The sequence below is a fragment of the Oncorhynchus mykiss genome, chromosome 27 (assembly GCF_013265735.2).
Source record: "Oncorhynchus mykiss isolate Arlee chromosome 27, USDA_OmykA_1.1, whole genome shotgun sequence".
Lineage (NCBI taxonomy): Eukaryota > Metazoa > Chordata > Actinopteri > Salmoniformes > Salmonidae > Oncorhynchus > Oncorhynchus mykiss.
In genome coordinates this window covers 34,839,202-34,906,725 of record NC_048591.1, presented here as the reverse complement: position 1 = coordinate 34,906,725, position 67,524 = coordinate 34,839,202, and the positions used below count along the sequence as shown (strand labels likewise).

The 67,524-nt window shown below is 41.4% G+C and overlaps 5 protein-coding genes and 3 pseudogenes across 5 annotated transcripts; 5 read left to right on the top strand and 3 right to left on the bottom strand.

The window, feature by feature from the left end:
• The first annotated feature begins 7,317 nt into the window (after window positions 1–7,317).
• Window positions 7,318–8,145, top strand: LOC110507205 (olfactory receptor 10G4-like). Its single transcript, XM_021587096.2, has one exon. The coding sequence runs from the start codon at window positions 7,318–7,320 to the stop codon at window positions 8,143–8,145; it is 828 nt and encodes a 275-aa protein (XP_021442771.2).
• Window positions 8,146–12,042: 3,897 nt separating this feature from the next.
• On the top strand, window positions 12,043–20,264 carry LOC110507204 (annotated as a pseudogene).
• Window positions 20,265–26,960: 6,696 nt separating this feature from the next.
• Window positions 26,961–28,207, bottom strand: LOC110507203 (annotated as a pseudogene).
• Window positions 28,208–37,469: 9,262 nt separating this feature from the next.
• On the top strand, window positions 37,470–40,613 carry LOC110507202 (olfactory receptor 4D1-like). Its single transcript, XM_021587095.2, has 2 exons — window positions 37,470–38,325; window positions 40,603–40,613. Exons 1-2 carry the CDS (start codon window positions 37,470–37,472, stop codon window positions 40,611–40,613), a joined length of 867 nt encoding a protein of 288 aa, XP_021442770.2.
• Window positions 40,614–41,982: 1,369 nt separating this feature from the next.
• Window positions 41,983–42,983, bottom strand: LOC110507201 (annotated as a pseudogene).
• Window positions 42,984–43,277: 294 nt separating this feature from the next.
• On the bottom strand, window positions 43,278–44,431 carry LOC110507268 (putative gustatory receptor clone PTE03). Its single transcript, XM_021587153.2, has one exon. The coding sequence runs from the start codon at window positions 44,429–44,431 to the stop codon at window positions 43,520–43,522; it is 912 nt and encodes a 303-aa protein (XP_021442828.2). The 3' UTR covers window positions 43,278–43,519.
• Window positions 44,432–54,983: 10,552 nt separating this feature from the next.
• Window positions 54,984–55,882, top strand: LOC110507200 (olfactory receptor 52N5-like). The gene is made up of 2 exons (XM_021587093.2): window positions 54,984–55,265; window positions 55,395–55,882. Exons 1-2 carry the CDS (start codon window positions 54,984–54,986, stop codon window positions 55,848–55,850), a joined length of 738 nt encoding a protein of 245 aa, XP_021442768.1. The 3' UTR covers window positions 55,851–55,882.
• Window positions 55,883–62,188: 6,306 nt separating this feature from the next.
• Window positions 62,189–64,612, top strand: LOC110507267 (olfactory receptor 10J1-like). The gene is made up of 2 exons (XM_021587152.2): window positions 62,189–62,195; window positions 63,660–64,612. Exons 1-2 carry the CDS (start codon window positions 62,189–62,191, stop codon window positions 64,610–64,612), a joined length of 960 nt encoding a protein of 319 aa, XP_021442827.2.
• Window positions 64,613–67,524: the final 2,912 nt, after the last annotated feature.

The window sequence follows — 67,524 nt, the reverse complement described above, 5'->3', positions numbered from 1 at the left end:
TAATAAAAAAAATATGGCATTTTATAATGTCCACTTATTATTAGTATATAGCATTTTAACATGCTAAAACAAAATAGATAAATCATTTGTTCAGCCTTTGCTGCTATGCTTGCAGATGTGCGTAATATGCCGTGACCCTAATCAATACATTTTTTTAATAACTCCAAATATCAAAAACGTAGCTATAGGTTGTAACATTTAAACTTAAAACATGTTTTTCATTTAATTAAATAATCCTCCTTTTATGAACACAAAACCAGAAATATACAAACAAGAGTACATAAACCTAACAGACAGTGTTATTACATGTCAAGATATATTTTCATGTGTCAAATAGTTTTATGGTGTGTATTGCTTTTTTGTTTTTACATTTACTCTTAATTTGATAATATTTAAATTATATCTTAAATAATGTGAAGAGGATTTGTTCTCTCTTCACTTCATTATTTGGATAAAGAATCTTCCATGAAAAATAAACCATTTAACAATGAACGATAAATCAGAGTCCATATCATTTAGATCAAAATAAAACATTCTATCAGTGTCTCTCAGATTAACACTAATAGTTGTTTCTTTTAAAATAAAATCTTCTAACTCACTCCAGAATCTTCAGACATCAGAACAGTCCCAATATAAATAGTCAAGAGTTTCTGGGTCACAACCACAAAATACACATTTGTTATCGATATATATTTTAAATCTGTGTATAATAAAGGTCTCTACAGGGTAGATTCTATGAATGACTTTGTAGGATACTTCTTTCACCTTATTAGATACAATATTTGCCAGACAACAACAAGACTTTGTTCCAGTTCACTTGTAATAGCTATTGACTTACCTAGTTAAATAAAGGTTAAACAATTATAGGGCTACATTCCAACATTTTAGCAGAGGGAATAGCAACATCTTGACACAGTTTTCTTATATACATGTTATTACATTCATAGTTGAAAATGTCAATTCCTTCTTGTTGTATTGAGGCTGCAAAATCCTCAACAATTGCAACTGGAATATTGTTATATTTTCCTAAAAGAAGAAAAGCAACATTAGGGACAGCTCTAACAACAATTTGATACTCCTCTGGAGTGAATGTAACATTGTGTGTTCTTATGAGCGTAATAGGGATTTTACCCACATCAAAGTTGCATTTGAGAAAGAATTCTAGACCACAAATCTTTTGGAATATTAAATTAGTGATTATATTCCAAATGCAATCCTTATTTCTTAAATAGTTTTGTATCCATTTAATCATAAATATTACATTAGAGGTTTTAAAATCCAGAGCATCCCTCCCTCACCTTGGGTGCTACATATTGCCGCTTTTCTTAAATAATGAGGTTTATTCCACCATATGAAGTAAAAACATTTAGTATCAACCATTTTAGTTACTGACAGAGGAACATCCAAGGCAAGGGAGGTATAAACTAATCTGGACAGACCTTCAGATTGTGATAAAAGTAAACGTCCAGATAAAGAAAGATATCTTAATAACCAGGAGTTAAATCTCTTTCCAATGTCCTCTAGAATAGGAGATACATTTAAGTTGGCCCTTTCTTTCTGATCTTTGCTGATTTTAATACCAAGATATGTGATCACATCTTTTACAGGGATATTACATACTGAGTTTGTCACAATCTTTTCAACACAAATAATTCACATTTCTAACATTTAATACCCTCAATAGCTTCATGATTTCATTACGATCTTTCAAAAAAAATGGTGGTGGCGTCAGACAATTGTGAACATTTTATCTCTTTATCTTGTATCTGAATACCCCTAAAGCTATCCTTATTGATATGAAGTGCCATAACGTGTGTGACCAATAACAAAGGAGAAATTAGGAATCCTTGTTCAATTTCACATCTAATGTCGAATCTCTGTGAAGTTCCATGGGATAATTTAACAGAGTTGTTACTATTATTGTAAAGTGTCTTAATTACACTTTGAAAAACCAAAATAAATATGAGTCTCAAAAGAAAATAATGTTCAACTGTATCAAAAGTCTTAAAGTCTACCAATAAAAGCCATCTTCCATAATTTTATCATTGTAGTCTATCAAGTCCAATACTAGTCGAATATGATTGCATATAATGTATGTCTGCCCTTCATAAAACCAGACTGGGTATCAATGATTTTGTCAAAACCTTTTTTCAGTCTTTCTGAAAAGATGGATGCAAGTATCTTTACATCGTTGTTCATTAATGTGATTGGTCTCCAATTTTCTAACATGATGGGATCTTTGACTGGTTTTGGGATTACAGAAAGGAGGCCTTGTGACATAGAAACAGGCAGGAACCTTAAATCAATTGCCTCCTTAAAAACATTGAGTATAAATTCAACAATATCCTCCTGAAAAGAATGATAGAATTCACGAATAAGGCCATCATTGCATGGAGATTTGTTCTCGTTTAACTTGCTGATATTTTTTTTTTTCATTAATAGAAAGAAATTCATCACATGACTTTTGGAAGTCTTCATCTATGAATTTTGCATAGTCTTTTACAGAGTCTAGAATGGCAGATATGTCTCAAGCATAGGCAGGCATTACTGGTATTAAGGTTACCATAGAATTCTGAAACATATTTTGAAATATCTTTGGGGTTCTCATTTTATTTGCCATCTATATTAAGCTTATGAATAGATGTAAATTCAGAATTTCTCCCTAGATTGTTAAATTATTTTGTCTTTTTTCACCTTCCTCCAACCATATCCTTCTTGATCTTACAAATGCCCCTTTTGCTCTCTCTTCATACATTCGGTACATTTCTAGTTATAAAGAAGATAACTGACCCTTTGTTTCTTCATCAAGAAATAAAGTATTTCCTTAACAAGTTCATCTTCCCTCAATCTTTTAAGTTCAGCAATTTATTTACCTTTCAACATGGCTGTTTGTCTTATGTTATACATTGCCAATATTTCCCAAAATACTTTATAAGGACCGACGCTGGAGATGAGAAGGAGGTACGGGGTGTTGAACATTTAATGAGGAACAGACAGGTAACAAGACAGGGCAGAAATCTCAGAGACCAATTGGTAAACTCTGATTTACCACCCCAAGATATTCCTGAACAACGTTTATTTGCGCCCCTACTGGATGGAAATTACAAATGTAATGGCTGTGCTCAATGCAATGGCACTTATAAATGTAGATCCTTCAAACACCCACAAACAGGGAAATCGATCCCAATAAAAGGTGTCATTACGTGCTCGACTAAGGCAGTTATTTATCTTATAACTTGTCCTTGTGGTAAAAATGATGTAGGTAAAACAAAGCGCAAATTAAAATACGTATCTCAGAGCATCGTAGCACCATTAGGTGCAAAAACTTTACTTATCCAGTTGCGGCCCACTTCTTGGAGGCAGGCCACTCGATTTCGTCTCTGCGTTATATTGGCATCGAACATGTCACCCTCCCTAGGAGAGGGGGTGACCTTGATCATTTATTGTTAAAACGAGAGGCTGCCTTGATCTTTAATTTAAAGACCCTTGCTCCCTTCGGTCTCAATGTAGACTTTGATCTGAAGCCATTCTTGTGATTATTGTGACTTTGCCATTGTAATTGTTTGTAAACTTGTGTAGTCAAATTAATCTATGATCGTATGCGATCCATTTGTTTGTATGCTGTTCTTTGTATGACATTTTAATATTTGATGATTAACCAATGATATTAGGCCTCTCCTGGCCATGATTACAGACACCTGTGTCTTTTGACACTATATAAACGAGTCATCCCGCAGTGTTTGTGATTATACCCTGATGAAGACAGCTTGGCTGTCGAAACGTTGGTATTACATTTTTGAGGCTGAGCTCCTAGAGTGTGCGGCTCTCTTTTATTTTATTTTCAGGTAACAAGACAGGAACAGCGTCAGCACATGGGTAACAACGACATACGAACATTAATGCAGCAGCGGAGAACAGAGATGGGGAACTAACAAATATAGGGGAGGTAATAAACAGGTGATTGAGTCCAGGTGAGTCCAATAATACCCTGATGCGTGTGATGGGGAAAGGTTGGGGAGCCTGTTGGGGAGCCTGCTGCCTTTGCGCGCAGGGAGGGAGAGCGGGAGCAGGTGTGACAGACTTAAATAGTTGGGAGTTCCTCCAATTGTCTTGTATAATATCCTTGGCGTCCATCTTGCAATTATCATCTTCCAACAGTCTACTATTGAGTTTCCAATATTTCCGATTTGGTTTATTAACTTCAGATCCATTAATATTTATAGATAAATACATAACTTTATGATCAGTAAGAATTGATGGTTCAATGGATACCTTGACAACAGTATTATCTAATAAATTAGAAATCAACCAATTAGAAATCACCCATCAATTGTTGACTGTCTGGACATGTCCTTGTTACTCCAAGTAAAGTCATTTTTATCAGGGCATTTAGATCTCCAAATATCGACTAATCCAAGACATAGTTTATTAAACTCAGGATTAACAATGCTGGATCTGTTAGGGGGGGGATATCTGACAATCATCACATTAGATACAGAATTAAAATCTCCACCTAAGATAATTTTGACATCCTGAAATACACCTATAACTCTATTAATCTCTTCAAATTCTTGAAATAATATCCTGTTGCTTTGTTTGTTGTTGGATGCATAAATATTCCCTAATAAAAACATTTCACAGTTGAAATTCAGTGTTAAAATGAACCAACCTCCAGAGTGGTGAATCTTACTACTGATGACTTTTCCGTTAAATGTACCTCTTAAAACTGTTACACTTGCAGAGTGGTTGTTGCCATATGATAACCAGATAGCCTTACCCCACTGATTTTTCAAAAAAATTAGATCGGAAGAACAAGCATGAGTCTCTTGTAGAAAGTAAAAGTCTGCATTAAACCATTTGCAATACAGGAAAATAACCTGTAAAAATAGCTGACAAATTCACCCAAATGTATATTTCTCTCGTGTATTTTCTTTGTTCTCTCTCTCGTTGAAATCCCCATTTTGGGTAACGCGCCATAGTGTGTTGGCCCGTTATACTAAGTTCTAATCAATAGCCTATAATGTGTTTTGTCTATGTGTATCTTTTATTATTATCTTAGCTTTTTAGTAAATAAATATTTGACTAAGATTGGTGTGGTAGAAACTCATTGGTGAGACCCGGGTCCGTGCAGATTCACGGGCTATACGACGTTCAGAACAAGATTGGTAGAGGTAACTGGTTAATTAGCGGCTGTTGTAAAATCGATATTCTGACATTCTTTGAGTTAATTTGGGAAAAATAAACTCAATAAAAACTACTTTTCCCATGGTGCCCCAGGTTAATGAGTTAATAATTGCTTGATTCAGTTAATCACTCAATTAGAAACTTGTAATCATTCGATGAGCAACAGTCGTCACATTAACTAATACAATGTCATGACACCAGGCAGTGATGCAACCCAGGATGTTCTCGATGGTGCAGCTGTAGAACCTTTTGAGTATCTGAGGACCCATGCCAAATCTTTTCAGTCTCCTGAGGGGGAATAGGTTTTGTTGTGCCCTCTTCACGACTGTCTTGGTGTGCTTGGACCATGTTCGTTTGTTGGTGACGTGGACACCAAGGAACTTGAAGCTCTCAACCTGCTCCACTACAGCCCCATCCATGAGAATGGGGTGTGCTCGTTCCTCCTTTCACTATAGTCCACAATCATCTCATTTGTCTTCATCACGTTGAGGGAGAGGTTGTTTTCCTGGCACCACACAGTCAGGTCTTTGACCTCCTCCCTATAGGCTGTCTCGTCGTTGTCTGTGATCAGGCCTACCCCTGTTGTGTCATCGGCAAACTTAATGATGGTGTTGGAGTCGTGCCTGGCCATGCAATCATGAGTGAACAGGGAATACAGGAGGGGATTGAGCATGCAGCCCTGAGTGGTCCCTGTGTTGAGGATCAGCGTGGTGGATGTGTTGTTACCTACTCTTACCACCTGGGGGGCGGCTCGTCAGGAAGTCTAGGATCCATTTGCAGAAGGTGTTTAGTCCCAGGGTCCTTAACTTATTGATGAGCTTTGAGGGCACTATGAATCACATTCTCACATAGCTGTTATTTTTGTCCAGGTGTAAAAAAGGCAGTATGGAGTGCAATAGAGATTGCATCATCTGTGGATCTGTTGGGGCAATATACAAGTTGGAATGGGTCTAGGGTTTCTGGGATAATGGTGTTGATGTAAGCCACGACCAGCATTTCAAAGCACTTTATGGCTACAGACGTGTGTGCTACGGGTCGGTAGTCATTTAGGCAGGTTAGGCCAGTCCAACTAGCATGTGTAAAACCTTTAGTGACATCATATTCCAATCATTCAGAATAGTTTGGTTTAGCAAAACCTGAAAGCCTAGTATTTTCCTTTTTCATTAGGGACATATCCATCCATGTTCCTGCTTTGGACGCAAGGGACATGATTATTATGTAGATATATTATAATCTCAGTTTGATATCAATGATATGGTTGGTTGTTGGGTCTCTACCCAGGAGGTTCTTAGGTGAACCAACCATGTATAAATATCCCATGCCATCATAGAGAGGATAACCATTGGATCTCTAGGTGAGCTCATCCGAAGGAAAGATGTAGGTGTCTTAGATGTTCAGATGTAGAACTGGATCATCTCACTGTGTGGTATCCTGATAGCATCAGGATTGTTGATATGAAAACATTCAATGAGTAGTATATTAGAACAGGATCATGATACTTTATGTAAAAATCATGATTCTGCTTCGATATAATCAATCATAGCATTATTTTTTGTTTGCTGTGCATTGTTTTCTCATTGTTTTGAGTATATTTAATTCATGACCACTTTTTCTGATTTGAAAATTAAGAAACGTAAGAGAATGAAAATTGAGAATGTGCTTAAAGCTTTTGGTGCTTAAATGTTGTAAGATTGATTTAGAGCAGTTATTCAGTAAAGCAGCGGTCATAATGGCGTAAGATTGATTTAGAGCAGTTATTCAGTAAAGCAGCGGTCATAATGGCGTAAGATTGATTTAGAGCAGTTATTCAGTAAAGCAGCGGTCATAATGGTGTAAGATTGATTTAGAGCAGTTATTCAGTAAAGCAGCGGTCATAATGGTGTAAGATTGATTTAGAGCAGTTATTCAGTAAAGCAGCGGTCATAATGGCGTAAGGAGTGCATGTTCATAAGTCTGGTTGAATGACACATATTTTTTTCCCTTGTAGCTCTTTGGACCTTCGAGGGACAGTGGAATATGTCCTTGGGAAATGTCTCTGGCAAAATAATACATCAATTTGTCATCGGTGGTTTTGACACACTTGACAGACCTCTGACAGTGGGGATTGTAATTCTGTGTATCTATCTCCTAGTCATGCTTTCTAATGTGGCAAATATATGTTTTATCCTTCATGATAAGCGTTTGCACAAGCCAATGTATCTTCTGATTTGCAACCTTGCTCTAGTTGATATGCTGTACAGCTCCAGTGCCTGTCCAACTATGATTGGTGTGCTGGTAGCTGGTGATAAAGCCATAGCTTATGTGTCATGCTTCATTCAGATGTTTGTTTTCCACCTGGGGGGCGTAATGGAGATGTTTGCTATCTCTGTCATGGCTTTTGATCGTTTGATTGCAATCTCTAATCCACTGAGGTATCAAAGTATCCTCACCAATGTTCGTACTCTGGTTCTGACCGGTGCTCTGTGGTTGGTTGCCTGTGCTTTTGTGGCTGTTATGCCTGCCACTGTGTTATCTCTCCCATACTGCCACTCAACCCTCAAATACACCTTCTGTGATTATGCTGCGTTAGTGAGAGCCACTTGTGTCAATCCTAGCTATTATTTTAATATGATAACCATTATCACCTTCTTTCTCCTGTTTGGCACTTTCTGTTCTATTTGCCTGTCCTACATATGGATCATATTTGCTATGGTTAAAATGTCCTCCAAGAACGACAAGAGGAAGATGTACAGTACTTGCTTCAGTCACTTGATAGTGGTAGTGTGTTATTACGTTCCTTTATTTGTACGTATAGTCTTGACCAGGCTAGGTGTGGTGCTGACCTTGGAAGAGCGTCATGGCTTGATGATCGGGGCTATTCTCGGGCCCTCTCTTGTAAATCCTTTTGTATACTGTTTTAGAACCAAAGAGATCAAAAACAAAATGTTGAAGATGTTTAACAAAGTTGCGCCCACTGAATAAAAAAAAAACGGTTTAATGAAGTCATCTCCTTGTTGTGTAGCCTACTGTGTGAGTGAATGTGTAAAAACATGTCTGTTACCGTGCTCTATAGAAGCATGCTTGCCTGTTTTAATATCACCTTTATTATGTTCTCTATTGGCAATAGAGGTTTAGGTATCAGGTATAAATCAATATAGGTTTCAAATCCCCTGCTTATATAGTAAAATGTAAGAAAAATATAGATATTTTATATAGATAGGATGTGTTAGAGAAACAATACACAAAGTATTCCTACAAATATGTGCTCCAGAACAATATGGACACTGTGCTCTAAAAACAATAGGAACACAACCAAAAGGAGACCTATGACCCAAAGCCACTATTTCACCAACATTATCAGTAGTGGGAGAATAACACTGCATTTTAACTCCACATGAAAAGTAGGAACATGTATCCTCTGGACTGGAACAGTATCAGCCCCTTCATTTGCTTTCATGTTTGAATCAGCCTTCTGTCAGGAGGCCTAACTCTGATGCATGGTATTGCGACATCTGTCTCTTCAGATAACACTCAAAATCGTCAACACATCATTAACCTAGCTCAATTAGCTGTGCAACACCTGAGCAGTGCTACAGTGCTAGCCAACACATCTGTGGTCACATTTCAGACCAGCTAGCACAACTGAATGATGGATGCAACAGTGCACACTTATTTTGTAGTATACTTTATAAAGAGCAAATAAATTGCACATAGGGTTTAGTTTACTCAAAGTAGACAATACAAATAGATTGTGTGATGTCTTAGATTTTCCCTGAGAATGTTTTTTTGCAATATCATGTGAGAATGGTGTTGTTTTTCTCACAATAAATGACCAGTTTGGTTTTGTTTTTATACATCACAATACATCTAAGTCATTTAGCAGAAACATCGTCCAGAATGACTGGCTAAAATGTAAATCCTGATTCAAGGACTCATTAGTCAGTTAATATTCCATTATCTCATGTGTAATTGAAATCTCAGGACACTTTAATAACACGGGGCTGCTTAATTATTTATTTTGGAATGAATTGATGCATATAGTGTCAGCATGATATCTTTTGAGACATACATTTGAAAATAAAGCAGGACTGTTCTTTCTGACCCGCAAACAACTTCATGGTCATGATTATAACCACCATATCACATGCAAAGTTAAGAACAAAATCCCGCCTTGACGTGGTCACGATAAAGATGTCTGAATCTGGTTGTAATTTGGTTTCCTGAAGTCACATGTCAATGTTTATCTGAAAATAATGTAATTGTAACGTTGCATCCCTATTTTGTCCATGGGAGCTGACTGCAGCACCAGTGTTTTTGCTGGGTTTCACACTCATATAGTTGTACGTTAGTTGTCAATGTAAAATGAGTGTTACTCATTAAGATTGGTTCTCATTCAATTATTCGTTACATGGGGGTTCGCTAGGACCGCCTACTCTCTTGAAGCACCTATCAAAGCGTCTGTTGGAAACAGACAGAGTAGCGAATGAGGTGAGACCCTCACTTCCATAAAAATAACCACTCTCCCACCCTCTGCTTATTCTCGTTTTCCTCATATCAGCTGAATATCTGTTTGTCTGCTAAACTGCTCACAAGGGAACCATGAAGGATATCATTGCCGAACGTAGGTGTTCCGACCCTGTTGAGAGGTTGAGTACTAACTGGAAGGTTTATGTTTTACTGTAGAAATTCCTTTTCAAATTCTCAGCCTCTGTTGGTAGCTATCATCACTGCTAGCAGTTGAGACTCGATGAGCCCAAGCTAACTTGGCTAGCTTGCTGAAAGGCATCTAACCTCACTAGCAGTGGTGTAAAGTACTTAAGTAAAAGTACTTTAAAGTACTACTTAAGTTGTTTCCTGGGGTATCTGTACTTGACTTTACTATTTATATTTTTGACAACTTTTACTTATACTTCACAACATTCCTAAAGAAAATCATATATTTTTTACTCCATTTTCCCTGACACCCAAAAGTAGTCGTTACATTTTGAATGCTTAGCAGGATAGGAAAAAGAGAACATCCCTGTCATTCCCCTGCCTCTGATCTGGCGGACTCACTAAACAAAAATGCTTAGTTTGTAAATTATGTGTGAGAGGGAGTGTACCACTGGCTATCCGTAAATTTAAAAAAACAAGAAAATCGTGCGGTCTGGTTTGTTTAAAAATATAAGGAATTTGAAATTAAGGGTCACTGCTAGCTTGCTAACAACCAACAAGCCTCGCTATAGTGTTATGGCTATAGCATTATATGGTGATCAATATTGCTAGCTGTTAGCCACAAGGCTCCTAACTAGCTAGCTTGGTACACCGTCCACACAAGCTGCTATTTGCTAGACTCCCGCCCCAGACAGCCCCGATAAAACAACTGCTCCCCGCAGTACCAGCTTTCCTCAGGGAAAAGAGATTGTCGGAAAAAACGTTCACTAGCAGGATTCTTGCCAAGTGCGTGCCAAACCTGGACTTGCACAATATGGAGGAATCCGGCTTTGGCAACCCTCCCATGGTGGAGCCATCACTGGCTGTTACGGCTTCTAGGAGTAGTGGGTGGAGGGGTCAGGCGCAGAGAGCAGGTAGTTCAGAACGTGGATCTTTATTCCAAAGACAGTGAAAACGGACATGCCAAACACAAGGGCGCAAACAAACAGGACTAAACTGTCCGGAAATATAGAATCCACAAATAATCCAACACCATGAACAGAAAACAAGCCCGCACAAAAGCCGGCGGGCCTAGACCCCTTAAATAGCCCACAAACTAAACTCAAAACAGGTGTAACCAATCAGACCAAACTAACAGAAACAAAAGAGGGAATCGATGGCAGCTAGTAGGCCGGCGACGTCGACCGCTGTTAAGGGAATTTTTATCAATGATGACTAATTATGTATACATTTCAATCAGGACTGACTAGTCCAAATGCTATTATGTACTGTACATATATGAATTTTCTCTCTTGCTCCCATTCCCAATTGTATATAATATAGTCAGGAGTTTAGTAACAATGACGGTCTGTTCCTTTGTACAAATGAATGAACTATCTCCAGATGGCAGGGACGGACTATCTCCAGACTGTCTAGAATGTTGATTTACAGTGACTGACCTTGGCTTTAGGAGAGGAGGGAAGGGAAGGCTCGAGAACTATAGGGCATCTCTACCGGTGTCATAAAAGAGATAGAACATTTAGAAAACACTGACGTCATTTTCAGTTTATAACCTGTGGTAAAATGTGTATGTACCCAGTACTCTCTTGAAATAAATGCTGTTACCTGAGTTTAAGACTGGGGCTCTGTCCATTCCTATAATAATAATATGGGTTTTACGATCCCATAGAATGCATTGACAGAGTAATGAATTCTGATTGGGAAATAATAGAGAGGAATTTAGAATTCCTTTAACAACCGCCGAGCGCCGCCCGAACAGGAAGAGGCACCATCTTCGGCGGGATTCGTGACACTGGCTCACAACCTCAGCCCCTCACATCGTATTATTAATGACACCAGCGCCTCACTCCCTGGGAAGGCGGAGCACTTTACTGCCTCTGTTTTTAAGAAAACGTACAAGGCCTCAGCCCAAGCAATTAGAGCCCTCTAAGTTCCCTTTTTTTGTTGGCATATCAGGCTGAATTACTGGAGGAAGTGGAGAAGCAACTAGACTAGACTCAGATGCTTAGGAGATTACGGACCTGAACCTCCGTGACTCCCATAGTGCCATCCAAGGCTGTGGTCTAGCCTTGAGCCTAGCAGTAGTGGGAGAAAGGTCTGAGCTTATCCAGCTTAACATACAGAGAAAATATGGACCTTCTGGATGCCCCAGTGACACCCAAAGAGTTGTTTGGGCCCACTGTCCCCGCCACAGAAGTGTGACATGAGCAAGGAAGTCGTCTTACGATGCGGCCGCAGCAAGGATCTGACCCTCTGTCCCCCCTAAAGGAGGTAAGAAGGGTCAGCCATCCTAGGGTGCAGCCCTGGCAGCGGAGGAGGCTAGTGTGCAGGGCCATACCCTCTCTCTTTGGGTTTAACGGTTGCTACTCTTTCCCCACTCCGAGTTTCGCAGCAGTGGGTATGCAGAGCTGTGTTAAGACGAAACCCTATTCTCTGTGCAGCAGCTCACTTTTGTGACCATGTTCATATGAGGAAATGGAGGAGAGACACTTTTGGTTCCTCCCCTTTTTTTTTGTTTACTTTCTGGATCTCGGCAGGTAGCCAGGCGGGTAGGAGCGTTGGGCCAGTAACTGAAAGGTTGCTGGCTTGAATATCAGAGCTGACAAGGTAAAAATCTGTTGTTCTGCCCCTGAGCAAGGCAGTTAACCCACTGTTCCCCGGGAGCCGATGACGTGAAAGTCGATTAAGGCAGCCCCCCCCCACCTCTCAGATTCAAAGGGGTTGGGATAAATGCGGAAGACATATTTCAGTTGAATGCATTCAGTTGTACATCTGATTAGGTACACTGTTTCCTTAGTTTACTTTCTGGATATTAGGGAAAGGGGGAGGGGCAACGCCCTCACAGGCGTAGGAGCCTCAGCCAGCTATCCACAAAGCTTTGGCTTTTCCTCATCAGGTTTTTTTTACTAAAATTGGTTCACGCAAGCCGGCCACTGCCTGCTCTATCTTCCCATCTTACGGGGTGGAAGAGCTTACACACCCATGAGCAGTGGGTGATGCCGTATGCTTTCCCTCCACATCTTTGAGCCCCTTGATGACCAGTTATTTTCCGGTCAGCAGTTACAACCCAGCAGTTACAACCCTACAACCCTGACCAATACTGGCAGCTCTCTAAATGCAGGTTCTTTACCCAAGAGAACAAAGCAATTTTCCCATTGTCGCACCTTGGAACCTATGGCTTTTCACCTGTCGCCTTCCCTAGAAAGGAGTCCCCATTGTTGTCCCGTACATGTGGTTGGCATCTACTTGGATTGTAGGAGAGCTTGGGCAAGGGTGTCCTGCTCTACGCTCGTTGGGCAACCACCCTCGTAAGGGCCCTTCTATATTCAATGGGACCATTATATAGATTTTATAATGGTGAGGGTAATAGCCGTCAGAGTGGCTTGGAAGGGCCCTTTCCTATGGAGTAGTTGACCTCTTGGTCACTGTTTTTGGGGAATATCTCATTAAACTGAGATTGTATGCTTCCCCTCACTTTCTGTGAGGTTTTTCCCGCTTTGTGTTGTCTATGCACCTTTTTCTGTGCATACTCCCTTAGTTTTGGGACCTCTGAAGGTTGCTGATGTTGGAACTTCCCTGTCTTCAGACAGCATTTTTGCGATACAGGAGTTGGCCACATCCCCACATGAGATATCGAAACAAAAAATTGAAAGATGAGTTAAGTTTAGTTGTGTAACCCAGGTTCTCTGACGTTATGAGCGAGATACAGTGCATTCAGTAAGTATTCAGACTCCTTGACTTTTTTCCCTTTTTTATGGATTAAATAAATCATTTTCCTCATCAATCTACACTTTTTTAGAAATGTTTGAAAATGTAAATATTTTGTTTTTGCAAATCTATATATAAAAAAGCAGAAATACCTTATTTACATAAGTATTTAGACCCTTTGCTCTGAGACTCGAAATTGAGCTCAGGTGCATCCTGCTTCCAATGATCATCCTTGAGATTTTTTTGCCACTTGATTGGAGTCCACCTGTGGTAAATTCAATTGATTGGAAATGATTTGGAAAGTCACAAACCTTTCTATACAATGTCCCATTGTTGACAGCGCATGTCAGAGCAAAAACCAAGCCATGAGGTCGAAGGAATTGTTGGTAGAGCTCCGAGACAGGATTTTGCAGAGGCACAGATCTGGGGAATGCTACCAAATCAAATCAAATCAAATGAAATTTTATTTGTCACATACACATGGTTAGCAGATGTAAATGCGAGTGTAGCAAAATGCTTGTGCTTCTAGTTCCGACAATGCAGTAATAACAAGTAACTAACAATTAACTAACAATTCCAAAACTACTGTCTTGTACACAGTGTAAGGGGATAAAGAATATGTACATAAGGATATATGAATGAGTGATGGTACAGAGCAGCATAGGCAAGATACAGTAGATGGTATCGAGTACAGTATGTACAAATGAGATGAGTATGTAAACAAAGTGGCATAATTTAAAGTGGCTAGTGATACATGTATTACATAAGGATACAGTCGATGATATAGAGTACAGTATATACGTATGCATATGAGATGAATAATGTAGGGTAAGTAACATTATATAAGGTAGCATTGTTTAAAGTGGCTAGTGATATATTTACATCATTTCCCATCAATTCCCATTATTAAAGTGGCTGGAGTTGAGTCAGTGTCAGTGTGTTGGCAGCAGCCACTCAGTGTTAGTGGTGGCTGTTTAACAGTCTGATGGCCTTGAGATAGAAGCTGTTTTTCAGTCTCTCGGTCCCAGCTTTGATGCACCTGTACTGACCTCTCCTTCTGGATGATAGCGGGGTGAACAGGCAGTGGCTCGGGTGGTTGATGTCCTTGATGATCTTTATGGCCTTCCTGTGACATCGGGTGGTGTAGGTGTCCTGGAGGGCAGGTAGTTTGCCCCCGGTGATGCGTTGTGCAGACCTCACTACCCTCTGGAGAGCCTTACGGTTGAGGGCGGTGCAGTTGCCATACCAGGCGGTGATACAGCCCGCCAGGATGCTCTCGATTGTGCATCTGTAGAAGTTTGTGAGTGCTTTTGGTGACAAGCCAAATTTCTTCAGCCTCCTGAGGTTGAAGAGGCGCTGCTGCGCCTTCTTCACGATGATGTCTGTGTGAGTGGACCAATTCAGTTTGTCTGTGATGTGTATGCCGAGGAACTTAAAACTTGCTACCCTCTCCACTACTGTTCCATCGATGTGGATAGGGGGGTGTTCCCTCTGCTGTTTCCTGAAGTCCACAATCATCTCCTTAGTTTTATTGACGTTGAGTGTGAGGTTATTTTCCTGACACCACACTCCGAGGGCCCTCACCTCCTCCCTGTAGGCCGTCTCGTCGTTGTTGGTAATCAAGCCTACCACTGTTGTGTCGTCCGCAAACTTGATGATTGAGTTGGAGGCGTGCGTGGCCACGCAGTCGTGGGTGAACAGGGAGTACAGGAGAGGGCTCAGAACGCACCCTTGTGGGGCCCCAGTGTTGAGGATCAGCGGGGAGGAGATGTTGTTGCCTACCCTCACCACCTGGGGGCGGCCCGTCAGGAAGTCCAGTACCCAGTTGCACAGGGCGGGGTCGAGACCCAGGGTCTCGAGCTTGATGACGAGCTTGGAGGGTACTATGGTGTTGAATGCCGAGCTGTAGTCGATGAACAGCATTCTCACATAGGTATTCCTCTTGTCCAGATGGGTTAGGGCAGTGTGCAGTGTGGTTGAGATTGCATCGTCTGTGGACCTATTTGGGCGGTAAGCAAATTGGAGTGGGTCTAGGGTGTCAGGTAGGGTGGAGGTGATATGGTCCTTGACTAGTCTCTCAAAGCACTTCATGATGACGGATGTGAGTGCTACGGGGCGGTAGTCGTTTAGCTCAGTTACCTTAGCTTTCATGGGAACAGGAACAATGGTGGCCCTCTTGAAGCATGTGGGAACAGCAGACTGGTATAGGGATTGATTGAATATGTCCGTAAACACACCGGCCAGCTGGTCTGCGCATGCTCTGAGGGCGCGGCTGGGGATGCCGTCTGGGCCTGCAGCCTTGCGAGGGTTAACACGTTTAAATGTCTTACTCACCTCGGCTGCAGTGAAGGAGAGACCGCATGTTTTCGTTGCAGGCCGTGTTTGGCCGTACCAAAAATGTCTGCTGCGTTGAAGGTCCCCAAAAACACAGTGGCCTCCATCATTATTAAATGGAAGACGTTTGGAACTACCAAGACTCTTCCAAGAGCTGGCCGCCCGGCCAAACTGAGCAATCAGGGGAGAAGGGCCTTGGTCAGGGAGATGACCAAGAACCCGATGGTAACTCTGACAGAGCCCCAGAGTTCCTCTGTAGAGACGGGAGAACCTTCCAGAAGAACAATCATCTCTGCAGCACACCATCAATCAGGCCTTTATGGTACAGTGGCCAGACGGAAGTTTGCCAAAAGGCACCTAAAGGACTCTCAGACCATGAGAATCAAGATTCTCTGGTCTGAGGATACCAAGATTTGGCCTGAATGCCAATCGTCATGTCTGGAGGAAACCTGCCACCATCTGTACTGGGAAGCATGGTGATGGCAGCATCACGCTGTGGTAATGTTTTTCAGCGGCAGGGACTGGGAGACTAGTCAGGATCGAGGGAAAGATGAATGGAGCAAAGTACAGAGAGATCCTTGATGAAAACCTGCTCCAGAGCGCCCAAGACCTCAGACTGGGGCAAAGGTTCACATTTCAACAGGACAACGACCCTAAGCATACAGCCAAGACAATGCAGGAGTGGCTTCGGGACAAGTCTCTGAATGTCCTTGAGTGGCCCAGCCAGAGCCCGGACCTGAACCTGATCGAACATCTCTGGAGAGACCTGAAAATAGCTGTACAGCGATGCTCCCCAACCAACCTGACAGAGCTTGAGAAGATCTGCAGAAAGAATGGGAGAAACTCCCCAAATACAGGCCTGACATGCTTGTAGCGTCATACCCAAGAAGACTCAAGGCTGTAATCACTGCCAAAGTTGCTTCAACAAAGTATGGAGTAAAAGGTCTGAATTCTTATGTAAATGTTGTATGTCAGTTTTTTATCTTTTATACATTTGCAAAACAAATTTAAAAAACTGTTTTTGCTTTGTCGTTATAGGTTATTGTGTGTAGGTTGATGAGGGAAACACATTTTTTAATCAATTTTAGAATAAGACTGTAACGTAACAAATTGTGGGAAAAGTTGAGGGGTCTGAATACTCACCACATTCCCCTGCTCGCCAAGAGAGTGAGGAGAAGAAGCATGCTTGGGAATAACCAGGGGGCAGTGGTTCAGAGGGCAATGGTTCCTTTTATGTAAGTGAGGGTCTCACTTCATTTGCCACTCGCCACTTTACTCTTCTGTCTCCAATAGATACTTTTGATGGGTACTTCAGAGAGAGTAGCAAACTCCCACATGAGATATCTCACTCATAATATTAGAGAACCGGTGGGTTAAGCAAGCAATCTGACTTTTAATGCCAAATAAATTGAAAGACCTCTGACAGTGGGGATTGTAATTCTGTGTATCTATCTCCTAGTCATGCTTTCTAATGTGGCAAATACAGTGCCTTGCGAAAGTATTCGGCCCCCTTGAACTTTGCTACCTCTTGCCACATTTCAGGCTTCAAACATAAAGATATAAAACTGTATTTTTTTTGTGAAGAATCAACAACAAGTGGGACACAATCATGAAGTGGAACGACATTTATTGGATATTTCAAACTTTTTTAACAAATCAAAAACTGAAAAATTGGGCGTGCAAAATTATTCAGCCCCCTTAAGTTAATACTTTGTAGCGCCACCTATTGCTGCGATTACAGCTGTAAGTCGCTTGGGGTATGTCTCTATCAGTTTTGCACATCGAGAGACGGAATTTATTTCCCATTCCTCCTTGCAAAACAGCTCAAGCTCAGTGAGGTTGGATGGAGAGCATTTGTGAACAGCAGTTTTCAGTTCTTTCCACAGATTCTCGATTGGATTCAGGTCTGAACTTTGATTTGGCCATTCTAACACCTGGATATGTTTATTTTTGAACCATTCCATTGTAGATTTTGCTTTATGTTTTGGATCATTGTCTTGTTGGAAGACAAATCTCCATCCCAGTCTCAGGTCTTTTGCAGACATCAGGTTTTCTTCCAGACTGGTCCTGTATTTGGCTCCATCCATCTTCCCATCAATTTTAACCATCTTCCCTGTCCCTGCTGAAGAAAAGCAGGCCCAAACCATGATGCTGCCACCACCATGTTTGACAGTGGGGATGGTGTGTTCAACTGTGTTGCTTTTAAGCCAAACATAACGTTTTGCATTGTTGCCAAAAAGTTCAATTTTGGTTTCATCTGACCAGAGCATCTTCTTCCACATGTTTGGTGTGTCTCCCAGGTGGCTTGTGGCAAACTTTAAACAACACTTTTTATGGATATCTTTAAGAAATGGCTTTCTTCTTGCCACTCTTCCATAAAGGCCAGATTTGTGCAATATACGACTGATTGTTGTCCTATGGACAGAGTCTCCCACCTCAGGTGTAGATCTCTGCAGTTCATCCAGAGTGATCATGGGCCTCTTGGCTGCATCTCTGATCAGTCTTCTCCTTGTATGAGCTGAAAGTTTAGAGGGACAGCCAGGTCTTGGTAGATTTGCAGTGGTCTGATACTCCTTCCATTTCAGTATTATCGCTTGCACAGTGCTTCTTGGGATGTTTAAAGCTTGGGAAATCTTTTTGTATCCAAATCCGGCTTTAAACTTCTTCACAACTGTATCTCGGACCTGCCTGGTGTGTTCCTTGTTCTTCATGATGCTCTCTGCGCTTTTAACGGACCTCTGAGACTATCACAGTGCAGATGCATTTATACGGAGACTTGATTACACACAGGTGGATTGTATTTATCATCATTAGTCATTTAGGTCAACATTGGATCATTCAGAGATCCTCACTGAACTTCTGGAGAGAGTTTGCTATACTGAAAGTAAAGGGGCTGAATAATTTTGCACGCCCAATTTTTCAGTTTTTGATTTGTTAAAAAAGTTTGAAATATCCAATAAATGTCGTTCTACTTCATGATCGTGTCCCACTTATTGTTGATTCTTCACAAAAAAATACAGTTTTATATCTTTATGTTTGAAGCCTGAAATGTGGCAAAAGGTCGCAAAGTTCAAGGGGGCCGAATACTTTCGCAAGGCACTGTATATTGGCATTTTAAACTTAGCAGTATCTGACTTAGGTGAGAGAAGTGCACTAATTCCTAACCTGATTAAGACATTTATTTTTGATTCACAGTACATCAGCTGTGAAGCATGTCTGGCCAATATGTTTTTTTGTGTTCTTCTTTATTTCCTTGCAGTCTATGACCCTTGTTGTTCTGGCATGTGATAGGTTTGTTGCCATGTGCTTGCCTCTGAGATACCACACTCTGCTCACTAACACTAGCATGTCTGTCATGATTACAGGGATGTGGCTTGTCGATGTGGTCATTGTTGGTACAAACACGGTCCTGATCACTTGACTGTCTTACTGTAAAACCATAGTTATTGACAGTTATTTCTGTGATCATGGGCCTTTGTACAGAATGGCCTGAAACGACAATTCTGTCAATTCCATCATGGCAAAAGTGAATACAGTACTAGTCCTTCATGTACCGTTCGTTTTCATAGTCCTGTCTTATGTGTGTATTTTACTTGCCCTGTTTAGAATTACTACCTGGGAAGGCTGTGTGAAGGCTCTGAAGACTTGTACATCACACCTTCTCAGAGTAGCACTTTTCCTTCTTCCATTTATATCCACCTACATTGCTGCAGTGACCTTCTCTCTTCACCCCAATGCAAGGATTATCTGTTTGTCTCTTGCTTCAGCTATCCCTCTCATGCTCAATCCAGTCATTTATGTTTTGAATACTGAGGAAATCAGAACTGGGAAACACAAAGACCGACGACAAACCGTGCAGCAGCAGGGAACAGAGCAGGGGAACTGACAAATATTGGGGAGGTAATAAACAGGTGATTGAGTGAGTCCAGGTGAGTCCAATATCGCTGATGCGCATGACGAGGGAAGGCAGGAGTGCGTAATGCAGGGCAACCTGGTGCCCTCGAGCGCCAGGGGGGAAGAGAAGGAGCAGGCGTGACAAGAGTTGCATGTTATGTAACCAAAATAAATAAGTTAATCAGAAGCTGATTATGTATGCGTAGGATGTATGTTTGGATGTATGGTAATGTATGTTTTGAATGTATAGCTCTGAAAACATATGGTGTACAACGGGAGGCCTTTCCAGGCTCCCACCTTATTGCAGTTTGATCTTGTCTACCAGAATAACTGGCCTCGTATCCTTCATTTATAATAAATGATCCTCACATAAGGTCAACACCCTCCCTATCACAAAGAGGTGGGAAAGAGACCTAGAGAACCTTGGTCTCAAATGGGACTGGCCCATGGTATGGAACAACATTTCTTCATCTCAAAACCTTTCCCATCAGCTGGACCTATTTCACTCCTGAGAGTAGATTTAAAATATAGCTTGTAGATAATGATCAATGTTTCCAAATGCTCTTGTTCTGAAATAGGAAACTTTCTGCAAATGTTTTGGTGCTGTTTAACTGTGGATCTCTTTGGAAGCATGTCTTTGACATTTTAGGAAAAATCTTAAATAAGATCCTTCCAATATGCTATGTCCCAAACGTGTAACTACATTGCTCCTTATAATAGCGTAACTACACTGCTCCTTATAATAGCGTAACTACACTGCTCCTTATAATAGCGTAACTACACTGCTCCTTATAATAGCGTAACTACACAGCTCCTTATAATAGTTATGTTTATTCACCACAAAACAAGAACTGCGACATTCTTTTTTTTAGATCCTTAAATAGATTTTTGTCTCTTTAATTTAGATATTTGTCCCTCTGCGTACTGCTTGTACGTACTGCTTGTATGTTACCTTAAACTGAATAAATAAAAAATAAATATAGAATTGTTCACAAAAATGCTTACAATGATTATACATTTGTATTAAAGGTTTATAAATAATCTATTAATCCTTATTCATGAAATGTATTATAAAAACAATTTTACCTGTGAAAAGAGCCCGACACTATGGATCTGCCAGTGAATATGTTTTAGTGTCATCTAGTGGAACTAATTAATATATGCTATTTAATTGAATTAGAGTTGAACTCTTTCAACATAAATACTGTATATCTGCATACTTTGCATTTAAACTTGACTCTTTATACCATTAATGTATGTGATCACTATGTGACATACCTGTACTCACTTATCATGCCCTGTACTGTCAGTTATCACACTGTCAGTTATCAGAATGATTTTACCTCAACATGTTGTACAGTACCTTTCTGTTAATACAGTAGCTTTATAATGGTTGCAGGATTAATCCATCCAATAATTAATGTTATATATAAACACCCCAAAATTACAGCTGTGGCAAAAAAACATCTCTGAAATGTACACAAAAATATATTTGAAATTAGATTGCATTTTATTTACCATATGTTACATATATTACCTTCAAATACTATGTTCAGCAGAATTGACATAAGTAGCTTTGTTGCAAATATCTTAGAGTTAGTGTGTATTAAACAGTATCAACAGAAAAATATTTAAATTAAGTAGATACAAAGGGGAAGGTTGCCTTGGAAACATTTCTTAAATCTTGAGTTCTTGCTGCAGAATTGAACCCAAACTAAAGATCTGAAAACATAAGATCAGTAACTCCATGTAAGGTCTCATTTGTGTGGAGTAGCTTTTGTCTTTACATACAGTTTGATGATTTTCTCTTGCAGCTCCTCTGTCTTTAGGCTGTAGTTGATAGTGTTGAGCATGGATGGCAGGCACAGTGAGGATGGCAGGGTGACAGACACAGTGAGGATGGCAGGGTGACAGACACAGTGAGGATGGCAGGGTGAAAGACATAGTGAGGATGGCAGGGTGACAGACACAGTGAGGATGGCAGGGTGACAGACACAGTGAGGATGGCAGGGTGACAGACACAGTGAGGATGGCAGGGTGACAGACACAGTGAGGATGGCAGGGTGACAGACACAGTGAGGATGGCAGGGTGACAGACACAGTGAGGATGGCAGGGTGACAGACACAGTGAGGATGGCAGGGTGACAGACACAGTGAGGATGGCAGGGTGACTGACACAGTGAGGATGGCAGGGTGACTGACACAGTGAGGATGGCAGGGTGACTGACACAGTGAGGATGGCAGGGTGACAGACACAGTGAGGATGGCAGGGTGACAGACACAGTGAGGATGGCAGGGTGACAGACACAGTGAGGATGGCAGGGTGACAGACACAGTGAGGATGGCAGGGTGACAGACAGTGAGGATGGCAGGGTGACAGACACAGTGAGGATGGCAGGGTGACAGACACAGTGAGGATGGAAGACTGACAGACACAGTGAGGATGGCAGGGTGACAGACACAGTGAGGATGGCAGGGTGACAGACACAGTGAGGATGGCAGGGTAACTGACACAGTGAGGATGGCAGGGTGACTGACACAGTGAGGATGGCAGGGTGACTGACACAGTGAGGATGGCAGGGTGACAGACACAGTGAGGATGGCAGACACAGTGAGGATGGCAGGATGACAGCCACAGTGAGGATGGCAGACACAGTCAGGATGGCAGCCACAGTGAGGATGGCAGGATGGCAGCCACAGTGAGAATGGCAGGATGGCAGCCACAGTGAGGATGGCAGCCACAGTGAGGATGGCAGGGTGACGGACACAGTGAGGATGGCAGGGTGACGGACACAGTGAGGATGGCAGGATGACAGACAGTGAGGATGGCAGGATAGCAGACACAGTGAGGATGGCAGGGTGACAGACACAGTGAGGATGGCAGGGTGACAGACACAGTGAGGATGGCAGGGTGACAGACACAGTGAGGATGGCAGGGTGACAGACAGTGAGGATGGCAGGGTGACAGACAGTGAGGATGGCAGGATTAGAGACACAGTGAGGATGGCAGGGTGACAGACACAGTGAGGATGGCAGGGTGACAGACACAGTGAGGATGGCAGGGTGACAGACACAGTGAGGATGGTAGGGTGACAGACACAGTGAGGATGGCAGGGTGACAGACACAGTGAGGATGGCAGGATGGCAGACACAGTGAGGATGGCAGGATGGCAGACACAGTGAGGATGGCAGGGTGACAGACACAGTGAGGATGGCAGGGTGACAGACACAGTGAGGATGGCAGGGTGACAGACACAGTGAGGATGGCAGGGTGACAGACACAGTGAGGATGGCAGGGTGACAGACACAGTGAGGATGGCAGGGTGACAGACACAGTGAGGATGGCAGGGTGACAGACACAGTGAGGATGGCAGGGTGACAGACAGTGAGGATGGCAGGGTGACAGACACAGTGAGGATGGAAGACTGACAGACACAGAGAGGATGGCAGGGTGACAGACACAGTGAGGATGGAAGACACAGTGAGGATGGCAGGGTGACAGACACAGTGAGGATGGCAGGGTGACAGACACAGTGAGGATGGCAGGGTGACAGACACAGTGAGGTTGGCAGGGTGACAGACACAGTGAGGATGGCAGGGTGACAGACACAGTGAGAATGGCAGGGTGACAGACACAGTGAGGATGGCAGGGTAACAGACACAGTGAGGATGGCAGGGTAACAGACACAGTGAGGATGGCAGGGTGACAGACACAGTGAAGATGGCAGACACAGTGAGGATGGCAGGGTGACAGACACAGTGAGGATGGCAGGGTGACAGACACAGAGAGTATGGCAGGGTGACAGACACAGTGAGGATGGAAGACACAGTGAGGATGGCAGGGTGACAGACACAGTGAGGATGGCAGACACAGTGAGGATGGCAGGGTGACAGACACAGTGAGGATGGCAGGGTGACAGACACAGTGAGGATGGCAGGGTGACAGACACAGTGAGGATGGCAGGGTGACAGACACAGCGAGGATGGCAGGGTGACAGACACAGTGAGGATGGCAGGGTAACAGACACAGTGAGGATGGCAGGGTAACAGACACAGTGAGGATGGCAGGGTGACAGACACAGTGAGGATGGCACACAGTGAGGATGGCAGGATGACAGACACAGTGAGGATGGCAGGGTGACAGACACAGTGAGGATGGCAGAAACCGTGATGATGGCAGGATGGCAGACACAGTGAGGATGGCAGGATGGCAGACACAGTGAGGATGGCAGGATGGCAGACACAGTGAGGATCGCAGGATGACAGACACAGTGAGGATGGCAGGATGACAGACACAGTGAGGATGACAGACATATTGAGGATGGCAGGATGACAGACACAGTGAGGATGGCAGGATGACAGAAACAGTGAGGATGGCAGGATGACAGACACAGTGAGGATGGCAGGATGACAGACACAGTGAGGATGGCAGGATGACAGACACAGTGAGGATGGCAGGGTGACAGACACAGTGAGAATGGCAGGGTGACAGACACAGTGAGGATGGCAGGGTGACAGACACAGTGAGGATGGCAGACATAGTGAGGATGGCAGACACAGTGAGGATGGCAGGATGGCAGACACAGTGAGGATGGCAGGGTGACAGACACAGTGAGGATGGCAGGGTGACAGACACAGTGAGGATGGCAGACACAGTGAGGATGGCAGACACAGTGAGGATGGCAGACACAGTGAGGATGGCAGACACAGTGAGGATGGCAGACAGAGTGAGGATGGCAGGATGGCAGACACCGTGAGGATGGCAGGATGACAGACACAGTGAGGATGGCAGGATGGCAGAAACAGTGAGGATGGCAGGATGGCAGACACAGTGAGGATGGCAGGATGACAGAAACAGTGAGGATGGCAGAATGACAGACACAGTGAGGATGACAGGATGACAGACACAGTGAGGATGACAGACACAGTGAGGATGGCAGAGTGACAGACACAGTGAGGATGGCAGGGTGACAGACACAGTGAGGATGGCAGACACAGTGAGGATGGCAGACACAGTGAGGATGGCAGGATGGCAGACACAGTGAGGATGGCAGGATGGCAGACACATTGATGAATGCAGACACAGTGATGGCAGGATGACAGGATGACAGACACAGTGAGGATGGCAGGATGGCAGACACAGTGAGGATGGCAGAATGGCAGACACAGTGAGGATGGCAGGATGACAGAAACAGTGAGGATGGCAGGATGACAGACACAGTGAGGATGGCAGGATGGCAGACAGTGAGGATGGCAGGATGACAGACACAGTGAGGATGACAGACATAGTGAGGATGGCAGGATGACAGACACAGTGAGGATGGCAGGATGACAGAAACAGTGAGGATGGCAGAATGACAGACACAGTGAGGATGACAGGATGACAGACACAGTGAGGATGACAGACACAGTGAGGATGGCAGAGTGACAGACACAGTGAGGATGGCAGGGTGACAGACACAGTGAGGATGGCAGACACAGTGAGGATGGCAGACACAGTGAGGATGGCAGGATGGCAGACACAGTGAGGATGGCAGGATGGCAGACACATTGATGAATGCAGACACAGTGATGGCAGGATGACAGGATGACAGACACAGTGAGGATGGCAGGATGGCAGAAACAGTGAGGATGGCAGAATGGCAGACACAGTGAGGATGGCAGGATGACAGAAACAGTGAGGATGGCAGGATGACAGACACAGTGAGGATGGCAGGATGGCAGACAGTGAGGATGGCAGGATGACAGACACAGTGAGGATGACAGACATAGTGAGGATGGCAGGATGACAGACACAGTGAGGATGGCAGGATGACAGACACAGTGAGGATGGCAGCCAGGAGGTCTGAGGACTGCACCAAGTGCAGGTTACCTAGGAGGGAAGGGTGTGACAGTAATACTAGTACGTACTCGGACCCAGGCACAGAGAAACACAGCAAGCAGAGGTAAGGGTAAATCAAGAACTTTTACTAAGGTCTTTATAGAAAACAAAGCAATAACACACGAGTACACTAAACAAACCTGTGCCCTAAGCAAAGATGCAGGCAAACAGAGGAACCTAAATTACAAGGCAACCAGGTGAACTGAGAGGGTAATCAAACACAGGTGAAACCGCTAAGAATTAAATCAGGGTAAACTGGAAACTAGAAAACAAGATAAGGGTAACAACACTCCCCAAGGAAATCGGGAGCTTCTTGCGGTCAAACTGGCTTTGGAGGAGTGGCGGCCCTGGTTGGAGGGTTCGGAACATCCCTTTACGGTTTGGACTACATCCAGGAGGCTAAACGCCTCAGTCCCTGACAGGCTCGTTGGGCTCTCTTCTTCACTCGGTTCAAATTCACGTCATCTTACCTTCCTGGGTTTAAGAACGTGAAGCCGGATGCTCTTTCTTGCCAGTTCCCCAGCTCCAGTGAGGATCGGCCACTTGCATCCATAATTTTCAGGTCGCTCATCCTCGCGCCGGTGTCCTGGGGTATAGAGACTGTAGTGAGGGAGGCGCAAGGTAGGGAGGCAGTTCCAGACGGCTGTCCACCAAACATACTTTTTGTCCCTCTTGGGGCACTGTCCAAGGTACTTCTTCCAAGGTACGTCTCACCTCTCATCCGGGAGGGCTCAGAATTCTAAAGTTTCTTAGGAGGTGGTTTTGGTGGACCTCAGCGGAGGTGGACACTCTACCTTTGTGGCTGCTTATCCGACATGCCCCGAACAAAACTCCTCGTCAGCAGCCTCTGGGGCTTCTTCATCCGCTGTCAACACCTTCTCGACCCTGGTCTCATCTCTCTATGGATTTCATCACGGGTCTTCCATCCTCAGCAGGCCACACTAACATCCTAGTCATTGTGGACCGTTTTCCCAAGGTGGCTGTCACATCCTGACCTTAGCTCCTTTTTTATGTCTCTGTTTTAGTTTGGTCAGGGCGTGAGTTGGGGTGGGCATTCTATGTTTTTGTTCTAGGTTTTGTATTTCTGTGTTTGGCCTGGTATGGTTCCCAATCAGAGGCAGCTGTCAATCATTGTCTCTGATTGAGAACCATACTTAGGTAGCCTGTGTTCCCGCTATGATTTGTGGGTAGTTGTTTTCTGTTTAGTTTGTCACCTTACAGAACTGTTTCGTTTCTTCCATTCGCTTTGTTATTTTGTTTTTTTGTGTTAAGTATAATAAATTAACATGGACACTTACCACGCTGCATATTGGTCCGATCTTTCCTACTCCTCCTCAGACGACGAAGAGATTCGTTACAGTGGCACTTTTCATTCCGCTGCCTAAGCTTCCATCTGCCCGTGAGATTGCTCAGCTTGTCATTCAGCATCTTTTCCGCCGTCACAGACTTCCTCTGGACATCGTCTCTGACCGGGGTCCCCAGTTTGATTGATAATATCAACAGTAAAATTAACATATCCAGTAAAAATAAGAAGGAAATTGTGCACTGTGACATGATATACACTCTTTTCTTTACTGCATCATTCACATGTACCTACAACGGGGTAACTCAGATGTGCGGCAGGTAGCCCAGTGGTTAAGAATGTTGGGCCAGTAACTGAAAGGTTGGGTTGGGTTGCTGGGTTGAATCCCCGAGTCGACCAGGTGAAAGATCTGTCGATGTGCCCTTGAGCACGGCACTTAACCCATTTTTTCTGCATAGATTGACTGCTAAATGGCTAAATTACAGAACAACATATAAACACTTGAGGCAAATTATCTACACTTAGGGATCATACAGTTTATATCAGGTATAAAAGGTGTGGCGATAAACACATAACACATAAGCATTTTGCTGAACCACCACCACAGCATAGGTGAAGATAATGAAGGACCGCGGGCCTAACAGGACAACCAGAGACTTAGCTGTCGGTAGTTTCATGTTGAAGCTGGCCAGTCTGTATACAGGGCTGTGTTCACAGCAAGAGCTATGCACCACCCTGGAGGCACAGTAAGGCAGACTAGAGGCCAGGGTGACAGGGGAGACCTCCAAAAGGAAGGCCAGGGTCCAGATCCCTACCAGGATTAGCAGCAACCTCAGGTTGGTGTTGATGGTGAGGTAACGCAGATGGAAACAGATGGCTATCACACGGTCGTACGCTAGGAGAGCCAGGAAAAAAGGAATCAATATCACCCAAAAAATGAGTGAAGAACATCTGAGAAAAACACGTCCCAATGGAGACGTAGTTCAGATTGAACACAAATACAGGCACCATCTGGGGGATGATAACAGTGTTCAAAGAGATGTCTACTATTGTTAAATTCCACACTGCAACATCTTTGGGATTTGGTAGGCTTGTGTTTATAATGAAGACTGCTATCAGAGCAAAGTTACCCGTTAGAGTGACGATGTACAGTACATTATAGATAGAGCTAAGATGAGGTAGTTCTCATTGCCCAGTGTGTGGAAGGCTGTAATATAGAATCCATCATCTGATGATTCCATTCCATTGTAAAGGAGCACAGAAAAACCCATGTGAGGGGACGCTGTGTGTCTGGAAGAGAGAATTTACAGATTAATGAGTTATTACATTTCATTATCCATAAATTATCCGAAGATACAAAATGAACTTCTAAACCAAACATTGACCAAGGCAAGACAATCTTTCTGGTCATTTAATACCTCCCTGACAACATTTTACAATAATACTGAACACCCACTGTACCAACACCAATAATACTGAACACCCACTGTACCAATGTCAATAATACTGAACACCCACTGTACCAACGCCAATAATACTGAACACCCACTGTACCAACACCAATAATACTGAACACCCACTGTACCAATGTCAATAATACTGAACACCCACTGTACCAACACCAATAATACTGAACACCCACTGTACCAATGTCAATAATACTGAACACCCACTGTACCAACACCAATAATACTGAACACCCACTGTACCAATGTCAATAATACTGAACACCCACTGTACCAACACCAATAATACTGAACACCCAATGTACCAACGTCAATAATACTGAACACCCACTGTACCAACACCAATAATACTGAACACCCACTGTACCAACACCAATAATACTGAACACCCACTGTACCAACGTCAATAATACTGAACACCCACTGTACCAACGTCAATAATACTGAACACCCACTGTACCAATGTCAATAATACTGAACACCCACTGTACCAACACCAATAATACTGAACACCCACTGTACCAACGTCAATAATACTGAACACCCACTGTACCAATGTCAATAATACTGAACACCCACTGTACCACCACCAATAATACTGAACACCCACTGTACCAACGTCAATAATACTGAACACCCACTGTACCAATGTCAATAATACTGAACACCCACTGTACCAATGTCAATAATACTGAACACCCACTGTACCAACACCAATAATACTGAACACCCACTGTACCAACACCAATAATACTGAACACCCACTGTACCAATGTCAATAATACTGAACACCCACTGTACCAACACCAATAATACTGAACACCCACTGTACCAACGTCAATAATACTGAACACCCACTGTACCAACACCAATAATACTGAACACCCACTGTACCAAAGTCAATAATACTGAACACCCACTGTACCAATGTCAATAATACTGAACACCCACTGTACCAACACCAATAATACTGAACACCCACTGTACCAATGTCAATAATACTGAACACCCACTGTACCAACACCAATAATACTGAACACCCACTGTACCAATGTCAATAATACTGAACACCCACTGTACCAACACCAATAATACTGAACACCCACTGTACCAACACCAATAATACTGAACACCCACTGTACCAACGTCAATAATACTGAACACCCACTGTACCAACATCAATAACACCGAACACCAATTGCACCTGTGCTTTTAACAATATTTTGTAAGCAGTCTGTCGTTTTGGTTTAATTAAAGTGAGAAAACAAGCACATATTTATGTATTAACAACTCATTAAATGTAATGTTGTTAATAGATCTACGGACCTAATTATCGCCATCGTATTTTATCATATCAGGGCCTAATCTCTTTTGACAAATGTTTACGCTCATTAGCCTCTCTGTTAAATTATGACAACAAAAACCAAGGATAATATAGCGGAAACCACTCAGTTCTGCCTCCAGGGTCAGTGCTACAGGCCAGTGCTATCCTAATATCTTTTGACAAAGGCCTTGCAATAGTTGTGCCCACATGGGATGGACACTGGCTCAGTGAACAGACAGACAGAACATTGGAACTGCTGGAGGAAGCCATAGCTGGAAACAGACCAAAGACAATATGATTTATGATAGTCACTCTGGTGGTCAGTGTTGATAGATTTTAAAGAGACCACTGTCTGGTTCATTCATTTGATACGTACAACATTTATTTACTTGTCGCAAACAAAACAAAATATTTAAAATAGCAATCTGTTAACAAAAAAATCCATAGTCGATCAACTTGTCTCATGAGTCAGAAACATTTCCTCAACACAATAAGTTGATTAAACATTCCCCCAACTTGTCCCATTTAGTCAGAACAAAGTTTGGCCAACTCAAAATTTGAATTTCATTCAACACTTTGCCAAAAAACGGTGGGTATATTCAAAAAGGCTGTTGAACTAGTTTTATGTTTAGGTGGCCCAACTCAAAACTGGTACAGTGTGACCAAAGCCATTCCAGCTGAGGTGACCCCAGCTGAGGTGACCCCATCTGTAGTTGGTCAAATATCGCCACTCTTTCACAGATGACTGACACAATAACCTGAGGCTCTTGCTGTCAGCCGTTCCATAGAGGTCCATTACCAGGGCTAAGTAGGGAGGTAGAGGGACCCAGGAGAGGAGCATGTGTGCCGCACCCTTCCTATCAACTCTGCTGTAAACAAAGCAGTCATTAACCTAATGAGCAAAGTTTCAAAGAAAGTAAACATTGTGGTTGCTACAGTATACACATGGTTGGTAAGTGTACTCTTCAATAACAAGGCCTAAGGTGAGGAGAGACCCTCCAATGACACGTGCTCACAGAGGCAGCCTATAAGGTGAAGGTTATGATGACACCATTGTGTCATAATTCCATTGGGTGCTTTGTCGTAGCAACATCTCTAAGCTTCATTTCAGTTGTAACAGAGACAGATAGAGAGGACCTCACACTACCGAGCTCATTACAGAAATGTATCCACTGTTATATGTACAGATACATTTTATTTTCTGTTCAGGCACTGTAGAAGAGGACAATACTACACATTTGTTGTCTATGGTATACACAGCACACTGAATAAATCCTTATAGGAGTCAACTAACTAAGAATGAATGTTCATTACTATCAGGTGTCGGCTGTCAAGTCAACAAAACACCTTTTTAACAGAGCTTGTTAACTGTAATCTGCACATGATCAAGCTCCAAATCATGTTGTGGACCTCATGCTCAATGTTGAGATTGAACGTTGAGACACAATGTGCCCCAGATTCAATTGACCTGTATAAAACTGCTATTTGATGCTTCATGTAATATTTTCAAATGAGGATACTATAGTTCCTGAATGATCAACAATCTTTCTATGAGCAACAAGTACGTAATGCATTGTACAATAAATGTCAAATGGGAATATAGTTTGCATAGGTTCTCATAAAATCCAGGAGGTTTTATTTTGTATTTGTATGTGTATGTGTATGTGTATGTGTATGTGTATGTGTATGTGTATGTGTATGTGTATGTGTATGTGTATGTGTATGTGTATCTTTCGTATCGTCTGAGATCCCCAAACACTGGAAAGCTGCTGCGGTCGTCCCCCTCTTCAAAGAGGGAGACACTTTAGACCCAAACTGTTACAGACCTATATCCATCCTGCTCTGCCTTTCTAAAATCTTCGAAAGCCAAGTTAACAAACAGATCACCGACCATTTCGAATCCCACCGTACCTTCTCCACTATGCAATCTGGTTTCCGAGCTGGTCATGTCTGCACCTCAGCCACGCTCAAGGTCCTAAATGATGTCATAACCGCCATCGATAAAAGACAGTACTGTGCAGCCGTCTTCATCCACCTGGCCAAAGCTTTCGACCCTATCAATCACTGCATTCTTATCAACATACTCAATAGCCTTGGCTTCTCAAATTACTGCCTCACCTGGTTCATCAACTACTTCTCAGATAGAGTTCAGTGTGTCAATCGGAAGGGCCTGTTGTCCGGTCCTCTGGCAGTCTCTATGGGGGTGCCACAGGGTTCAATTCTCGGGCTGACTCAGTTCACTGTATACATCAATGATGTCACTCTTGCCGCTGATGAATCTCTAATCCACGTCCACGCAGACGACACCATTCTGCATACATCTGGCCCTTCTCTGGACAATGTGTTAAATAACCCACCAAACGAGCTTCAATGCCATACAACTCTCCTTCCGGGGCCTCCAACTGATTTTAAATGCTAGTAAAACTAAATGCATTCTCTTCAACCGATTGCTGCCCGCACCTGCCCGCCCGACCAGCATCACTACTCTGGACAGTTCTGACTTAGAATATGTGGACAACTGCAAATACCTAGGTGTCTGGTTAGATTGTAAACTCTCCTTCCAGACTAACGTTAAGCATCTCCAATCCAAAATTAAATCTAGAATCGGCTTCCATTTCGCAACAAAGCATCCTTCACTCATGCTGCCAAACATACTGACATAAAACTGACTATACTTCCAATCCTCGATTTTGGCTGTCATTTACAAAATAGCCTCCAACACTCTACTCAGCAAATTGGATGCAGTCTATCACAGTGCCATCTGTTTTGTCACCAAAGCCGCATATACTACCCACCACTGCGACCTGTATGTGCACCCATGACCAGCTCGGAAACCAGATTGCATAGTGGAGAAGGTACGGTGGGATTTGAAGTGGTCGGTGATCTGTTTGTTAACTTGGCTTTCGAAGACCTTAGAAAGGCAGGGTAAGATAGATATTGGTCTGTAACAGTTTGGGTCTAGAGTGTCTCCCCGTTTGAAGATGGGGATGACCGCGGCAGCTTTCCAATCTTTGGGGATCTCAGAAGATACGAAAGAGAGGTTGAACAGGCTAGTAATAGGGGTTGCAACAATTGCGGAGGATCATTTTAGAAAGAAAGGGTCCAGATTGTCTAGCCCGGCTGATTTGTAAGGGTCCATATTCCTTTTGCCTCATCCCACTCAACCATACCATTTTAAATTCCTCATCAATCCATTGGGTGTTAACCTTTTTTAGAGTCATTTTCAGTCAGTCATGGGTGCATGCTTATTAGTAACTGGAAAGAGCAATTTCATAAATGTGTCAAATGCAGCTTCTGGTTGCTCTTCATTACACACCACAGACCAACAAATATTATTTACATCAACAACATAGGAACCACTACAAAACGTATTGTATGACCTCTTAAACACTATATTAGGCTCAGTCCATGGATCATTACGGCCAATGGATTTGATTACGGCTTTAAAGCAAATTTCTGCTGCATTAGTTAAGATCAAATCCAATCAAATGTCTTTATATAGCCCTTCTTACATCAGCTGATATCCCAAAGTGCTGTACAGAAACCCAGCCTAAAACCCCAAACAGCAAGCAATGCAGGTGTAGAAGCACGGTGGCTAGGAAAAACTCCCTAGAAAGGCCAAAACCTAGGAAGAAACCTAGAGAGGAACCAGGCTGTGTGGGGTGGCCAGTCCTCTTCTGGCTGTGCCGGGTGGAGATTATAACAGAACATGGCCAAGATGTTCAAATGTTCATAAATAACCAGCATGGTCAAATAATAATAATCACAGGCAGAACAATTGAAACTGGAGCAGCAGCACGGCCATGTGGACTGGGGACAGCAAGGAGTCATCATGCCAGGTAGTCCTGAGGCATGGTCCTAGGGCTCAGGTCCTCCGAGAGAAAGAAAGAGAGAATTAGAGAGAGCATACTTAAATTCACACAGGACACCGGATAGGACAGGAGAAGTACTCCAGATATAACAAACTGACCCTAGCCCCCCGACACATTAACTACTGCAGCATAAATACTGGAGTATGAGACAGGAGGGGTCAGGAGACACTGTGGCCCCATCCGATGATACCATCGGACAGGGCCAAACAGGAAGGATATGTGCTCAATACATGTTGATGATTGTCTTTCTGTGCTGTTTATAACTACCCAGGTAGGTTGACAGTTAAACTGAATCAGGTTGCAGGTAATAGTTAGAGTTTTAAGCTTTTTCTTGAGTGGGCAGCTTGATGAAAGCCAGTCAATATTTAAATCTCCCATAAAATATACCTCTCTGTTGATATCACATACATTATCAAGCATTTCACATACTGACTGATAGCACTTGGTTTTCAAAAGCAGCTTCTCACCAGAATGGGCTTTAGGTGAGGCATATGAACCAGTAGCCATATTACTTCAACAGTATTTAACATGAGATCCTATCTAAACTTTACAGGAATGTGGTTCTGAATATAAAAGTCAACACCTCCACCTGGCATTTCTGGCATTTCTGTAGATGTTATAACCATGAATTGCTACCACTGTATCATCAAAGGTATTATCTAAGTGAGTTTCAGAGATTGTCAGAATATGAATCTCATCTGTTACTAGAAAATGATTGATTTCATGAACCTTGTCCCTTAAGCTACATATGCTAATATGGGCTATATTTAGCACTTTTATGGGATGCTTGATTGTTTTCATTGCTTTTACTGGGAAGCTTAGCAGATGTAGGCATGCTCATGTTATTTATGTTAGTGCAGGGTGAACTGCACACAGTGGACTTCCTGCTAAGGCACACCCCCTCAGTGCTAACAGTATAAATCTGGTTCATGGACACATGATAACTGCATACAAAATCTGTAGGATCAGCACGGGCGTTTAGGGCAGTTAGAGGGACATAAATGAGATTACTTACATTGTGTCTTCCAACGCCCCTGGTATAATGTACATCTGCTAAAGCAGTATGCCAGCTCTGTGTCACAATGGTAGGGTTTAACTGAGCTGGGCTTGGGTCATTGATAAGTCATTTTCTCAATGCAGCCTTTTAATGCTCTGAAAGGAGCTTGGAACCCAAATGATTTGAGTGGATCCCATCCTCCTTATAAACCAAGCTTTGTTTCCAGAAGGTATCAACATGGTAAATTAATGTTGCTACAATAGTCTCGTAGCCAGTTATAAACGCTTATAGCAAAAAAGTGACATTGTTTTCAGTAATTCATGCATAATGCATTATACATAGGCTGATAATATAAAGGCCTATTAATGAATGCTACAGTAGCAACAACAAATGTATGAATGCAGTCTGATATGACAGACTATGCAGCGCTCTCCTCGTCTTTGGTGAAATAAGACATACTGTAAGTAAACAGAAATTAGCTGACAAAAGTGGAGGGGAAAGGCTCCACCCATCAAGAACATCCAATTCATGTTAAAGTGTTATTTTTTATAATATAATACAGAAATAGTGTATGAATCATGTGAAAGACAGTTCACTTTCACTATAAAACCACTATAAAATCCTTCCATAAGTAACCATCTCTCTTTCTTTCTTTTTTACTATTTGGGTGCTTTATCTGCAGAACATATGGTTCATCAGTTACCAAGTTCCATGGCTTTGTTCTGATGAAGGCCTGAACAACCATGGCCCTGCCAAAGCATGTCTGTAGCAAACATCTGTATTTGACTATTTGATATTTCAATATTTTAGTATTTATTATTTCAATATTTGAGTATTTGTAAAAACCAAATAGTCAACCAAATTGTACTTGAAAGGATTTTCAAATACCTAGGTTAAATGCATAGGAGTGCCACGTCTGCTCCAGCTCTTCCCTCCCCCTGGTGCTTGAGGGCGCCAGGTTGCCCTGCATCACGCACTCCTGCCATCCATCACACACACCTGCCTTCCCTCGTCACGCGCATCAGCAATATTGGACTCACCTGGACTCACTCACCTGTTTATTACCTCCCCTATATGTGTCAGTTCCCTGCTCTGATCACCTGGACTCACTCATCACCTGTTTATTACCTCCCCTATATGTGTCAGTTCCCTGCTCTGATCACCTGGACTCACTCATCACCTGTTTATTACCTCCCCTATATGTGTCAGTTCCCTGCTCTGATCACCTGGACTCACTCATCACCTGTTTATTACCTCCCCTATGTGTGTCAGTTCCCTGCTCTGATCACCTGGACTCACTCATCACCTGTTTATTACCTCCCCTATATTTGTCAGTTCCCTGCTCTGATCACCTGGACTCACTCATCACCTGTTTATTACCTCCCCTATATGTGTCAGTTCCCTGCTCTGATCACATGGACTCACTCATCACCTGTTTATTACCTCCCCTATATGTGTCAGTTCCCTGCTCTGATCACCTGGACTCACTCATCACCTGTTTATTACCTCCCCTATGTGTGTCAGTTCCCTGCTCTGATCACCTGGACTCACTCATCACCTGTTTATTACCTCCCCTATATTTGTCAGTTCCCTGCTCTGATCACCTGGACTCACTCATTACCAGTTTATTACCTCCCCTATATTTGTCAGTTCCCTGCTCTGATCACCTGGACTCACTCATCACCTGTTTATTACCTCCCCTATATGTGTCAGTTCCCTGCTCTGATCACCTGGACTCACTCATCACCTGTTTATTACCTCCCCTATATTTGTCAGTTCCCTGCTCTGATCACCTGGACTCACTCATCACCTGTTTATTACCCCCCCTATATGTGTCAGTTCCCTGCTCTGTTTCCCACTGCTGCAGTCATAGTTTTTTGTCTGTATTATCAGTTTGCTGATGCTGTTCCCATCTCGTTCCATGTCCGTTCTTTTTTAAATGTTTTACTGCAGTGAGTGCATAACCAGGCTAATAGCAAATAAAGTGAAAACGTTTTTTTTAAAGGTTTTATTGAAGCTTAGAAGAGCCATTGTTCTTAGAGTATTGTATATTTTCTGATTGTGGGAAGTTTATTGCACTAGAGAACAAAGGCTCCCAATGAAATATGCTTATTTTTAAGAATAGTTAATAATTTCTTAAATTTGAATATGTAATCTCATGTGCCAGGTTTATACGTTTTGTAAATTTACGAAAAGTCTTAGTTCAGCTGTAGTTGGCATCCTGATATGACATTTGCATTCTGAAAGAGATGATCTAATCATTTACATCATGTGTCAAATGGGGCGGGAGAGTAGCCTAGTGGTTAGACTAGTAACTGAAAGGTTGCAAGTTCAAATCCCCCGAGCTGACAAGGTACAAATCTGTCATTCTGCCCCTGATTGAAAATAAGAATTTGTTCTTAACTGACTTGCCAGGTAAAATGTTTTGTCAAACTCATTACATGGAAGGCCGAGTATCTGCGTGTTTTTGCTCATCCCTTTTACTTGAATGATGAATTAAGGTCACTAATTAGTAAGGAACTCCCCTGACCTGGTTGTCTAGGTCTTAATTTAAAGGAAAATCCAAAAACCCACTGACACTCCGCCCTCCATGGAATAAGTTTGACACCCTTGAATTATATTGTCCAATCACCACCTCCAAAATCCATTAATACATTATTAATGACAGACCAATAATATTTTGAGGTAAGGTTGTAGAACCACAAAGCACAGGATCAGCTTTCTTATAAATATACATGCAACCACATGCTTCCATGTTCTGCACTCTACATCTCCAAGGCTATCAGTCAATAACAATTGCCGTTCATTTAAGTTGATGTTTTGGGACATTTTTAGAATTCTTCAAGCTGCCGTGAGGTTCAACGCTACAGGAGGATGGGGAACCGAACCATAGATGTACTCAACGCTGTTTTCATATTGGGCAAAATAGACTTGTCTTCTGAAGGGAAATATTTGACTGTCCTAATTGGCTCTCTCATCTACTTATTTACACTGTTCTGTAACCTGTCTTTGCTTGCGGTTATAGTTTTCAACAGAAATCTACACGGGCCTATGTATCTGTTCCTTCTCAACTTATCCATCAATGACTTGATCGGTATAAGCGCCATGATTCCAAGGGTCATGTCAGATGTATTGTCTGAAGATAGGCACATCACTTACCCAGCATGCTTGATTCAGGCTTTCTGTATTCATATGTATGGCGGAGCGACACTTCTCATATTGTCTATCATGTCGTTTGATCGCTACATAGCTATCTGTCATCCACTAAGGTACCACTCCATCATGACTAAGAACACTGTTGTAAGTCTCATTGCCTCTGCTTGGCTGATTGACTTTCTACTGGTTGGGATCCTGTTCGGGCTCACGTTGCGTTTCCCTGTTTGTAAAACAGTTATCGTGAACATCTATTGTGACAACATGTCCCTGTTAAGACTGACCTGTGCAACAGAAACCACAGTGAATAACATCTATGGCTTATTTATCACAGGTGTACTCCATGGGGGAGGGGCTTTTTCTGTGGTCTTCTCCTACTCATTCATTCTATTCACATGTTTTAGAGGTAGTGACTCTGATGCCAAGCTAAAGGCCTTGCATACATGTGCCACACACCTGCTTGTCTTTCTAATCTATGAGTTCTCAGGTATCATTGTTGTCCTTGTGTATCGAATACCAAACACTCCTCTCCTACTTCAGACATTTGCAGGAATGATATTTGTCATATTTCCTCCAGGTCTGAACCCAGTAATATATGGTATCAAAACTAAAAAGATTAGAGTGAAATTACTTCAGCTTTTCTCTATGGCCAAAGGTTCAGTTAGAGTAGTAAAAGTCAATAGTATAACTTAATAATGTAACGTTAATTATTTGTTGTTCTGTTATACATTAGTATTGTCAAGGAAAATAATTCTCAAGAGGAATGTATGATAAAAAGCATAGGGACCAGAAGAGGAGCTATAGGTGGATGGGCCCATTGTAATGGCACAGTGAGGAGGAGACTGAGGTCATTGATTATTCCTTCCTCGACGTGCAGAGCCTGTGGTCTAGCAGTCACTCTCATGGCCAGTCATATACTGCTCTGCATTGCAGACCAGGGATCAATCCCTGCATCCACCCTGTCTACGGTTGTCCCACTTGCCTGTCTCCTCCTCTGTTTCTATCTGTAAAGGGTTTATATTTATTATTCATTGATTAGTCAATTTATGTGATTGTGTTTCAAGTCACCATAATTACCACAAATTTATTTTTAACCTTTAATTGGTTTAATTAGCAAATACAATTTCCTCCATAGACAGTATTTTCATTTTTACTTTGGTTTTGTGTTCGAAAACTGTCGGCTGTAATACCACTTCACTCATAAAATATCAAATAATTATGTGAATCATTTTTTCAATTTGTAAACTACACCTTCCACCACTCTTTTCCTGACACATTCTCAGTTTGCATTTGTAGTTGCATCATTTGTAGTATTGTTTTATGTAATTGATTCAACATGTATGGCACTGAAATGAATCTGTCCTTTGATGAAGGGTGCTATCTATGCAACATGATTTTTCAGTCATCAGACCAAATCTTCAGAAGCCATGTGGGCTAAACCCACCCATAGTTTCTGAGAGGATGCTGATCAAGTCCTCGACTGGAGAATTTCCAGACTCAATGAGCGATATTCAATGTGGAGTCCAGGCTATATTTGGTGCAGAACAACGTCACTAGAGGGTGCTATGAACTAATTTGGACAACAAAGTGTGTTCATTTTTTATCAGTTCATCAACGTTGTTCTAATCAGCATCCCAGACCTAAGTAGAAATGGGTATGTCTCATTCTATACATTTGAAATCTGTCTTGTTTTGTGGTATCCACAAACGAAACATGGGTTTGGAAGATGGAGAGAAGAGGAACAATTAGGCCTACATCTAGGTCATCATACAACAAGCACACTGATATCATATCTTTAATGTGGAGAGAGAGCCAAATACACCAGACATAATGCATACGCCTACATATGAGATGCATAACAATTACTTTTCCATTTTAGTCATTTAGCAGAGCGACTTACATTAGCAATAAGGGTTAAGTGCCTTGCTCAAGGGCACAGACAGATTTTTCACCTAGTCAGCTCAGGGATTTGAACCAGTGAACTTTCGGTTACTGGTCCTCTTAACAGCTACTTACCACCCCTAGTTTTTGCGTTAGTATTTGAGAATCCAGGGAAAGACTACTGGAGTGTAAACTGGGCAAAATAACATTATTTAACCAAATCAGACCAACGTTGAAGATGGATATTGGAAATAATTTTATCAATTTTAGACACATTTTCACAGATCAATAAAAGTCTAACGTCAAGATGAGTCCATGTCACACGCCATCTGTGGTGTTGATCGATATTTAGTCTGTAATCCCAATGAATTAGGAAAGATAGGCACCAAATAATATGAAATGAGGTGGTGCCTATGTATTTTAAAATGTGGAGTCATTCTTCAACGCAGACTGTTAACCATGATCAAACATGTCACAGGATGTCATTCGTCATAGGAGTCATCAATTTGCTTTAAATGTCTCTCATAGTTTGATGTCTAAAGGAAGGTCTCAATTGCATATTTCTTTCTTCCTTTCTCCGCTCTCCTCATCTCCTTCTCAAAACCCATTGGAGAAGGTCAGAGGGGCGGGACCTCTGGCTTTCTTATCCAATGGGTTTTGAGAATGAGATGAGGAGAGAGAACAAGAGGAGAATGCAATTGAAATTTTCCAATTGACAGCGTGATTTACATTTTCGTGTGAAACCTTGCCAATACATAAAAAGTCCAGGCCAGAAACCTCCTTACTAGTTTATTCAAAATATGATCTACTTACATTGACTGTTGTTGGTTGCCACATACAATTTTTTTAAGTGTATTTGTAGGGTTATTTAGTTTGTTCCAACTATATCAGTCTCTGATTAACATTAGCTTCACAGGGCCGAAAATGAATGGCACCCAACAATGGTTGTTATATCATTTCCCATGTCCGTTAGAAATCAAGTGAGGGATTTCTTGACAACCCGGGGTGTTCAAAATGGCTTATTTGTTTTGGAATACAAGTGATACATTTACAGTTATGAAGATAAATATAACAACAATTGGTACATCAAGCTTTCAGACTGTAAAATACAACAACATAGCCTAAATACAACCACACTAAAAAGATTGTGACAAATGTCAACAATTAATATAGATTTATATTCATTATGAATGAGTTATTTTCAAATCTATGTCTACCACTGAAAACATAGACTAGGATGGAAAGATCTTTGTCTGCAAGAAATTCATTACTTTTACTTTGATTTGTTTTAAGACAATATATGATTGGATTTAAAGTTGGGAGGAATATTAAAACCTCTTAAGGATTAGCCCTTTTATTCAATTTTGGCCTAAAATGACCTACCCAAATCTAACTGCCTGTTTCTCAGGCCCTGAAGCAAGGATATTTGATTTGATTTGATTTGGATCTCTTTTAGTCCCCATTAGGACTAATCTTCCAAGAGTCCTTAAACATGAAAATACAATTTATAATACGAACACATTTTCACATATAACACACAAAGATACATAATGACCCAATAAATACTCAATCTAAAAAATATTGATTATTCATCTACTATAGTCCCACAACATTTCTATATATTACATTTAAATAGTTTTAAAATAATGTTTAAATGTATATCTCAAAAGGTTTCTGGTTTGCTCAGTTAATTTTTTTTTTTTATTGCTCTAAATCAAAATGTTATTTTGCCTATTTCTCTTTTCTGTCTGGATAACACATAGATCTATTCCTTGTATTTACGGAATGCATATGCATATTCTAAATACCATTTGAAAGAAAACACTTTGAAGTTTATGGAAATGTGAAAGGAATGTATTAGAATATAACACAATAGATCTGGTAAAAGATAATACAAAGAAAAAAACAACCGATCTTTTTTTTTTTTGTACCATCGTCTTTGAAATGCAAGAGAAAGGCTATACTGTATTATTCCAGCCCAGGTGCAATTCAGTTTTTGGCCACTAGATGACATCGGTGTATGTGCAAAGTTTTAGACTGATCCAATGATCCATTGCATTTCTGTTCAAAATGTTGTATCAGGACTGCCCAAATATTCCTAATTTGTTTATTAATAACTTTTCATGTTCAAAATTGTGCACTCTCCTCAAACAATAGCATGGTATTCTTTCACTGTAATAGCTACTGTAAATTGGACAGTTCAGTTAGATTAACAATAATTGAAGCTTTCTGCCAATATCAGATATATCTACGTCCTGGGAAATGTTCTTGTTACTTACAACCTCATGCTAATCGTATTAGCCTACCTTAGCTCAACCGTCCCATGGAAGGGACACTGAACCCAAATACATTTTTATGTGGAAACCCCTATGAGTCTCTGTAATTGCGGGGGAAATTGGCTCATTCGGTATGAAATAATTGTGAGAAGCCCTAAACACGTGAAGAGCAGAAAACGATTAAATGTGTAGCACAAGTCTGCAGAACTTTGCTTTTAGTGTCAGCTGATCCTTTGTTCCTGAAACATGTGACAAGTACATGAAAGTAAGTGTAAAGAATGGTCCAAACAACTATGACCTGCATGAGGGCAGGAATAAAGAGACCATAGATGTTATTGATGGCTGTGTTAGAACAGACCAGTTTCAACAGTGAGGTGTTGTCACAGCAGGATTGTGTCATCAGAGATCTACAGCGTGGTAACCCAAGCAGCAGGTAAAAGAGCCCCCTCATCAAAATCAAGTCACACATCCATATAAGTGTGATGATTTTCATGAAATGAGCATTGGTCATAATTGTGTTGTACCTCAAAGGGCAATATATGCCAATATATCTGTCACCTGCCATACCATTCAGGATGAACACTGCTCCCGTCCCATAGAAATGAATAAAGATAACTTGTGAAACAAGCAGAGTATTGAAAGGTCCCTGTGTCAAGTAAAAGCTCTTTGATGACCTGCGTAAAGAGTGCCGTGGAGCCTGTAAGGGCATTGATGAGAAGGTTTAGCAGCAGAAGATACATGGGCTGGAGGAGCCTCCTGTTGAGGACGATGGTAAAAATCAGGTCCAGGTTACAGGCATTCAGCTCAGAGCAGCAAAGGCACTTTCAGGGGGGAGAACGAAGCCTTGCAGTGTCAAAACAGATGATGGATTTGATAAAAAGTTATCCATTGGTCCAGTTCAGATATCTTTATTTCAAAAAAGGGGATCCACAAATTATTTGTGCTAGAAAAAACCTACTGTACACCTTTCAAAAACGGAAATGATTGACTTGTTATACTGTGGTGCCATTATCTAGGCAAATCTTTGTCTTTCTATTACAAATAGGCATACCTTCTCACAGGAACAAAGTACAGGCATAATAATTATACAATACAACTTAATTATATATGAAGAGCAGACAACTGATATGTGTCTTCTGCTTTTGTTACAATGAAACCTACTGTATTTACAATGACGGGGTAGGAGGTCACTTTAAATAAGAATTTGTTCTGAACTGACTTGCCTGGTTAAATAATGGTATTTGACATGAACGTCAAGTCAGTCAGGCCCTAGCCGCACACAATCACACACACACACACACACACACACACACACACACACACACACTATTTTGTGCTGTCTTTGTTATTGTTATTAAAATGCTGAAGAATGACAAAACAAGTTAAACACAACTTACTCAACATGCTGTAGCCAACCCATAACCAATCTTAACCCATTACACTTTTGAACCCCCAAAAAATAAATGTTGTCATTGTCTTGCACAAAAAGAGGGAACACAACTCTTATTTTCATTGACTGATTTACAAAGGAGAATTTCTATATTTTATTGGGAAGGCCTTAACTGTCTAAAGCCCATGCCATGTATTATACAGACTGATGCACAGTATTTGTTCTCATTTAACTGAAGATACCTTCCGTTTGTAGAAACCCAGAACATTTTGTCGAATTTCTTTAGTTTTTAGACCATATATGAGGGGATTGAGAATGGGAGGGAACACCATAACTGACACCCCAAAAGCCCTCCTCAAGGAAGGGGCTGCTTGCTCAAATCGATGAGTTATCAGGCTAAAGCAGGCGTTGAACTCTAAGAATAAGAACACTACAAGATGTGTACCACATGTCTGAATGGCCTTGCTCCGGGCATCAGATGACTTATTCATGACACAGCTGAGCAGGATCTGGATATATGTAAATATAACCACCATCAACGATACACCCTGAAAGACAGCTGTTATCAACAACCCATAGTGGTTGTTTACACGTGTGTCATCACAAATGAGCCTCACCAATGACGGATTGTTACAATAAATGTCCACTATTGTTGTTCTGCAGATCTTGAAGCGAGTGACCAGAGCCAACAGAACCACAATCAGGGTAATGACCAAAAGCCACATGAAAATGATGATTTTCATCAAGTTATTGGAACTCATGATGGAGTTATACCTCAGTGGACAGCAGATTGCAATATACCTGTCATAAGCCATGCCAGTCAGGATAGTTAAGGAGCCAGCTCCGTACAGGTGGACGAGCAGAGCTTGGAGGTAGCATGCAGGGTAGGAGATGGACCTGTTCTGAGCCAGGATGCTCACCAACAGCTGAGGGAAGAAGGCTGTAGCACCAATCAAGTCATTGATAGGCATGTTGAAGAGTAGGATAAACATGGGTTTATGCAGCTTTCTGTCCAGGGCTATGGTGGATAAAACCGTCACGTTACAAAACACAATGAAACAGTACGTAAGGGTTCCAAAAAGGAATGCTGGGTAAACACCTGATGGAGCTATGGCCAGTGATTCCATGCTCAACATGTATGTAGAGTTTGTATACATAACTACTGTAGGATGATTTTGTAATTGCCTTCTGGAAAGCAGCCCACCTGAAATAATACAGAAATAGTCAAATAGTCTTCAGCACATATGTTTGTCCAATGAATATACTGAATTAAAAGAGCACAATGTTGCCTACTGCAACGGACATGATGTTGTTGGAACTGCAACAAATATGACAGAAAGAACAACTAAAATGAACAAAACTAAAATCAAAATAATACATATATACATATATAGATATATATATTTTGCAACTGTGAAACATAACACACATTTTTCTTTGCCTAATGGAAACACATGAATTACATCTACCATATTTATGTGATAATGCCCAAGATCCCTGGAATATCCTTTTAACTATTCAACCTTCAGGATTAGACCCACCCGTTGTATAATAATTAAAGCATGCCTACTTCTCTCTTCCTGGATGTCAGCCCACGACCAGAGCTGGAGGCTACCTTCAGTTGGGACCCTGTGTGACGGCTCCCTAACAGGCCCTTTTTATTGCCTCATGATCAGTAAAGGACAGCCCTTTAGTGTCCTAGAGGTCTGTCACCTAGCTGACGTAACCTGGGAACCTCCTGACATATGTGTTGCTGTGTAGTCTACTTAATGATTATGAATGTTAAAACAACTTTTGCAATATTATCAACTCTTTAGATTAACATGTAATTCAATGGTGACTGAGATGATGTAGCAAAACTGTTCAGAGTTCTCCCATTAAATTTTGCTAACACTGAATTGTGATCAGGTAAACGAAGCAACGTTTTATGTTGCTGACTCTCTTCCATCATCCATATATTGCCAGTTATCTGTCAATGTGTAACTTGGGTGAACTATCAGTTTATAACAGCCCCACATGTATGAAACAAGTGAACTATCACTTTAGAACAGCCCAATGTGTATTATGAGGCCACCAAACTGTTCCTTTACAACAGCCCAATGTGTATGAGGTCAAGCGTATTTTTGTACGTATTCTTGTAAATAACAGCTTGTGCACGATATCTAAGGAAGTCTGCAGGTTTTGCTCGCCTGAGGTAGAGTATCTCATGATAAGCTGTAGACCACACTATCTACCTAGAGAGTTTTCATCTGTATTTTTCGTAGCTGTCTATATACCACAACAGACTGATGCTGGCACTAAGACTGCACTCAATGAGCTGTATTCCGCCGTAAACAAACAGGAAACCGCTCATCCAGAAGTGGCGCTCCTAGTAGCCGGGGACTTTAATGCAGGGAAACTTAAATCCATCTTACCAAATTTCTATCAGCATGTTAAATGTGCAACCAGAGGAAAAATCTCTGCACCACCTTTATTCCACACACAGAGACACATACAAAGCTTTCCCTCACCCTCCATTTGGCAAATCTGACCATAATTCTATCCTCTTAATCTATCCTCTTGCTTACAAGCTAAAATTAAAGCAGGAAGCACCAGTGTCTAGATCAATAAAAAACTGGTCAGATGAAGCAGATGCTAAGCTACAGGACTGCTTTGCTAGCACAGACTGGAAAATGTTCCAGGATTCCTCCGATGGCATTGAGGAGTACACCACATCAGTCATTGGCTTCATCAATAAGTGCATCGATGATGCCGTCCACACAGTGACTGTACGTACATACCCCAATCAGAAGCCATGGATTACAGGCAACATCCGCACTGAGCTAAAGGCTAGAGATGCAGCTTTCAAGGAGCGGGGCTCTAACCTGGAAGCTTATAAGAAATCCTGCAATGCCTCCGACGACCCATCAAACAGGCAAATCGTCAATACAGGATACTCTGATGCATCAATACTCTGATGCTCGTCGGATGTGGCAAGGCTTGCAAGCCGTTACAAAGGAAAGCACAGCCGAGAGCTGCCCAGTGGCACGAGTCTTCCAGACGAGCTAAACTACTTCTATGCTCACTTTGAGGCAAGTAACACTGAAACATGCAAGAGAGCACCAGCTCTTCCGGAAGACTGTGTGTTCATGCTCTCCGCAGCCGATGTGAGACCTTTAAACAGGTCAATATTCACAAGGCCACAGGGCCAAACAGATTACAAGGACGTGTGCTGCGAGCATCCGCAGACCAACTGGCAAGTGTCTTCACTAACATTTTCAACCTCTCCCTATCCGAGTCTGTATTACCAACATGTTTAAGCACACAATCATAGTCCCTGTGGCCAAGAACACTAATGTAACCGGCCTAAATGTCTACTGACCCATAGCACTTACGTCTGTAGCCATGAAGTGCTTTGAAAGGCACCATTATCCAGAAACCCAGAAACTCACTCCAATTTGCATACCGCCCTAACAGATCCACTGATGATGCAATCTCTATTGCACTCCACACTGCCCTTTCCCACCTGGACAAAAGGAACACCTATGTGAGAATGCTATTCATTGGTTACAGCTCAGCGTTCAACATCATAGTGCCCTCAATCCTCATCAATAAGCCATGGACCCTGGGACTAAATACCTCCCTCTGCAACTGGGTCCTGGACTTCCTGACGGGCCGCCCCAGGTGGTATGAGTAGGTATCAACACATCCTCCACGTTGATCCTCAACACAGGGGCCCCTCAGGGGTGTGAGCTCAGTCCCCTCCAGTACTCCCTGTTCACTCATGACTGCACAGCCAGGCACAACTCCAACACCATCATTAAGTTTGCCCTTGCTGATGGAAGGAGGTTTTCACTCAAAATCTCACAATACATGGCCCCATTCATTCTTTCCTTTACAAGGATCAGTCGTGCTTGTCCCTTTGCAGAAAAACAGCCCCAAAGCATGATGTTTCCACCCCCATGCTTCACAGTAGGTATGGTGTTCTTTGGATGCAACTCAGCATTATTTGTCCTCCAAAAACAACAAGTTGAGTTTTTACCAAAAAGTTATATTTTGGTTTCATCTGACCATATGACATTCTTCCAATCTTCTTCTGGATCATCCAAATGCTCTCGAGCAAACTTCAGGCCTGGACATGTACTGGCTTAAGCAGGGGGACACGTCTGGCACTGCAGGATTTGAGTCCCTGGCGGCGTAGTGTTTTACTGATGGTAGGCTTTGTTACTTTGGTCCCAGCTCTCTGCAGGTCATTCACTAGGTCCCCCCGTGTGGTTCTGGGATTTTTACTCACCGTTCTTGTGATCATTTTGACCCCACGGGGTGAGATCTTGCGTGGAGCCCCAGATCGAGGGAGATTTTCAGTGGTGTTGTATGTCTTCCATTTCCTAATAATTGCTCCCACAGTTGATTTCTTCAAACCAAGCTGCTTACCTATTGTAGATTCAGTCTTCCCAGCCTGGTGCAGGTCTACAATTTTGTTTCTGGTGTCCTGTGACAGCTCTTTGGTCTTGGCCATAGTGAAGTTTGGAGTGTGACTGTTTGAGGTTCTGGACAGGTGTCTTTTATACTGATAACAAGTTCAAACAGGTGCCATTAATACAGGTAACGAGTGGAGGACAGAGGAGCCTCTTAAAGAAGAAGTTACAGGTCTGTGAGAGCCAGAAATCTTGCTTGTTTGTAGGTGACCAAATACTTATTTTCCACGATAATTTGCAAATAAATTCATAAAAATCCTACAATGTGATTTTCTGGATTTTTTTCCCTCATTTTGTCTGTCATAGTTGAAGTGTACATATGATGAAAATTACAGGCCTCTCATCTTTTTAAGTGGGAGAACTTGCACAATTGGTGGCTGACTAAATACTTTTTTGCCCCACTGTATATGTAGGGTACAGAGATGAGGTCGTCATTCAAAAAGCATGTTAAACACTGTTATTGCACCGAGTGTGAGTCCATACAACTTATTATTTGACTTGTTAATAACATAGTTGCTACAGTACTGAACTTGTCATAACAGAGGGGTTGAATACATATTGTCTAAACACATTTCAGCTTTTCATACATTTTTTACATTTCTGAAAAACATAATTCCACATTGACATTATGGGGTATTGTGTGGAGGTCAGTGACCAAATAAAATCTACATTTCATCCACTTTAAATTCAGGCTGTAATGCATCAAAATGTGGAAAGATTCAAGGGGTGTGAATCTTCTCTGTTTTTCTGTTTTTAAAGACCAAATTCCCCACCAATTCAGTGGGTTTGTGACGCACGGCTACAAGTGCGTAAAGTGAGTCTTCCATCCCCCAGGATCCTCCAGTCACGAGAGGGGTGTCCTCCCACTGACCCTTCATCAACTAACAATGACCAGAGCTCGATTCGATTCAATGTTATTGGTCACATACACATATTTAGCAGATGTTATTGTGGGTGTAGCGAAATGCTAGTGTTTCTAGCTCCAATAGTACAGTAGTATCTAACACTTCACAACAATACACACGACTCTAAAAGTAATTAACTACCTCCCTGTCCAATAGGGCTCTCTCTCCTGGGTTAACCTATCCCTTTAGTCCATTCCCCAGTTCTTTTAGCCACTTTGGTAAAGAGGCCCTCTTGTCCCCATTGCAATCCCATAGATCAGTGTCCACATATTCCCTTATCCCCTCCTAATAGATACTTAATCAATGTTTCTCTCTGTGGACGTTCTGACACAACAGGAAGGAGTTATAGATATGACTAGATACAATATTCATTTTTAACATTTGATTCAATATATGTTCTGATGGACCATCAACATGTATACTCAGGCTAGAGCATGCCTGGGCTAGAGGCATGGAGAATAAAATAAGGCAACGTTATGATAGATATATATATTTCTCCCTTTCATCTACATGATTTATGTCATTCAAATATGTACAATGTCACCTAACTATAAGCCTAACCGGAACTCGTGGTTCCTCGGGGTAAATTTCTCAACATGCTTCATTAGCGAGAGGTGAAGACTAATAACTGTTTCCGCAGTCCCAATGGATTAATTACAACAAGATACACTCAATAATACATTATTTAATCAACTCTCTACGGGGCTCATTAATAAGTGTTTTTCACACCAAGATGAAAGTCTCTGCTAAGTGATGTAATCATGGAAGTGTTATGATTATCAAAATAGCCACAATGAACTGTATTAGGCGAATAAAGGTAAACAGATTGAATACTAGATGGGGCCTTTATAAGACGGTAAAAGTTAAAAAGAGACATCTGATGTCTTTTCTCTTTGCTTATTTGAGCTGTTCTTGCCATAATATGGACTTGGTCTTTTACCAAATAGGGCTATCTTCTGTATACCACCCCTACCTTGTCACACAACACAACTGATTGGCTCAAACGCATTAAGAAGGAATGAAATTCCACAAAATTACTTTTAAATAGGCACACTTAATTGAGGCTGGTTGGAAATACTGCCAAATTCTCTAAAATGACATTGGAGGTGTCTTATGGTAGAGAAATGAACATTCAATTCTCTGGCAACAGCTCTGGTGGACATTCCTGCAGTCAGCATGCCAATTGCATGCACCCTCAAAACTTGAGACATTTGTGGAATTGCATTGTGTGCCAAAACTGCACATTTTAGAGTGGCCTTTATTGTCCCAGCACAAGGTGCACCTGACTAATGATCATGCTGTAAAATCAGCTTCTTGATATGCCACACCTGTCAAGTGGATGGATTATCTTGGCAAAGGAGAAATGCTCACTAACAGGAATGTAAACAAATTTGCGCACAACATTATTCCATATGCTTTTTCATTTTAGCTCATGAAACATGGGACCAACACTTTACATTGCGTTTATATTTTTGTTCAGTGTAAAACGCTATTGTTTAAAAACCCTAAAAAGCAATTGTTTACCTTTTAGATTTCTAAACACACTATCTATTTGTTCGGCTCGCAACCTAACACTCAGATCATATTTTGGCCTAAAAGGCCCGAAAGGCCCAAAAGTTTGAGCACCCCTGTTTATTGATACAAACGTTTGGATTACGCACACATACTTTTTTTAACAGTAAATGTAGCCATACTAATTTGTTATCACATCCACTAGTGTTTTCCTTTCCATTGCATCATTCCTCTCCCTGGTGGGAATTAGAGTTTAGGGATCCTAGATAATTAGCCCTCTGTTATTAGCTTGATTTGTTAGTGCTATAGTACATAGTGATCATGGCGCTCATTAGTTCCTCTGGTCTTTGTACTATAACAGCTTGTCCAACCATGGAAAACAGACTTTTTAATGTCAGGTAACTATCACCTGACCTACTGTCAATATCAAATGTATCCACTTGCTCCAGTTGGGTAATTAACAGTGAAATTATGTCATTCAAAGAGGGTTGCAGATAGGTGTCATTTCACTGACAAGGGGCACCAAATTATAGGTCCAAGTCATTGTTGAAAGTATGACAGTTGGCCATAAACGTAGATATGTATACACTTCGAGTATATACTTCATTGTCTAGTTTCCTGATAATTAAACAGCATGACTTGGTTATTTGTTGCATGTCTACATACCATAAAGACTGAATGCTGTAACCAATGTATCTCAGGCACATACTGGCCTAGAGTAGGGTGAAGGCCTGAATGAAACCACTTGAGGTATCAGCATAAATACAGTACAAGACTAAAAGTAAGTGGACACCTGCTTGCCGTAAATCTCATTCCAAAATCATGGGCATTAATATGGAGGTCATTAACATGGAGTTGGTCCCCCGTTTGCTGCTATAACAGCCTCTACTCTTCTGGGAAGGTTTTCCAGTAGATGTTGGAACTAGAGGTTGACCGATTATGATTTTTCAAATCGCCGATACCGATTACTGGAGGCCCAAAAAAAGCCGATACTGATTAATCGGCCGATTTGTTTTATTTATTTGTAATAATGACAATTACAACAATACTGATTGAACACTTATTTTAACTTAATATAATACATCAATAAAATCAATTTAGCCTCAAGTAAATGATGAAACATGTTCAATTTGGTTTAAATAATGCAAAAACAAAGTGTTGTTGAAGAAAGTAAAAGTGCAATATGTGCTATGTAAGAAAGCTAACGTTTCAATTCCTTGCTTAGAACATGAGAACATATGAAAGCTGGTGGTTCCTTTTAACATGAGTCTTCAATATTCCCAGGTAAGAAGTTTAGGTTGTATTTATTATAGGAATTATAGGACTATTTCCCTCTATAACATTTGTATTTCATTAACCTTTGACTATTGGATGTTCTTATAGACACTTTAGTATTGCCAGTGTAACAGTATAGCTTCCGTCCCTCTTCTCGCTCCTCCCTGGGCTCGAACCAACAACACAACGACAACAGCCACCATCGAAGCAGCGTTACCCATGCAGAGCAAAGGGAACAACTACTAGAAGGCTCAGAGCGAGTGACGTTTGAAACGCTATTAGCGTGCGCTAACTAGCTAGCCATTTCACTTCGGTTACACCAGCCTCATCTCGGGAGTTGATAGGCTTGAAGTCATAAACAGCGCAATGCTTGATGCAAAATGAAGAGCTGTTGGCAAAACGCACTAAAGTGCTGTTTGAATGAATGTTTACGCGCCTGCTTCTGCCTACCACCTCTCAGTCAGATACTTAGATACTTGTATTCTTGTATGCTCAGTCAGATTATAGGACACGCTAGATACTATCTAGTAATATCATCAACCATGAGTAGTTCACTAGTGATTATGACTGATTGTTTTTATAAGATAAGTTTAATGCTAGCTAGCAACTTACCTTGGCTTACTGCATTCGCGTAACAGGCAGTCTCCTTGTGGAGTGCAACGAGAGGCAGGTGGTTATAGCGTTGGACTAGTTAGCTGTACGGTTGCAAGATTGGATCCCTCGAGCTGACAAGGTGAAAATCTGTCGTTCTGCCCCTGAAATAGGCAGTTAACCCACTGTTCCTAGGCCGTCAGAATGTGTTCTTAACTGACTTGCCTAGTTAAATAAAGGTATACAAAAATATATATCCAAAAATAATAATAATAAAATTTTAAAAAATGTGGCATATCGGCACCCAAAAAGACCGATTTCCGATTGTTATGAAAACTTGAAATCGGCCCTAATTAATCGGCCATTCCGATTAATCGGTCGAGCTCTAGTTGGAACATTGCTGTGGGGACTAAAGCATTAGTGAGGTCGGCGCTGATGTTGGGCGATTAGGCCTGGCTCGCAGTCGGCATTCCAATTCATCCTAAAGATGTTCAATGGAATTGAGATCAAGGCTCTGTGCAGGCCAGTCCAAAACAATTACTCCCCCTGACCCGTCAAGTAGAAGCCAACACTCTCACCCACCTTCCGACACTACTAGTCTGTTCCCTATCAGATGACCAGCAGGAGAAGTATACATCGCTACTGCGTGCTTTGAACGGTGAGTTTTCTCGTCGTTTTGAGGATTTCAAAGTGTTGGAAAATGACATGCTGTTGGTTTCCTCTCCTTTCACCTTCAATGTGGATAACACTACCACTGAACTTATCGGTTTTCATTCTGATGCAGTGATTGGAGAACTATTCAAAACAATGTCACTGACTAGGTTCTATGCATCTTTCGATGAACAAAACTTTCCAAAGATTAGGAGTCATGCGCAGAAGATGTTTGTACTGTTTGGGTCAACCTATGTATGCGAACAGACATTTTCAGTGATGAAATATAGCAAGTCAAGGCAAAGATCATCTCTTACTGACTCTCACCTCTCAGCAATCCTGCACATAGCGATGTCAGAAACCATACCTGACTTCACTGCTCTAGTCAATGCCCATCAGGGACTTCACTCCTCACACTGATTGAGTAGTTTAAATGTAATGTTGAGCTCTCTCTCTCTTTCTTGTGTTTTTGTGCATACCCGTTAACAAGAGTTGCTGAATGCACAGCGTACTTTTCCCTCCGTGTGGTTGATTGCATGTTAATTAATGAAAATACCTACTAAAAGGAGACATGGATGTGGTTTTATTTCTGTGCATGTTAAAAAACTAAAATAAGTATCATATCTGGACGTGATTTACAGTAGATATATCATACGCATGTATAATCCTGTAATATGATCCTGGCCCGCGATGGCAAAAATATATTCTAATGTGTCCCTCCATGGAAAATAATTGCCCAGGCCTTGTCTAGAATGTCATTGTATGCTGTGGCGTTAATATTTCCCTTCATTGGAACTAAGGGGCCAAGCCTGAACCATGAAAAACAGCCCCAGCCCCAGCCCCCTCCTCCAAGAAACTTTACACTGCACTATGCATTAGGGCAGGTAGCGTTCTCCTGGCATCCGCCAAACCCAGATTCATCCGTCGGACTGCCAGATGGTGAAGCAAGATTCATCACTCTAGAGAATGTGTTTCTACTGCTCCAGAGTCCAATGGTGGCGAGCTTTACACCACTGCAGCCCAACGCTTGGCACTGCGCATGGTGATCTTAGGCTTGGATGTGGCTGTTAGGCCATGGAAAGCCCTTTCATGAAGCTCCCAATGAACAGTTATTGTGCTGACGTTGATTACAGAGGCAGTTTTGAACCTGGTAGTGAGTGTTGCAACCGAGGACAGACAATTTTTACGCGCTACGCAGTTTAGCACTCAGCTGAAGGTCCCGTTCTGTGAGCTTGTGTGGCCTATCACTTCGCTGTTTCTACTTCACAATAACATCACTTACAGTTGACCGGGGCAGCTCTAGCATGGCACACATTTTAAGAACTGACGTGTTGGAAAGGTGGCATCCCATGACGGTGCCACGTTGAAAGTCACTGAGCTCATTAGTAAGACCATTCTACTGCCAATGTTTGTCTATGGAGATTGCATGGCTTTGTGCTCTATTTTATACAGCTGTCAGCTATGGGTGTGGCTGAAATAGCCAAATCCACTAATTTGAAAGGGTGTCCACGTACGTTATATATAGTGTATCAGGATTTGATCCTACACAGGGCACAAAAAGACCAGCTAGTCTAGATCCAAAACTGTTTGTGCTGTCTATCCAAGTCCTATATGGAGTAATTGTCACGCCAACCAGCCATGTTGGCCTGCTTGGTGTGAAGACGGCACAAACAGATCCAGGTCCAGGCTAACAAACACCTACAGAATATCATTCAAAACCTAGTTGCCAGATGGTTTCCATTAGTGGTCACTCACACAATATTTTAAACATTTTAAATGCATAACTTTTTCCTTCTCAAGAGGAGTTGTCATGACAATCTGCCTAGCTATAGCTCTTGAGACTATGACATGAAAATCCACATGTGACCATTTGACTTACCTCATCATTGTTGAAACGAAGGATGATAAATGATGGGGGAGTGTTGTAGATAAAAAGGATGTAGCCGATACCTGTGGCAGGATTCATACCCTCTTCAGCAAGGTACAAGCGTGGCTTTGGAGGACTGCCTGTATACAGGTTTTCCTCTTGCTGTGGCATTCTTACTCACTCTGTCAAATGTGTTTATATGGGGTATTCAAAATTCCTGGCAGCAGATTTTAAAAAAGAGGATACAAACAGCATGTGTAGTATATCTTCATTTAAAACTTGTATTTACAATTATAACAAATGATAATTTTTAGTTATATTTCTGTTCTTTTTTTCAGGTTTGCCCTTCATTGCTAACAGGATGGACGACAACATGTCATTACCAAGCCATATCCTTCACATCCAGGGTTTTCAATTGCCACAGACATTAATGTATCCAATTTTTTTCTCCTTGCTGTTTGTCTATCTCGCCCTCCTTGTGTCTAACATTGGAGTCCTGGTCGCCATCATCACAGAGAGAAGCTTGCACCAACCAATGTACATCCTCTTCTGTAACCTGTCTGTAAATGATCTGATTGGCAACACTGTCTTGTTGCCTCGCCTCATGGCTGACATTGTTTCAACTGAGAGGTTTATCACGTACAGCCAATGTGTTGCTCAGGCCTTTTTCAGTCACACGTTTGGATCAGCCTCACATATGATACTGATCATTATGGCCTTTGACAGGTATGTGGCCATTTGTTACCCATTAAGGTACACGTCCATAATGACAAACAAAACTTTAGTTATGTTGTCTGTGTCTGCTTGGGGGGCTTCCCTTGTGTTAGTGTCTGTCCTACTGGGTCTCACCATAAGGCTTTCCCGCTGCAGTTCAATCATTCAGAATGCTTATTGTGACAATGCATCATTGTTCAAGCTGTCCTGTGAGAATGTTTCAATCAACAACATCTATGGACTCTTTTTCACTGTGCTGCTCTTTACTTCATCAATGGGAAGCATCGCTGTCACTTATTTCAGGATTGCTGTGATTTGCTGGACCAAGAAAAGCAAAGAGCTGAACAACAGAGCGTTTCAGACCTGTGCAAGCCACCTGGTACTGTATCTCATTATGCTGTGGAGTGGGTTTCTAACCATCATACTGCATCGCTTTCCAGACTATCCATATTTGAGAAAACTGGCTTACGTTCTATTTCATGTCGTCCCTGCTAATTTGAATCCAATTATCTACGGCTTGCAAACAAAGTCATTGAAGCAGAAAATTATACAAATACTCAGCCGGAAAGTTACACACTCTTAATACAGATATTTGTTTGGCACTTTGTAAATAATATTGACAGGATTGTTGATTATTCTGGTATCCCTAAAACCCTAAAACAAAATGGATTAGAATTCACCACATACCATTCTTAAAAGTGATGTTTGAGGTATATTTAAAAAATGTTCTACTCCATATTCATCATCTTCAGCACCACCCCAACATCAACATATGTTAAAATGCCACCTTTCTATGTTTTGTAGATAAGATAAGTGTTTCCGATGACATCATCTAGTGTGTTTCGTGATTTTAACCAATTATGTGCTGGCAATGAGCAGGCAATGTTCGGGAGAAAATTGTAATATTTCCCTTTAAAGGTTATGTCTTGCCATTTACACATTTTGATGTTGGAGATTATGAATATGAAATAGAAAAATTGTGAAATCACCCTTTAAAGGTGATGTTCTGTAAGATATTTGGAAGTATGAATGAGGGAACTGTAAAGGTGGTGATGTGCACACATTGTTTAACAGGCTTTCCTGTCTGTGCCTAGTCATTACCTGACTGCCAGTCAAAATTGTATCTCTACAGAGACCTCTAGTGTCTGTTAGCTGAAAATTCAGAGGGACGTCTGAGATGCTCAATTACAAGATTGAAGGTCTGCAATACTGCTGGTTGTCAGGTGAATTGAGAGATTGTCCTTGATGGCCAGAGATTTCACTCACCTGTAGCTGATTCAATCTACAGAGTCAACCTGAAACTGATTCATTCTATAGAGTCAACCTGTAACTGATTCACTCTATAGAGTCAACCTGTACCTGATTCACTCGAAAAGAGTCAACCTGTAACTAATTCACTCTATAGAGCCAACCCGTAACTAATTCACTCTATTGTCAACCTGTACCTGATTCTGGTGCCCCAGGTCTGAATGAAAAACAGCCTGGAATTGAGACAGTAATCCAGTGAGTTTGCAGAGCGCCAAATTCAAATACAGAAATACTCATTATAAAAATTCAGAAAACAAAACATATTTTACATAGGTTTAAAGATTAACTTCTTGTGAATCCAACCACGGTGTCAGATTTAAAAAATGCTTTACGGCGTAAGCATACCTTACGATTATTTGAGAACATAGCCCAGCAGACAAATCATTACAAACAGTAGCCAGCCAAGTAGAAGAGTTACACAAGTCAGAAATAGAGATAAAATTAATCCCTTAGCTTTGATGATCTTCATATGGTGGCACTCAGAAGACATTCATTGTCTCAATAAATGTTCCTTTTGTTCGATAAAGTCTCTTTATATCCAAAAACCTCCATTTTGTTTACGCGTTTTTTTCAGTAATCCACAGGCTCAAACGCAGTCAAAACAGGCAGACAAAAAAAATCTGAATTGTATCCGTAAAGTTCATAGAAACATGTCAAACGATGTTTATATTCAATCCTCAGGTTGTTTTTAGCCTAAATGATCTAGAATATTTCAACCGGACAATAACGTAGTCAATATAAAAGGTAAACAAGAAATGCACTCTCTCGGGATTGCGCATGAAAAAGCTCTGCGACATGTTAGGGTCCACTCGTTCAGACTGGTCTTACTCCCTCATTTATAAGAATACAAGCCTGAAACAATTTCTAAAGACTGTTGACATCTAGTGGAAGGCATAGGAACTGAGTCCTAAGTCAATGGATACTGTCATGGCATTGTATAGAAAACTACAAAACCAAAACAAAAATACTTCCTGAATGGATTTGTCTCAGGTTTTCTCCTGCTAAATCAGTTCTGTTATACTCACAGACACTATAATAACAGTTTTGGAAACTATAGAGTGTGTTTTCTATCCAAATCTACCAGTTATATGCATATCATATCTTCTGGGCCCAAGTAGCAGGTGGTTAAATTTTGGCATGCTTTTCATCCAACATTCTGAATGCTGCCCCCTACCCTAGAGAGGTTAAATCCAATTCAATCAGTGTAGATGAAGGGGAGGAGACAGGTTAAAGAAGGATTTTTAAGCCTTGAGACAATTTAGACATGGATTGTGTATGTGTACCATTCAGAGGATGAATGGGAAAGACAAAAGATTTAAGTACCAGGGTATGGTAGTAGGTGCCAGCCACACCAATTTAAGTGTTTCAAGAATTGCAACGCTGCTGGGTTATTCACACTCAACAGTTTCCTGTGTGTATCAAGAACGGTCCACCACCCAACGGACAGCCAGCCAACTTGACACAACTGTGGGAAGCATTGGAGTCAACATGGGCCTGCATCCTTGTGGAACTTTGACACCTTGTAGAGTACATGCCCCGATAGTGGGGTGGGGATGGGGGGGTCACTGTAAATAAATACTTTTTTTTGTATAAACTGATATTAAAGAAGCAAGGTATTCACAGCTCAGGAGCCTGAATGTGAACTCAAATGTGCATAACCGGTCTAAGCATGGGCAACACTCTGGCAAAAGCATTATACTGTCATAGAAATATGTGCTATTTTGGACATTTTAACTGGCATCGGGCAGAAATGTGCTCTTTTTTAAACCACAACATTTTATGAAAAAGTAGACATTTAAATGATTTGAATCATAATAAACAATAAGCATCAACTTGTTATGACATTATTGCTATTCTCTATATACGTTTCTAGAAATGTATATACCATAGGCAAAATATAATGTATTTTATTACATTCATTTTATTTAGTCAATGTAATAAGATAGGATAGACTAATTGTTACCAGAAAACATTTGTCCTCTTTGCTGGCAAAGGAGACAGATAATATTGAATAGAATATTTCACAATTTCTTATAGATGTCATTGTATCAGATATCATCATCGGATAAAGCACTAAATAAACTTCAGTTAGTGCTAAATACAGCTGCTAGAAAATGTGATCATATTATTCCAGTGCTAGCCTCCCTACACTGGCTTCCTGTCAAGGCAAGGGATGATTTCAAGGTTTTACTGCTGACCAACAAAGCATTACATGGGCTTGCTCCTACCTATCTCTCTGATTTGGCCCTGCCGTACATACCTACACGTACGCTACGGTCACAAGACACAGGCCTCCTAATTGTCCCTAGAATTTCTAAGCAAACAGCTGGAGGCAGGGCTTTCTCCTATAGAGCTACATTTTTATGGAATGGTCTGTATACCCATGTGAGAGACCTTAGGTTTCAACCTTTAAGTCTCTACTGAAGACTCCTCTCTTCAGTGGGTCATATGATTGAGTGTAGTCTGGCCCAGGAGTGTGATGGTGAACGGAAAGGCTCTGGAGCAACGAACCGCCCTTGCTGTCTCTGCCTGGCCGGTTCCCCTCTCTCTACTGGGATTCTCTGCCTCTAACCCTATTACAGGGGCTGAGTCATTGGCTTACTGGTGCTCTTTCATGCCGTCCCTAGGAGGGGTGCATCACTTGACTGGGTTGAGTCACCCTGAGTCACCCTTAGGTTGTGGGCTATACTCGGCCTTGTCTAAGGATGGTAAATTGGTGGTTGAAGATATTTCTCTAGTGGTGTGGGGGCTGTGCTTTGGCAAAGTGGGTGGGGTTATATCCTTCCTGTTTGGCCCTGTCCGGGGGTATCATCGGATGGCGCCACAGTGTCTCCTGACCCCTCCTGTCTCAGCCTCCAGTATTTATGCTGCAGTAGTTTATGTGTCAGGGGGCTAGGGTCAGTTTGTTATATCTGGAGTACTTCTCCTGTCTTATCCGGTGTCCTGTGTGAATTTAAGTATGCTCTCTCTAATTCTCTCTTTCTCTCTTTCTTTCTCTCTCTCGGAGGACCTGAGCCGTAGGACCATGCCTCAGGACTACCTGGCATGATGACTCCTTGCTGTCCCCAGTCCACCTGGCCGTGCTGCTGCTCCAGTTTCAACTGTTCTGCCTGCGGCTATGGAATCCTGACCTGTTCATCGGACGTGCTACCTGTCCCAGACCTATTATTTGACCATGCTGGTCATATATGAACATTTGAACATCTTGGCCATGTTCTGTTATAATCTCCACCCGGCAAAGCCAGAAGAGGACTGGCCACCCCTCATAGCCTGGTTCCTCTCTAGGTTTCTTCCTAGGTTTTGGCCTTTCTAGGGAGTTTTTCCTAGCCAATGTGCTTCAACACCTGCATTGCTTGCTGTTTGGGGTTTTAGGCTGGGTTTCTGTACAGCACTTTGAGATATCAGCTGATGTACAATGGGCTATATAAATACATTTGATTTGATTTGATTGTGACTTTGGCTGTGGCTAATTGAAATGACCATTGAACAGCAGGAAAAATCCCAAATTGCCTTCAACTGATCCAAGGCCTTTTCCCTCTGAAACAGTTCCTACAGTCTTTCTGGTGCTCCCTTTCACAGGAGCAGAGCCAGGCAATTGATATTCATGTCTGTCTGTTAATCAATAACATCACAAGAGGAACATACAGTGAGCTCCAAAAGTATTGGGACAGTGACAAATGTTTTGTTGTTTTGGCTCTGTACTCCAGCACTTTGGATTTGAAATGATACAATGACTATGAGGTTAAAGTGCAGACTGTCAACTTTAATTTGAGGGTATTTTCATCCATATTGGGTGAACCGTTTTGAAATTACAACACTTTTTGTACATAGTTCCCACATTTTAGGGGGCCAAAAGTGCTGGGTATAATTAACTTATGTGCATTAAAGTAGTCAAACATTTACAGTAGTACTTGTTCCAATATTTATAGTACGCAATGACTACATCAAGCTTGTGACTCTGCACATTTGTTGGATGCATTGATTGTGTTTCAGATGATTTTTTAAATAAGAATATAATATTTTTCTAAACACTTCGACATTAATGTGGATGCTACTGTACCAGGATTATGGATCATCCCGAATTAATCATGAACAATGATGAGTGAAAAAGTCACAGATGCACAAATATCATATATGCACAAGTATACAGAAGATGGCCCTATTTGGTAAAACACAAGTCCATATTATGGCAAGAACAGCTCAAATAAGCAAAAAGCAATTTCCTAATGTAAAGCGTGTATTTCCCAATGTAAAGCATTAGAATTCAAGGCACACTTAACCAGCATGGCTACGTCAGCATTATACAGCGATACGCCATCCCATCTGGCTTGGGCTTAGTGGGACAATCATTTGTTTTTCAACAGGACAATGACCCAACACACCTCCATGCTGTGTGAGAGCTATTTGAACAAGAATGATGGAGTGCTGCATCAGATGACCTGGCCTCCACAATCCCCCGACCTCAATCAAATTGATATGGTTTGGGTTGAGTCAGACCGCAGAGTGAAGGAAAAGCAGCCAACAAGTGCTCAGTATATGTGGCAACTCCTTCAAAAGGAGTTGGAAAAGCATTCCGGGTGAAGCTGGTTGAGAGAATGCCAAGAGTTTGCAAACCTGTAATCAAGGCAAAGGGTGGCTATTTGGAGAATCTCAGATATATTTTTTGTTTAGCACTTTTTTCATTTCTACATACATGATTCCATATGTGTTATTTCATAGTTTTGATGTCTTCACTATTATTTTACAATGTAGAAAATAGTAAAAATAAAGAACAACGCTTGAATGAGTAGTTGTTCTAAAGCTTTTGACTGGTAGTGTACATTTTCCCCAACACCCAAAAGTACCCATTACATTTTGAATGCTTAGCAGGACAGGAAAATGGTCCAATTCACACACTTATCAAGAGAACATCCCTGGTCATCCCTACTGCCTCAGATCTGTCAGACTCACTAAACACACATGCTTCATTTCTAAAGTATGTTTGTTTTTAGACTTTGCCTCTTGATATCCATAAATAAAAAACACAAGGAAATGGTGTCGTCTGGTTTGCTTAATATAAGGAATTTGAAATGATTTATACTTTTACTTTTGATACTTAAGAATATTTTTGCAATTACATTTCATTTTGATATTTAAGAATATTTAAAACCAAGTACTTTAAGACTTTTTCTCAAGTAGTATTTTACTGGGTGACTTTATTTTTACTTGAGTCATTTTCTATTAAAGTATATTTACTTTTACTCAAGTATGACAATAGGGTACTTTTTCCACCACTGGCATAGATTATGTTCTTCTACTTAGTATATTTAATCACTGCATGAATACTATATAATTTAATATTAAATCACAGTGTATTGGACCACAGTGTATTGAAGGGTCTCTGTGTTCTGATTAAACCAATTATGAGCTGGTGTTGTAGGTCCCAATTATGAGCGTGTGCCAGACAACACAATAAAAAGGTCCCAAAGTGACTCCTGTGTTTTCTGTCTAATTAAAAAGCTTCCTGAAAAGGATTACAGAGGAAGAGTGGGTGAGGAGTTGTTATATAAATTCCCACATTATGCAGCTCTTCCTCAATCCCAGAGATGCGGGTCTGGTGAGATGACCAACACAATGGCAAGTAAGTGAGAACTCCAGTGCTTTCTATGACATGAAAATTGTTTGTGTTTTCTCATTTTCCAATTGGAAAAATCAAATGATACAAGAGCTGTTAAAGGAACAAGAAGAACGGCAGCCATAATTAACATCTTATATTTCTCTTTCAGGTGAACAAAATTACGTTCCCAATATTTAAATAGGAATTGCTTACCATCTGATTAATGTAAAATATATTGTCAACGTTGGCTGGTGAATTGGAGGATGCTAACACTTCTGGTTTCTTTAGAACGTCCTGTTAAATGTTTTTAAAATGCAATAACAAAATGTATAGCTACAATTATTACCTTATTGGAGTCAATGTATTAACCCTAACATCCATTCAACCTTTGTAGATGTTCTTTCTCCCATGTCCATTTGTTTTGTCTCTGTTTGTTAGATGTATATTTATTTATTTTATTCTCAGTTGTGTGAATCAATGTTTTTTACTAAGTGGGATGCTTTGGATGACCCAACTCTGGCCTCACCCCATTGAAATGTAAAATGGTTTAGGTAAGGGTTAGGGTTGGGGTTTAGGTGAGGGTTTGTGTAATGGTCAGGGTTAGGTGTCAGGATTTAGGGTAGGGTCGTCCCAAGGATCCCGCTTAGCATCTAGCGAGGCTCTATGATTACCTGTGGTAACTTTGGACAACCATGCCCTTGTCCGGATCAACCTTACTCTAAACCTAATGTGCTCAATGCTCATCACACTGTTGTTTGATGTTTGGTTTGGTTTGGTTTCTAATAGTGAATATTGATTTAAATGAACATCAACAGTGTAGCCTAGTGGTTCAAATACCTGGACCAGCAAAACAGTTCATCAGCAACTGCTCCCTGTGTGCCAATTATGTTGATTAAGGCAGCCCCCCCCGCACCTCTTTGAACCAGCGTGGTTGGGTTAAATGCGGAAGACACATTTTGGTTGAACGCACTAAGTTGTGCAAGTTGTGCAACTGACTAGATATCCCCCTTCATTGTCAGCTCATTCCATACAAATCATTGCTTTCAAGTTTGCAGTGTTGTCTATTGGTGAAACGTCTTTACCTGAACAGTGAACAACTATCAAACTAACTCTTACTTCATCCTTAACCTTAAAAGGCTTTTGTTTCCTTCTATTATGATGTAACTTCTGTATCACTTGGATTTCAAAAAGGTCCTACTATATGTGTGTGTCTGTTTGTGTGAGTGAGTGCGTGTGTGTGTGTGCGTATGGTGTGTGTGTGCGTATGGTGTGTGTGTATGTGTGTGTGTGAAAATACTGCATGCAGATGATATACCTATTCATAATAAGGTCATGACAACTATACTGCTTAACAACGTATTCCTTGTACTTACACTGTGCCTGACTATATGCTTTCTATGTAAATATAAACCAGTATGTGTTTTAGACAGTACTTCGTGGGTGCATGTTGTTACATGAAAATCTCATTCTTCTCATAATGTTTTTCAGATGTTTCTCTACCACTGGAGTTCAACGTGAGCCTGTTTTCAGATTTCCTGATACATGGAGGGGAGCTGGGTCTCAAGGAGATCTACACAGACTTGGCCATCTTTCTTCTTGTGGTATACATTATGGTCCTCATCGGCAACGCCATGATCATCACTCTGGTGTTGCTCGACTCCAAACTTCACACACCAATGTATATTTTCCTCTGTAATCTGTCTGTCACAGATATAGTGATCACCACCAGCGTTTTACCTAAAATGATATCAGTGTGTTTGTGGAATGATGTGTCCATTTCATTTGCAGGTTGCTTCTTGCAGATGTATACCTATTTGACATTCCAAACTACAGAGGGATTTCTCCTATGTGCTATGGCCTACGACCGCTATGTTGCTATCTGCAATCCTTTACGCTACAACAGCATCATGACAATCAAAGTATGTGTGGTCCTGGCCTCAACAGCATGGGCTTTGGGGTTAATTCTTCCAGCATTGAATGTCATTCTTGCATCACAACTACCTTTCTGTAGTGATCAGATAATGTATTGGTTTTGTGATTATCCTCCAGTTGTTACATTGTCTTGTTTGGACACAACACTGTTGATAGATCTAGCCCTCGCATGTGCTTTATTTGTGATGTATGTTCCATTCACTGGCATAACTTGGTCATATTGTAAAATCATCAAATCTGTTTGCAAAATTGCCACATCTGAAGGGCGGAAAAAAGCTTTCTCTACCTGCTCCTCTCATCTCATTGTTGTCCTTACCTTCTACATTGCTCATTCATGTGTCTACATCAGTGCTAAATCATATCATATTCATCCCAATGTTCTCATCTTGATATCTATTGTCAACTGTATTTTAACTCCTCTTGTGAACCCACTTGTTTACAGTTTCAGGAACAAACAGATAAAGGATTCTGTCCTGAAACTCTTGTTCTCCAATAAAGTTATTCCATAACGCACCATGTTTGGATTTTATTATTTAAAGATCCAATACAGCCCTTATTTTTTTAATTATCTCAAATTCAAATCATTTCTGGGTAACAATTAAGTACCTTACTGTGATTGTTTTCAATTTAAAAAAACATACTTTTGCTTGGATTGTCTGGGAGTGGTCTGAGTTGGGAGGGAAAAACTGAAAACTAGCTGTTATTGGCAGAAAGGTTTGGAACTCTCTTTCTTATTGGTCTATTAACTAAATTACTGCCTGGTGAGGACACCAGGCAGGCCAAAACTCCACCTCACCAGAACAGACTGAAATTTCAGGCAGACTTTAAAAAAATGTATTTTACTAAAAGGGCATGATCAATTTCACAGTATTATTCCAACCTCATAGTGTGGAAATATGTATACAACACAGGTAAATCACGTTGTTGTCTGCACTGGGCCTTTAACAATAAATGAACAAGTTTTTACATTTATATATGTACTTCTTTTTTTCACCTTTGTTTAACTAGGCAATTCAGTTAAGAACAAATTATTATTTACAATGACGACCTACCGGGGAACAGTGTGTTACCTGCCTTGTTCAGGGGTAGAACAACACATTTTTACCATGTCAGCTTAGGGATTCGATCCAGCAACGTTTCGGTTACTGGCCTCTAACACTCTAACCACTATGCTACCTGCTGCCCTTAATAATTATACTCAAATATGATTATGTTACTTTGAAATGGTAAAAGGTTACACAGCGAGGAAAAAACAATGTCTATACACTCCGGGTTGATATTGACTGGAGCTTCCAGATTTGAAAACTATCACACACATTTAAGTTCCATTGAGGTGTACAACTCCCTGCTGGAAACACAAGACTGTTTGCTGCATATCAGCATTTGCAGTGAACACCTAGCTAGCCGATGGAGTTTGTGAAGAGTTTGTTGAGCATCTATCCATGCATATAAACATTTTAGAGGATCAAAAAGATGTGTTGGACATAATTAATCAGAAACTATTTGCCCCAGTCATAAGCCTACATAATGATGCAACATGGGAAGGGGAGTACAGAAGAGAGTAGTAGCTTTTATTATCCATTTTAGCTCTGCTCTCTCCATGCATGTATTACCAATCAATGCATGCTTGGGAGTTAATAGGCCTACTGTTGTGTGAAACGCTGATTGGCTGGAATAATCCCAGGAAACCAACTATGTTCTGAACTAGGAGAGAGTCTGCAGTGAGAGGAGGTGTGTGAAGCCCCTGGGAACTGCAAGAGCGCCACAACATAGACAGGACAACAGAAACACAACACTTGGTCTCTAGATCAAGTCCACATGAGGACCTGTACATTGAGATAAACTAGTCATATTGTCAAGTCACTATCAGGAGATTGATATTTTATTCTGTGAATGCAGTCTTGTTAACTGGAAACACTTATCTCCCTCACTAGCTTTAAGCACCAACTGTCAGAGCAGCTCACAGATTACTGCACCTGTACATAGCCCACCTATAATTTAGCCCAAACAACTACCTCTTTCCCTACTGTATTTAATTTATTTATTTATTTTGCTCCTTTGCACCCAATTATTTTTATTTCTGCTTTGCACATTCTTCCATTGCAAATCTACCATTCCAGTGTTTTACTTGCTATATTGTATTTACTTTGCCACCATGGCCTTTTTTTGCCTTTACCTCCCTTCTCACCTCATTTGCTCACATCGTATATAGACTTGTTTATACTGTATTATTGACTATATGTTTGTTTTACTCCATGTATAACTCTGTGTCGTTGTATGTGTCGAACTGCTTTGCTTTATCTTGGCCAGGTCGCAATTGTAAATTAGAACTTGTTCTCAACTGGCCTACCTGGTTAAATAAAGGTGTTCTCAACTGGCCTACCTGGTTAAATAAAGGTGTTCTCAACTGGCCTACCTGGTTAAATAAAGGTGAAATAAAAAAAATAAAAAAAATGTAATTCTTTTTGTAAACTGTATTAAGCATCATTGTTTTGTGCACACTACACAGACGGTAAGTGTTACTGTATGGTGGGCAGGCATGTCCAATCATTGGTGTTATTGGGCTAATTCAATACCAGATTCATCACTTCATCATTTGCATCAATGGCAGTTCAAACTTGTTGATATTAAATGTAGTGTTTACAATAGAGATGAATGATTCATGTTTGTTTGACTTTGTTGTGTGTCTTTTCACAGAAACAGTCCAAATAATATCCAAATCTGGAGTGTTGACAGCATAGATGCAGTGAACCCATCTTTCACAATGTAGAAAGTAAGTGTCTCATAACAAATGTCTCATACCAAATAAGATAACTATTTATGTCTTTCTCAAGCAAATGCTGATACTGTGCACCTTTGTAAAATGATCTTCCTTGACCGCCAGGTGACTCTTGCCTTCAAGCCAATGTGACTGACTTCCTCTTTGTTGGGGGTGAGAGAGGGCTGAACGTCTTCTACCCAGAGCTGGCCATCTTCCTATTGGTGGTCTACCTGATGATCCTGATTGGAAAGCTCATCATACTTACCCTGGTGGCGACAGACCCCAATCTGCAGTCAGCCATGTACATTTTCATAATTAACCTGGCCCTCACAGACACTGTGATATCAACCAGTGCTTTCGCTAAGATGATAGCAGTGTGTCTGTGGAATGACATAGCCATCTCTCAGTGTGTTTCATCCAGTTGAATGTGTCTTTTGAAACCATTGAGAGGGAGCTGCTGTTTGTCATAGCCTATAAGCACTACGTTGCCAGCTGCATTATCACTAAGAGAATGGGGTCTATCGGCTACAGCAGCATTATCACTAAGAGAATGGGGTCTATCTGATACAGCTGCAGTATCACTAAGAGAATGGGGTCTATCGGCTACAGCTGCATTATCACTAAGAGAATGTGGTCTATCGGCTACAGTAGCATTATCAC

What these genes read in the sequence shown, in the direction of transcription:
- LOC110507200 (XM_021587093.2), top strand. Translation starts at nt 54,984, where the DNA reads ATGTATCCAATTTTTTTCTCCTTGCTGTTTGTCTATCTCGCCCTCCTT. An exon ending in CACATATGATACTGATCATT is followed by an intron (nt 55,266 to 55,394) that starts ATGGCCTTTGAC and finishes TCTGTCCTACTG; the next exon opens with GGTCTCACCATAAGGCTTTC.
- LOC110507268 (XM_021587153.2), bottom strand. Translation starts at nt 44,431, where the DNA reads ATGTTGAGCATGGAATCACTGGCCATAGCTCCATCAGGTGTTTACCCA.
- LOC110507202 (XM_021587095.2), top strand. Translation starts at nt 37,470, where the DNA reads ATGGGGAACCGAACCATAGATGTACTCAACGCTGTTTTCATATTGGGC.
- LOC110507205 (XM_021587096.2), top strand. Translation starts at nt 7,318, where the DNA reads ATGCTTTCTAATGTGGCAAATATATGTTTTATCCTTCATGATAAGCGT.